This window comes from Lepisma saccharinum, chromosome 6, assembly GCF_977018435.1.
Source record: "Lepisma saccharinum chromosome 6, izLepSacc3.1, whole genome shotgun sequence".
In the NCBI taxonomy this organism is placed as follows: domain Eukaryota; kingdom Metazoa; phylum Arthropoda; class Insecta; order Zygentoma; family Lepismatidae; genus Lepisma; species Lepisma saccharinum.
In genome coordinates, this window is record NC_139234.1 from 40,669,198 (window position 1) to 40,741,286 (window position 72,089).

At 35.8% G+C, this 72,089-nt stretch overlaps 5 protein-coding genes across 5 annotated transcripts; all 5 read left to right on the plus strand.

The window, feature by feature from the left end:
* Positions 1-6,237: 6,237 nt before the first annotated feature.
* LOC145989343 (uncharacterized) lies at positions 6,238-9,585 on the plus strand. The gene is made up of 3 exons (XM_083124676.1): positions 6,238-6,584; positions 7,682-7,984; positions 9,170-9,585. Exons 1-2 carry the CDS (start codon positions 6,245-6,247, stop codon positions 7,927-7,929), a joined length of 588 nt encoding a protein of 195 aa, XP_082980802.1. The 5' UTR covers positions 6,238-6,244; the 3' UTR covers positions 7,930-7,984; positions 9,170-9,585.
* A 14,717-nt stretch (positions 9,586-24,302) lies between these two features.
* Positions 24,303-31,362, plus strand: LOC145989344 (uncharacterized). Its single transcript, XM_083124677.1, has 3 exons — positions 24,303-24,677; positions 27,229-27,495; positions 31,038-31,362. The coding sequence occupies exons 1-2, from the start codon at positions 24,326-24,328 to the stop codon at positions 27,483-27,485; spliced, it is 609 nt and encodes a 202-aa protein (XP_082980803.1). The 5' UTR covers positions 24,303-24,325; the 3' UTR covers positions 27,486-27,495; positions 31,038-31,362.
* Positions 31,363-39,677: 8,315 nt separating this feature from the next.
* LOC145989345 (uncharacterized) lies at positions 39,678-42,462 on the plus strand. Its single transcript, XM_083124678.1, has 3 exons — positions 39,678-40,051; positions 41,181-41,447; positions 42,187-42,462. The coding sequence occupies exons 1-2, from the start codon at positions 39,697-39,699 to the stop codon at positions 41,435-41,437; spliced, it is 612 nt and encodes a 203-aa protein (XP_082980804.1). The 5' UTR covers positions 39,678-39,696; the 3' UTR covers positions 41,438-41,447; positions 42,187-42,462.
* An 11,186-nt stretch (positions 42,463-53,648) lies between these two features.
* On the plus strand, positions 53,649-55,189 carry LOC145989347 (uncharacterized). The gene is made up of 2 exons (XM_083124679.1): positions 53,649-53,910; positions 54,924-55,189. The coding sequence occupies exons 1-2, from the start codon at positions 53,676-53,678 to the stop codon at positions 55,187-55,189; spliced, it is 501 nt and encodes a 166-aa protein (XP_082980805.1). The 5' UTR covers positions 53,649-53,675.
* A 5,959-nt stretch (positions 55,190-61,148) lies between these two features.
* Positions 61,149-63,260, plus strand: LOC145989348 (uncharacterized). The gene is made up of 3 exons (XM_083124680.1): positions 61,149-61,390; positions 61,877-62,157; positions 63,029-63,260. Exons 1-2 carry the CDS (start codon positions 61,165-61,167, stop codon positions 62,140-62,142), a joined length of 492 nt encoding a protein of 163 aa, XP_082980806.1. The 5' UTR covers positions 61,149-61,164; the 3' UTR covers positions 62,143-62,157; positions 63,029-63,260.
* The last annotated feature ends 8,829 nt before the right edge of the window (positions 63,261-72,089 follow it).

Below are 72,089 nucleotides of genomic sequence, written 5' to 3' on the forward strand. Positions count from 1 at the left end.
GCTTGATGGGAACTAATTCACACACTGTTCATGAAAAGTTTCAACTATTTGAGGAACTTTTCAGGATAAACTCAAAATTATACCAGGCCATTATTTCTGCTGGATTTTCGATGAATTCTTATCAATCGCAGGTCTGCCAACACAGACCTAATAATGTAATAAGATATTTCGACGGAATATAGCGTGTTTTATGTGGGTACTCTACAGATTAGAATATTTAGAGGCAATGAGATCGCAATATGATTTGATTTGAAATGACAATTCTCTCCCTTTCTTATGTGTCACTTATTAATTTATGCTGCTCGTCAGATATGGATAGTTGCCAGGAATGCCGTGTGATGTTCTGTTTATCAAAGTAAAATTTCATCTTTATTGATTAATATAATGATAATTGATGTTATTTTCAGGTCCTCAGCTCTGATAAAAACAATCTTTCTTTACAAGTTACAACAGAGACGTCACTACTACATCGTTAAAATAACACCGTAGCATTTCCAATTCGTTCCACAAAAGTACAGAATTGGTTACGGCAAGAATTTGTGATGATAAATTACCCTCGTTCGCGTTGTGGAAGGGCAACAGAGACCATTATTTCCCATTGTTGCGCAATTTCGTGCAAGCTGCTCGCCCAAATGATTCTGCTTTGTCTTCCTACTGTCTAGGCACAACAGACGAAGGAGATCGTTCACGATGTGTTCATGAATAATTAAAGAATTCATACTCTGTTGAGTATACCATTGCATATGTGTACTCTAGGTTACACTGAACGTCCAAGCTGGTATGTAGAGTGGGACGAAATGTTTGTGACTCTTTTGCGATGCCAGTTGTAAATGTGGTAAAGTGGTATAGCTTTCTTATAATAGGATTCCTTATGTTCAAATTGCACGCTCATGCCAGAGGCCAAAGGGACACAGAGGCCAGGGGCGTGCCCACATGGCCGTATTTAGAGGGGGGGTTTCTAGGGTTCAAACCCCCCCCCCCCCCGAAACTTCTGACATGTTGGATTAATGGAAGTTCAGAAACCAAAATCTGAAACAAATTTTCAATTTTTTTTTCGAAGCATCACAAAAATACAAGGAGACAATGTTGAAACGATCGAGCTAGAATTTTCATACATTTGGAATTCTGAAAGTTGAGTGAAACAGGATTTATTCTCAGAATCGTAACCAACCCGCGACCCCTCCATTTTCACTTCTGCTGTCATCTTTCCAGTGTTGTTCCTGCGTCATAAGGAATATAGACTGAAGATTCCCTTATGATTGTCCCAAAATTCCCTTTCCAGCTTTTAAATTTCCTGTCCGATAAAGTTGAAAATCCCCCTTGATAGGAGTTCAAACCTAGGATCTCCAGTTTCGTAGCGCTACGTTCGCGATTGAGGTTACAATCCATGCACCAGGCTAAGTTTTTAAAAATAATATTAACTGCTTCCACACTTTTCAAAATTCCAAAAATGTAATTTTAAAGTTAAACAACAAAAACTTTATGACTAAAATTTCCATCTAACTTTTAAAGCTTTTTCTTGAAGGTGTCTAAAGTTTAATGACAAAGTATAATAATTGTGCATTTCAGTACACACTGTATGAAACGTAAAAAAACAAAAAGAAACTTGTGCTGGATATTCACTCATCTGCTGGATTGAGTAAGCCCCCTCAAGGATATAACAATAATATAATAATAATTATTATTAGTATTATTATGAAATAAAATTGTTTTATTATTATGAAATTTTAATAATTATTGTACAATTATTGTTATTATTTCTATTATTCAAATTTCTGGGGACGCCCATGGGAACAATTATGAATGAACCCCCCCCCCCCGAAACTTTTTACTGCCTACGGCCGTGCGTGCCCACGGGGGGTTCGGTGGTTCAAACCCAGAAAAACTGCACTAAAATAAAAGCTGTAAAATTAGCAAAATTAATTCATTTAAAAACTCACATTTTATTATCCACAGATGGAGTAGAATTGACATGTAATGAACTCGCTGCTCAAGTTCCAGGAAAACAGAGCATTCGCTGGAAAGACACAATGAAGGAGGATATGAGGATGTATAAACAAACTAAAACCAAGCGGAAAATGAAGAGAAAAGCGAAAGGAAGTCAGAAAGGGACAGAAACACACACAGAGAGAGAGAGAGAGAGAGGGAGAGAGAGAAAGAGACTAAATTCGCCTTTTTACACTAAAACAACTCAACACATTCCTTCAATACACACACTCCACAAAATATTGACAATCTGAAGTCTTCTACTTCAGAAAGCCAAAGAATCTAGAATTTTCTTCGCTTTTTCAAACTTAAATCAACTCTGAACATTTTCACCCCAATTTACAGTTTATCGTTTCATTCTATAAGGAATATACCATCCTGTTTACAATAATATCAGAAGCAATGTATTATACAGGGTGTTTTTGAAATTTTCGAAACTGTGCAAAGGGTACATTTTTTGAGCTTTCATTACTTGCCCTATAATTTGGCAATATTATGTTTTAAGTGATAACGTGTGACTTAGGAGGGGGAAATGCCAGATAGGCAGAAAAGGATCAAGTCGTAAGATTTGTGACGAGAATAACTGCTCTAAATTTAAAGATGTGAGGTTGAATGTCTTCCAACAGCTAAATATCTTGAAGTAATGTAGATGTTTGCATTTGAGTAAAACCGGTCAAAGTGAAAATTCGAACGAAAAGAAATATATTTGACTTACGTAGTAGGTGTTCTGCTATTTTCAAACATCTGTCTAGACCCCATTTTCGGATATTATGAAACGAAACTCAGCGATTTTCGAGCATCGCTCAAGCTATAATTTAGCAATACAATGTTCGAAATATAGTCGTCAGTTGGAGAGGACCGGGGAAGGGAGAAGCAGGGATAGGAGCAATGTTTTGACCAAAGTAACTGCCGTAAAATTATATCTTGACAGTTACTCTATACTTTAAAGATGTTGTCTGGTTTTGCATTTGAACAAAATCAGTCAAGGCGTTTTAATATGACGGGCTTGTAACCTATCGCAAAGAAAGTGAAAAGCTTGTCCACGGATAGTGTGATAGTACGTAATATTCAACATCGACAATATAAAATTGCACATCTAACATAATGATTTTCTAAAACATCTGTTGTTTACTGCTGTGAAATCAAAATTAATGGAATGGAGCAAAACTGATCATCCCAGAATCAATATCAGCAAGTGTTCAGTTTTGCCAGTAATAACGAATACAAGGTTGCAACTAAATTCCGACTCAAAGTGCACGGAAAGGAATTCACAAGGCTGGTTTATAAGCACATAACATTCATATAAGATAAGAAGTATAACAAGGGGCAAATTTTTGGGTAGACTCAAGCTTCATGGACCTGTATAAGTTTGGGCTACTAATTAGTGTAGTCAAGGGGCCCCTAGGTTATCCTTTGAGCACTGCCGACATTATATTATTATTATTAACAGTTTAGTTATCATGGAACTTCACTTCCACTAATTGCATGCTATGTATTAATAACAATTGTAACTTTACAATATAGACACGTCTGATTAAAAAATATTCATTAAACTTAGGTTTGGTTTATCAGCGCCACTTGCACTATGCATTTCGCCACACAACACTCATACCGCACACGCCCCAAAGGAAAAGAAACCGACACTACATTACGGTAGCCACACTGGCCGAGAAAAGGATGTTGATTTCAACCGTCAATGTCTCTCTACTTGACTATCAATTGTTGACATTCAAAATGCTTACATTCGTTTCTTCGAGGAACAATCGTTTATATTCGAGCACTGTTACGCGACCTCTGAAAAAAAGGGTTTTGATGTAAGAAGTTATTAAACGCTACCTTCTTTCACGAAATAAGCTATTAAAAGATCTTGACACGATGTTTTATTTTACTATTATCATAATATTAAGGAATGTTAATAGTCGATGGTCTTTGCCACTTCTTCCCCTTCATAGTCTCATTTTTATGCGGCTCCCCTGGACTTCCGGCCCTTAGGCTATAGTCTAGTGGCAAATCCCTTGGTTATAGTAAATCTGTCAATTAGCGAATTATTGAAAATTCGTCTACATACAAATTACAGCTGATGGCAACACTGTAATCTACGTAACTGCTCCGGGAAATCTGAAATTCAAATCTCGAGTTCGTTAGGTGCAGGCCGAAGCAGTTGAACCGTCAAACGATGTTTGCTGAAACTGTAAAATCTAGACCGCTGTGAATGGTTCTCCCGGGCATTATGGATTCATCATGCTTTTTCGCTAATAAGCATGTGTCCACACGTTAACATGCCGCGCTACGAATGGGTGCAAAACCGTCGACCTTTTAAACGAGCAAATGTTTCTGGAGCTTACGCAAGAGTTCGTGATGGTCGAGAAGCTCGTTGCGTTAACAAGCGGCCATCTTTTAAGTGCCTGCTTCGATGTAGATTAGCTGAGAACATGTGTTCTGCTTGTGCACTATTATACCTTCTATAATGGGGTATTTAATAGAGGGGTTGTAGAGCTTGAGCCTTCCCAAGTGACCTCGAGCCAGAAAAAATGTGGCTACCACAACATGTAGACTTGAAATTTCTTATTCTGGCAAGTTCTACCCATGGACTATGCATTTCGATAAGTGCTCTGAAATCACTTTCTACGATAAAAATATGCCCATATATGTCCATTTGATGAAAAAAGTGCGACGTGTTATCAGATGTACGTGTATATCACTTATAAATCAATATCTCAATAATGGCTTCAAGATGGCTGCCGTTTTATAAAAATTAAGGATATAATAATGTTACAAAATTTAACGACCTTCACGGACATGGAAGATGTCGTTTTCTAATCTTTCAAGGACACTGTAACTAGTTAAATTGCTATAACTTTTGAAATTAATAATTAAAACACCAATAAGCACAAAATAATGTGTGACGAAGGTAGACATATCTTGTAGCAGATGCAATATCTTTGAAGAACCTGAGATCAACGTAGCTGACAAAATGTTCTTACAGCACAGGACAACAAATGTGGTTGTTATCTTTAGAATATAAATTACTGTATTTCATCCCACAGTCGTCGCATATCGTTTCCTCAGTCCAAAAATTTGTTTATAATTTTTCATCGCGTAATCATCGTATTGTCGCGTCACATAATGAAAACTATAGCTTTGCAGAATCTTTGGACACGGAAGATTAAATGTTGTAAGTCCGTACTTCTCAGCATTTTAGTACATTTTCTCAAGTGTAATATTTCTCTATAATGCGCAAATCAAAAACAAATAATGTATCAACTTATTATTTAATGTTAATGTTATTTTAACGTTATTTTTAACTTTACCATGAAAAGTAGACAGATAAGAAATTTCAATTGCTTGTACCATATGTATGGTGCATATGTATGCAATCATGCACACTTCAGACTATCATATGTCACATACATAACCATTGGTTTCTGAACAAAGTGAAAACACAATTCTTGTAAGTAGACGGGTTTCGTTTCAGGCAATAAATTTGTCAAATCCGAATTTAGCAAGCTAACAGGTAACAAAATCAAATTTGTTGAGTGTTTGTTTCGTTCACTAAATCTGGACTGGGATTACAGTTTAAGTGGTATACGAACCACCGTATGTTTCTACTGGCTATCGAAACGTATTCCTTGATTACAAAGTGATGACGTTAGCACTTCACCATCGGGGAGACCCTTATCGGGGAGACCCTTATTAAAGTAACGTAAAGTAAGAACAGTTATGTCCACAAAGTAATGAGTTACCCCTAAAGTTAATAGTATAGTTTCGCTAACGCAATTTCTAAGAAAGTAACACGATACTTCAGACATGTAAATCGCATGTACCATCAGTACCATTTAAATAAGAAACAATTATTCAAACTTCACGACATTGTTGATATTTTCATGTTTCTGACAGATATCCACTTGAACCTTTATTCTTACCACTTAGTGAACAAAACAACAATAATATTTTTATTTTTACTTCTGAGGTTTGTACTGATAACTGAGACATTTTAATGTTCGAAATAGCAATAAAGGAAAAGATAACGTCACGATTATTAAACATTAATGCAAATGTATTCAATTTTTTATAATTTCTCCAGAAGCTCGTGCAGTACTGTGGCCGTAACATTGGTGACATAGACCTACTTTTCAGTTTAACGACTAAGTTTACAGTTAAGATTATCGTAAGCCAAATATATGTGGAAGAATAAAACCCTCGGGTATAAAAAGGACTGTCAGAGCTAATTTCAGCATCAGTCGTCAACAGCATAACAATGTGTTCCGTAAAAGCACTCGCCCTCCTGTTGCTCGCAGTTGTCGCAACTGCACAGGAACAACCTCGACAGACAGACAAGGTTGTCGGAAGACATCTTTCGGACTGCATAGAAGAAGGGGACTTCACTTGCATCAAAGACAGGGTCCTCAATAACCTTGCCAAGCTGATGCAGAAGAAGTCTATCTCCTTGGCTGACGGAGTGCGTCTGGAATATACCGGTGATGAGGGGACGAAGACAGCTGCTGCAAGGGCAATCGTCGAGAAAGACTGGTCCAACTTGCTCTCTGACATTCTTCCAAAGCTCGTGAAGGACCTGTCTTTCACCGTTGAGGAAGGACGTAAGGACACTTTACCATTTCTTAAAACTAGAAATTGACATTGCAAAATATTAATTTGTCGTTTTACTTCAACTAATTTCAGATGACATTACCAATTTCGTGGTGATAGATGGAAGTAACGCTATGCAGAAACAATTAATAGGTTTAATGTTTGCAAATATCACTTCAGGCAATTGATACCTATTAACAGCACTGTGCGCAAAACAAAATTGCACAGAGAATTGTAAGACTTTCATGTAGTCAATGCCATCATTCCCATTTTCTGGGAGTGTCCATTTTTAATTTACAAGTATTTGATTTCCAGTTGAAAAATTCTTACATCAAAATCACTCAACTTAGTACATCTTTTCCAGAAAACACATTTTTAGTTAGTCTCACGATTAATTCATATTGCAAGAAACTTAACGAAAATGTAATGAATTGGTACTTAAAAAAACACCACGAAACTCATGTTGATGTGTCTGCAAAATTACGCTAAAGAATATTATGTTTACATTATACCTAGGTAACTCTAATAACAGAGGATAGTGCAATGTTGTGCATCCTAGGCACTGACAATAAATTTTAAAATGCTGCGTGCGTAATTTACATACTTAAGGAAAATTGATCAATATAATTTTAGTTAGTTGAGTGGATGAATGTAGAACAATTCACGTTCAATTCAAATTCATATTTCGACTCACTAGTACTCAATCATCTTTTCCAAGAAAACATAATTATGAATTAGCCTTTGCTACATAATTGTATTAACCTGTACAATTTCTCCATGGCAGACACTGCTGTATAATTAACTGTTAATAATTTGAGCAATAAATACAGAGTTATTGAGTGTATTTTTAAATCCACTTTATGCACGGGTAGGCTAATCGGGGTTGGACCTACAGTTTAAAGTGGGATGCAAACCACTATGTGCTTCAGTGGATATCGAACTAGGGGCTCCTTGATTGCAAAACGACGAAGTTACCACTACGACATCGGGGAGGTCCTCGTGGCAGTAAAGAACGGCAATGTATCGCACTGGCCGAAAAGTTACATGGTAATAAATGTGTAAAAAATCTGCTTTTAAATATTGAATTCATCATTTAATTTCTTTCCAGGTGGCCACAAGGAAAGGTTCATCCTGCCCATCCTGGCTGCTGGAGGCTTCTACGCTCTCCTCATCACCCTGGGAGTCATCGCCGCCAAGTTCCTGGCCTTCAAGGCCCTCCTGGTCGGAAAGATCTCCTTGGTTTTGGCAGCCATCACGGGACTGGCAAAGATCATCAACAAGAACCAGGGCTACACGCGTATTGAAACCTTTGGAACAGTTGACCACGGATATCTTGACCATCCTGCCTACAGATAAACATTTCGGAAGCAGCCAAATTCGACCATAAGGAATTAAATCATCATTAAATCAAGTAAGTTTGATGCATGGAATTCTTCAAATTTTTGTCTGATGTTTTCATGTCGCAATTACATTGTGTATAACTGTCATTATTTTGTTTTTCAAAAATATATTTTCTTCACTTCTTCAGAAAACAAATCAACTTTCAATTAGCTGCTATTTAATATTCAATTACCAGGATCTTAGAATTAACAACGAACTGAAAGTAAAGGTTCTCTTCGGGGTTTTACACTTCAACAAACACTTCGTCAAAAAAATTATCACGCACTAAAGAACAACGTTTAAAAGCATGACCCAATTATATTTGTTTAGAATTCAGCCTAAAAATCACTTCGGGGTATTATCACGTGTTTTAGGGTTTCGCTATTAATAAGTAATATGAACTATATATAATAACTATCTTGACAACAACGAAAGTAATACAAATTAACATTTTTCTGGATGATTTAAGAGCAGTTCAAAGCAGTTTAATTTTGAACATCAGAATACTGGTGCAGATCTACTTCGAAATAACAAGTCGAAGGCAACAACCACCAAGTCAAGTGAAGTTTTAACATTTGTTGTATTTTTTTTTTCATTTAGTACAATATAAAATGTAGAAATAATATAGCACTTAACTCCAATCCAGAAATGTTTTACGAAATTTAACTAACTAATTTTATGCATTTCTCTTATACACAGTACACTATGATTCATATCTCAAGTTAGGGAAAATGTTAACGTTATTGGAACTCAGACATAATACGTAACACTTCATTAATTTTCTCACACATTTTTGCACAATTCCTCATCATCTCCTCCATAAGTGGTAAATAATACCATCATATAATCTCATAATCTAGTTCTTTCTAGATTACTTAACATTCTAAAACTTCATTAACTTTCAAACAATAAAGAATTGCTGTTCAAAAATATCCCCTCTCATTCCTAAAACAGTTTCACAATAACTTACTCATTTTACTAACCATCAATGGTTAACCAAAGTGTAATTTAATATTTTTTTTCAATACTATCAGCAGCGACATATCAACATAAAAATTGTAATCACAATGTTAGAGTTTCGTATTGTGGAAGATGTGACTTACAAATTTGTTTATTTAAATAATAATTTGGTTTTAACAGGTGCTTTAATTATTTGATCGCTTATTATCATTTTTGTAAGATATAATATAATCAATGTACATACTTCTTCTTTCAGATTCCTTTCAACGATGAAGCTCAATCAGGTTGAAAGTGATAATTTATTTATAGACAATAGATACAAGTATATAGACTTGTGAAAATGCTTGATTTGACGGAACAGGAACAAGGAAGTGATTACGGTACATGTTATGCAGATTCTGGCCAATGACGATTTATTTAATTTATTATATACAAAAGGAAAAACACTCATACATACACAATATCTGTGTAAAGACATATCTTTTGTAAATGAATCATGTGTGCAATGAACGCTGGGTCATGTGTTATATTCATGTTCTGTGTACATATTCTGATCATAATGGTCGGTAGTCAATATGTAGTATACAAAAATCAGCGTTCGTAGTAGACATGACTTATTATTCGAAAATAAATGTCTTTTGTACGTTTTGCAAATAAAACTTTAATTTCTTTTTGTAAGAAACTTGTCTCTAAATTACTGATATTTTCCTTTATTTATACAATTCCCTGAAGACACAGTAAGAAATAAGTTTTTCAAAGTCATCTTATCGACATGTGGTATTTTTCCTATGTTTTAGTAATGGTTCCACTGTCATTTTCAAGTTGGAATTATGATGTACTACCATTAAATTCATATTTTATTATACAATTAGAATAAAGAAATATAGTCCTCCTACTCACATGTATTAAGCATCACATTGAGTGTACTGCCTGAAAATATTCAAATTGATCATGTATTGCTTCAAAACTAACCCGCTAGTATATTATCTCGATATGTTCGAATAATACAGATCTGAACTTTCTATGTGCGTTTTGGTTTGAGTTGGTGTTTTAAGTCCACTTTGTGCACATTAAGATTAATCGGGACTGGACCTACAGTTTAAAGTGGAATCCGAACCACTATGTGCTTCCACCGGGTATCGAACCCGGTATGTGAGTTTTCATTGGTTATACACATTTGAAATAACTCATAAATCGTAAAAATGTATAGAGTAATATATTAGCATTAGATGTTGTACACATACAAAGGCGACGAAACCATTTGTCAACCTGGCTTAATGCAAAGATTAACTTGGCAATCTAAACTGCACTAGTTGAAGTTTGTATCACTTGTGAACATAATTCCACACCATTTCCCTAATGAGGTTCCTGTTTGAGAGTGTGGGGATAATCTAGCTAGATGTTCAAAACTTTTGAGAACACTTAATACTTTAATTAAACATAATTTAATTGTTTTCTCTTCTCTTTTTTATTTACAACTTATCCTTACCTTTCACATTTTTCAATATTCTAAGTTTCTTGAGCAGTTGATGCGTAAGCAACATTTGGGGTAAATATTCTGTATACTCGATTCTGTAATTTGTGACTTATGTAAATATTACTCCACATTCGGTGGTCCGAAATGTTTTCAGAGAGAAAAGTATTAACACTGGACATTTTCAAGAAATTTTTAACACAGAACTGTACCGTACTGTACCTGTTTACAACAGGTAAACAATTAGACACTATCATTCAATAAGCTAGTTAATTTCGTTACATTAAAGTCACTTGCGTTAATTCTTCACCATATATATTTCATTATTATTAACATACAAATAAATTAATACATTTCAAGGGGTTCGTGCTGACTGGGCGTAATAATTATTCTAGTTAACATTCTGGCGCCTGCTCTTATCCGAGGCGTAGAAATTCTTCTAGATAACATTTTGGTTCCTGCTCTTATCCGAGGCGTAGAAATTCTTCTAGTTAACATTCTGGTGCCTGATCTTATCCGAGGAGTAGAAATTCTTCTTGTTAACATTTTGGTGCCTGCTCTTATCGGAGGCGTAGAAATTCTTCTAGTTAACATTCTGGTGCCTGCTCTTATCCGAGGAGTAGAAATTCTTCTAGTTAACATTCTGGTGCCTGCTCTTATCGGAGGAGTAGAAATTCTTCTAATTAACATTCTGGTGCCTGCTCTTATCCGAGGAGTAGAAATTCTTCTTGTTAACATTTTGGTGCCTGCTCTTATCGGAGGCGTAGAAATTCTTCTAGTTAACATTCTGGTGCCTGCTCTTATCCGAGGAGTAGAAATTCTTCTAGTTAACATTCTGGTGCCTGCTCTTATCGGAGGAGTAGAAATTCTTCTAATTAACATTCTGGTGCCTGCTCTTATCCGAGGAGTAGAAATTCTTCTTGTTAACATTTTGGTGCCTGCTCTTATCGGAGGCGTAGAAATTCTTCTAGTTAACATTCTGGTGCCTGCTCTTATCCGAGGAGTAGAAATTCTTCTAGTTAACATTCTGGTGCCTGCTCTTATCGGAGGAGTAGAAATTCTTCTAATTAACATTCTGGTGCCTGCTCTTATCCGAGGAGTAGAAATTCTTCTAGTTAACATTCTGGTGCCTGCTCTTATCCGAGGAGTAGAAATTCTTCTAATTAACATTCTGGTGCCTGCTCTTATCCGAGGAGTAGAAATTCTTCTAGTTAAAATTTTGGTGCCTGATCTTATCCGAGGCGTAGAAATTATTCTAGTTAACATTTTGGTGCCTGCTCTTATCCGAGGCGTAGAAATTCTTCTAGTTAACATTTTGGTGCCTGCTCTTATCTGAGGCGTAGAAATTCTAGTTAACATTCTGGTGCCTGATCTTATCCGAGGCGTATAAATTCTTCTAGTTAACATTTTGGTGCCTGCTCTTATCCGAGGCGTCGAAATTCTTCTAGTTAACATTTTGGTGCCTGCTCTTATCTGAGGCGTAGAAATTCTAGTTAACATTCTGGTGCCTGATCTTATCCGAGGCGTATAAATTCTTCTAGTTAATATTTTGGTGCCTGCTCTTATCTGAGGCGTAGAAATTCTAGTTAACATTCTAGTGCCTGATCTTATCCGAGGCGTAGAAATTCTTCTAGTTAACATTTTGGGGCCTGCTCTTATCCGAGGCGTAGAAATTCTTCTAGTTAACATTTTGGTGCCTGCTCTTATCCGAGGCGTAGAAATTCTTCTAGTTAACATTTTGGTGCCTGCTCTTATCCGAGGCGTAGAAATTCTAGTTAACATTTTGGTGCCTGCTCTTATCTGAGGCGTAGAAATTCTAGTTAACATTCTAGTGCCTGATCTTATCCGAGGCATAGAAATTCTTCTAGTTAACATTTTGGTGCCTGCTCTTATCCGAGGCGTAGAAATTCTTCTAGTTAACATTTTGGTGCCTGCTCTTATCCGAGGCGTAGAAATTCTTCTAGTTAACATTTTGGTGCCTGCTCTTATCTGAGGCGTAGAAATTCTAGTTAACATTCTGGTGCCTGCTCTTATCTGAGGAGTAGAAATTCTAGTTAACATTCTAGTGCCTGATCTTATCCGAGGCATAGAAATTCTTCTAGTTAACATTTTGGTGCCTGCTCTTATCCGAGGCGTAGAAATTCTTCTAGTTAACATTTTGGTGCCTGATCTTATCCGAGGCGTATAAATTCTTCTAGTTAACATTTTGGTGCCTGATCTTATCCGAGGCGTAGAAATTCTTCTAGTTAACATTTTGGTGCCTGCTCTTATCCGAGGCGTAGAAATTCTTCTAGTTAACATTTTTGTACCTGATCTTATCCGAGGCGTATAAATTCTTCTAGTTAACATTTTGGTGCCTGATCTTATCCGAGGCGTAGAAATTCTAGTTAACATTCTGGTACCTGATCTTATCCGAGGCGTAGAAATTCTTCTAGTTAACATTTTGGTGCCTGCTCTTATCCGAGGCGTAGAAATTCTAGTTAACATTTTGGTGCCTGCTCTTATCTGAGGCGTAGAAATTCTAGTTAACATTCTAGTGCCTGATCTTATCCGAGGCATAGAAATTCTTCTAGTTAACATTTTGGTGCCTGCTCTTATCCGAGGCGTAGAAATTCTTCTAGTTAACATTTTGGTGCCTGATCTTATCCGAGGCGTATAAATTCTTCTAGTTAACATTTTGGTGCCTGATCTTATCCGAGGCGTAGAAATTCTTCTAGTTAACATTTTGGTGCCTGCTCTTATCCGAGGCGTAGAAATTCTAGTTAACATTTTGGTGCCTGCTCTTATCTGAGGCGTAGAAATTCTAGTTAACATTCTGGTGCCTGATCTTATCCGAGGCGTATAAATTCTTCTAGTTAACATTTTGGTGCCTGCTCTTATCCGAGGCGTCGAAATTCTTCTAGTTAACATTTTGGTGCCTGCTCTTATCTGAGGCGTAGAAATTCTAGTTAACATTCTGGTGCCTGATCTTATCCGGGGCGTAGAAATTCTTCTAGTTAACATTTTGGTGCCTGCTCTTATCCGAGGCGTAGAAATTCTTCTAGTTAACATTTTGGTGCCTGCTCTTATCCGAGGAGTAGAAATTCTTCTAGTAAACGTTTTGGTGCCTGCTCTTGTCCGAGGCGTAGAAATACTTCTAGTTAACATTCTGGTGCCTGCTCTTATCCGAGGAGTAGAAATTCTTCTAATTAACATTCTGGTGCCTCCTCTTATCCGAGGAGTAGAAATTCTTCTAGTTAAAATTTTGGTGCCTGATCTTATCCGAGGCGTAGAAATTATTCTAGTTAACATTTTGGTGCCTGCTCTTATCCGAGGCGTAGAAATTTTTCTAGTTAACATTTTGGTGCCTGCTCTTATCTGAGGCGTAGAAATTCTAGTTAACATTCTGGTGCCTGATCTTATCCGAGGCGTAGAAATTCTTCTAGTTAACATTTTGGTGCCTGCTCTTATCCGAGGCGTAAAAATTCTTCTAGTTAACATTTTGGTGCCTGCTCTTACCTGAGGCGTAGAAATTCTAGTTAACATTCTGGTGCCTGATCTTATCCGAGGCGTATAAATTCTTCTAGTTAACATTTTGGTGCCTGCTCTTATCCGAGGCGAAGAAATTCTTCTAGTTAACATTTTGGTGCCTGCTCTTATCTGAGGCGTAGAAATTCTAGTTAACATTCTGGTGCCTGATCTTATCCGAGGCGTAGAAATTCTTCTAGTTAACATTTTGGTGCCTGCTCTTATCCGAGGCGTAGAAATTCTTCTAGTTAACATTTTGGTGCCTGCTCTTATCCGAGGCGTAGAAATTATTCTAGTTAACATTCTGGTGCCTGCTCTTATCCGAGGAGTAGAAATTCTTCTAATTAACATTCTGGTGCCTGCTCTTATCCGAGGAGTAGAAATTCTTCTAGTTAAAATTTTGGTGCCTGATCTTATCCGAGGCGTAGAAATTATTCTAGTTAACATTTTGGTGCCTGCTCTTATCCGAGGCGTAGAAATTCTTCTAGTTAACATTTTGGTGCCTGCTCTTATCTGAGGCGTAGAAATTCTAGTTAACATTCTGGTGCCTGCTCTTATCCGAGGCGTAGAAACACTTCTAGTTAACATTCTGGTGCCTGTTCTTATCCGAGGAGTAGAAATTCTTCTAATTAACATTCTGGTGCTTGCTCTTATCCGAGGAGTAGAAATTCTTCTAGTTAAAATTTTGGTGCCTGATCTTATCCGAGGCGTAGAAATTATTCTAGTTAACATTTTGGTGCCTGCTCTTATCCGAGGCGTAGAAATTCTTCTAGTTAACATTTTGGTGCCTGCTCTTATCTGAGGCGTAGAAATTCTAGTTAACATTCTGGTGCCTGATCTTATCCGAGGCGTAGAAATTCTTCTAGTTAACATTTTGGTGCCTGCTCTTATCCGAGGCGTAGAAATTCTTCTAGTTAACATTTTGGTGCCTGCTCTTATCCGAGGAGTTGAAATTCTTGTAGTAAACATTTTGGTGCCTGCTCTTGTCCGAGGCGTAGAAATACTTCTAGTTAACATTCTGGTGCCTGCTCTTATCCAAGGAGTAGAAATTCTTCTAATTAACATTCTGGTACCTGATCTTCTCCGAGGCATAGAAATTATTCTAGTTAACATTTTGGTGCCTGCTCTTATCTGAGGCGTAGAAATTCTTCTAGTTAACATTTTGGTGCCTGCTCTTATCTGAGGCGTAGAAATTCTAGTTAACATTCTGGTGCCTGATCTTATCCGAGGCGTATAAATTCTTCTAGTTAACATTTTGGTGCCTGCTCTTATCCGAGGCGTAGAAATTCTTCTAATTAACATTCTGGTGCCTGCTCTTATCCGAGGAGTAGAAATTCTTCTAGTTAAAATTTTGGTGCCTGATCTTATCTGAGGCGTAGAAATTATTCTAGTTAACATTCTAGTGCCTGATCTTATCCGAGGCGTAGAAATTCTTCTAGTTAACATTTTGGTGCCTGCTCTTATCCGAGGCGTAGAAATTCTTCTAGTTAACATTTTGGTGCCTGCTCTTATCTGAGGCGTAGAAATTCTAGTTAACATTCTGGTGCCTGATCTTATCCGAGGCGTAGAAATTCTTCTAGTTAACATTTTGGTGCCTGCTTTTATCCGAGGCGTAGAAATTCTTCTACTTAACATTTTGGTGCCTGCTCTTATCTGGGGCGTAGAAATTCTAGTTAACATTCTGGTGCCCGATCTTATCCGAGGCGTAGAAATTCTTCTAGTTAACATTTTGGTGCCTGCTCTTATCCGAGGAGTAGAAATTCTTCTAGTAAACATTTTGGTGCCTGCTCTTGTCCGAGGCGTAGAAACACTTCTAGTTAACATTCTGGTGCCTGCTCTTATCCAAGGAGTAGAAATTCTTCTAATTAACATTCTTGTACCTGATCTTCTCCGAGGCATAGAAATTATTCTAGTTAACATTTTGGTGCCTGCTCTTATCCGAGGCGTAGAAATTCTTCTAGTTAACGTTTTGGTGCCTGCTCTTATCTGAGGCGTAGAAATTCTAGTTAACATTCTGGTGCCTGATCTTATCCGAGGCGTAGAAATTCTTCTAGTTAACATTTTGGTGCCTGCTCTTATCCGAGGCGTAGAAATTCTTCTAGTTAACATTTTGGTGCCTGCTCTTATCCGAGGAGTAGAAATTCTTCTAGTAAACATTTTGGTGCCTGCTCTTGTCCGAGGCGTAGAAATACTTCTAGTTAACATTCTGGTGCCTGCTCTTATCCAAGGAGTAGAAATTCTTCTAATTAACATTCTGGTACCTGATCTTCTCCGAGGCATAGAAATTCTTCTAGTTAACATTTTGGTGCCTGCTCTTATCCGAGGCATAGAAATTCTTCTAGTTAACATTCTGGTGCCTGCTGTTATCCGAGACGTAGAAATTCTTCTAGTTAACATTTTGGTGCCTGCTCTTATCCGAGGCGTAGAAATTCTTCTAGTTAACATTCTGGTGCCTGCTGTTATCCGAGACGTAGAAATTCTTCTAGTTAACATTCTGGTGCCCGCTTTTATCTGAGGAGTAGAAATTCTTCTAGTTAACATATTTGTGCCCGTTTTTATCCGGGACGACACACTTGTTGTTACCTTGCAGGTGATGGCACACCATGTAGTGAATATATTACATAACTGCTACCATAAACATTAACCTAACACATGTGCCTTTCACAGGCATTGCAAAACACATGATGGACTTGCCTTACAAAGAACCAATGGTGTCCTAAAGATAACTTTTCTCACTCAAAATATCGTGAAACTTATTCAACGCCTCGCAGTTCACTCACTACTGAACAAAAGACATCGCGCCCGAACTATGTGAGGTATGACTACAGGATCCCTCCACGTGTCACTGTAGTACCCTTACATCTATCAGTGGAAGTGAGAACAGTGAGCCGGTCGGTACTGTAAGACGGTCGATACTGTAAGACTTTCCCCTACACTGTGCAATAAATTTTTACTTTTCTTCTCTTTCCTGCATGAAAGAGGTTCTTTCTTACAGATTTTGACCTCCAGAGATCGAACCTGTAATTAGTTTTGCTGTATCACTCAAGGTTTTTCTGAAATACTGAAATTCTGAAATATGACTCTCACCATGAAAATCGAACATAACCTTTCAAAGCAAAATGTTTTAATGAGTCTCTTGTGATTATCACCTTGAAATTTGTAATGTAGAAGTGCAAAGTTATAAATATCTGAATCTGATGTGAATCAAGTATTTCAGAGGTGTCGACATTCAGGCAGCATGAAACTACGCGGAGAAATACGGGAAAGTAAACATATATCATATTCGTTCATGCCCATTTAATTGCTCCCCTTCACATCAAAATGCATATCACGCATTAAAAGGGTGCAATAGCCCTAATGAGAATTTCTTTGGCAGGCAAGTTTTAATTTTGAAAAGCTTTGCATGTTTATCAATGAATGACCAACTCTTTTTCTCTAATCACACACTAAGCAAAACCAATGTGACAGGCTTGCATGAAATCTATAGTAAAAACAATTTAAAATGATGTAATAGTAATTGAATGAGATGTTAAGAGGAACCGGATAGACTCCTTACCCATTTACTATTATGTCCTCTTTCTCAGATGTTGCATGAAACATCACCTGCGTCTGAAACTAAGTAAATGTTTTCGACATCGATTGCCTTGGATGAATGTGCGAAAAGAGACCACTGTTCTGGCTTGTACAAATGTCATCACACCTCTAACATAATTTCAGCATGAGGAACAACCAGACCAAGAATAAAGCTGTGTAAGCCCTTTCTTGCCTTTCATGGAATTCTTTACGCTCTTCTGCAATGATTTCATTTCTACATCCTAGAAGACAGAAATTCTGCCTTCCATTTCCACAACTCCAAGTCCAAAATGAGATCACCCATATCAATTTATCTACATCTTGTACACTATCTGGTTCCAGTATCCATGGGCTTGAAATCAGTTTTATTTTCACAGCATGGTTTCTGCGTATGCGGAATTGAGCAGAATGTTGGAGAGGACGAATTACTGGGTAGGTCATGATGAACGATAGCCTTCTTCAACGTATGTGTGTCTGGAAAAATCTGTCAAGCAGAATTATACAGCAAACTCGCAAACTAAAGTGCAGAGTCATTGTTTTCTCTTCTCCTTTACTCTTCCCTCGTGCCTGTGAGCCCTGCAACTACAGAGTCACAGGGCATTCTTATTTTGGTCGAGCTATAGGCGTTAGAAACATGGTTCCTCGGAACATGCCAAAATCATAGGGATAACAAATGGCATTGCTATTCCATGTGCTAGTAACTGCACAAGACTAGCAACGTATTTGCGGAGCCCAGGTTTCATCTTGGGCCAATTTTACATCCAAAATGAAGATTGGCTTTACAATGGGAGTAACATTGCTGCTCTGTGCTATTAACGTAAACTGTCCACAAATCTAACAAAATACGCCACTGTTGTTTACACAGTGTCCAGACATTATGCACAAAAACAATAGGCTACCTGAATGTAGTCTATGTAAGTAACATACCATACATTTTCTGTGCACAAGTATTCTGGTGAACTTACTTCATACAACAATATTTTTCAACACAAAGTGTTCAAGACATAGTGGCATACAAAGCACTTTTGCCACATATGGAAAAATTGCGGGTGTTGCCAACACATAAAACAAAATGCTCCTATCCATTCCACCATTTCCTGACCAGTTCAAAAACAAAGAGACTAATTTCTCAGAAACTGTGGGTGATGTACGCAAGTGGGTCATATTTGTTTCTAGTAAGTGCTCACCTATCACAAAGACCACATGAAATTCAGGAAGCAAAACCTTTGTTGCACAATGTTATTAGTGTGATCATAAAATGTTGCGATGTTTGTACCAATTACACAAAATGCTCGAAGTTACATTTTTAGTGAATTTGAAAAGGTAATGAAAATTATGCTAATGCTGTATATTTCACTTAGCGACATCTACAAGCAAAAGATAGTAAATATCGTTCCGTATTTTATTCAATAATCATTAACGACATTTTAGAAAGAAAAGTACAAAGGTACGGTATAACTATTACACTTACCTACATACCGACAATGGTTATTTATATCATGATATAAATTTGACAGATTTTAAAATGTATAACAAATTTACCTTTTTGTTATTAGAAAGCGTCGTTACTACGGAAAAGATGATTATTGAACGATATCCGATTATTGGTTTATTATTGTAGAGCTATTAAACTTTTTCGCATAAAATATGTAGTTTAACAATAGGTGTAAGTAAAGAAAATATAATTGTTATTCAATCAATCTGTAGTGTACGAAGGTTTTCTTTCAAAATCTTAATTACGATAATATACTCTAAAATCGTATAATACAGAACATTGGCTATTGGATACTGATACAGTTAATCGTGTGATATAATAAAGTAGCCGAGTTTTTCCAACTTTTCAACAGAACCAAATAACATTTTGCCACTTGCTTTGGTGACGTGTCAGTACAATTACGTGATTACAATTTATTTCTGTCTTAAATGCTTTCCGTCTTAAATTCCCTCATTATGTTATACGCCCAACAACGTAGATTATAAAGGTAATAGTTAATTACAAAAGTATTTCGTGTTCAAATTACACTGGTCTACATATGATTTTTTTTTCTGCTGACTTCGATATTTTAACTTATTCTATATAATTTGAGGTCGCTGATTCCAAATATGTAGTCAGAAAATGTGTATCACGTCACAATTTTTCACAAATCACATTTCAAAATTTTCACAATATTATAATACTGGGCTAAACTCCAACAATTTTCCATATAGATATCTGCACATAATGAAATTATAGGACTATACATAGGTGGTGTAGCTGATAACAGGTGTTAAGTTGCATTGTTTCACAAGTCACATTTCAAAATTTTCAGAAAATTATATCCGGCTACATTCCAACAGCACTTGCAAAGAGAATGCGACGTAGTCAGATGTCCATGCAGAGTATCACGTCACGTTGTTTAACATACGTTTCTATTTTCTCAATAGGGAGTTCTTAATGGACAAAAAGTTTAGGCAATTCCGGCAAATTGATCAATTTGTTTCACGAGCACATACAGTCAACACCTGATGCCTCTACTTACGCTAAACTTAACATACACCACAGAATAGCACAACATGCATACCTACTTAGGCAAAAATTTTCGTTTCTTTGATTTTCTGGAGTAGGTGGCCTCAGGAACGTCACGCTGCAAGCAAGCAAGCAAGCAATAGTCGACCATCATGTTTTCATTCCATCTCCCCTAATATCTGTGCTCCATGGTTTTTATGTCTTGGTGGAAGCGTTCGCCCTGTTCTTCACTTACGGCACCAAGATTGGACGGAAATACATCTAAGTGGCTGTGCAGGAAGTGAAGCTTGACACTCATATTTACTCCTAACTTTTGAAACGTCACCAACAAATTTTCAACTAAAACCTCGTAGTTGTGCGCCCTGAAGTTTCCAAGAAAGTTTGTAATGACATCAGAAAAGGCACACCATGCATCTTTCTCTGTGCGGTTCATTGTTTGTAAGAACTCTTCATCTTTCATTAGCATCCTTATCTGAGGACCATCAAAAATACCTGCTTTTACTTTCTCATGCGTCAATGCAGGAAACTTTGAGCAAATGTATTTAAAGCAAGCCCCATTCTTAACCAGAGTTTTACATACGGCTTCATTAATCCCAACTTAATGTGCAGTGGAGGAAGTAACACTTTCTTAGGATCAACAAGCGGCTTGTTCTGGATGTTTTTCGCCCCGACTTCAAATCTTTTCCTGGCAGGCCACAGTCTTCGTACCCAATGTTCGTTCCTTGCTCGACTGTCCCATAAACACAAAAAGCATGGATATTTCGTGAAACCTGCTTGTTGACCTTGACTCCATTGTCTGAGATTTTCTACACAGGTCCTGCATACTTTATGAGCTGCCCAGGATTTATCTCGGTCACCCAATTTTATTCCAAAATATGCACTATATGCTTTCCTTACAAAGTCAGTAATATTTGTCCTTTGTTTTGGGGTTGTAAAAGAACAGCAAATGTAACAAAATATATCAGGGTTGTTCTTGCACTTTCGACGAACAGATGCCATGTCAACAAAAATACACAACAGCTGAACAGGTAATCGCTTCGTACCGCTTCCGTATACGATACTCAGTTCTATTTGTAATTGGATTGAATTTTAAATGAATAATCTCTTTAGTTAATATACTCTTGTGTTTCTACATTTAACAATGTTCGAATAACTGATTGAAATAATATTCATTATAATATTCCATGGGCTGCTATCTTGTGACCTCTTTACGGACTACGTTGTTTCATTGCTCTAAATATACATCCCTAATATTAGATAATTTTCTATTTTCCTCCGAAACCTGACGTGATAGAAAAAACGGATTTCGGTATTGGATTTACCACCCTCGAATTACTACAGAACAACCATCAGCCTCCAGTCAGCAAAATGAACGTAGACCAGTGTTATTATTGGTTAAACCAATTACAAACTAATGCAAATAGAATTAAATTAGAAGTTTAAACGTTAGTGTGTATGGGAATCATTTCTGTCTCAACAGCTGAACACATGAAGATCTCGTCATTAAGCGTACTAGTCGACTAATCATGAAATTGTTTTGAAGGAACTCTCACAAAGAACGCGAATGCCCACGCCGGGATTCGGACCCGGGTGAGATGTTGAACCTTATGAAGTATATTTTACAGTATACAATCATTCACAATTATCTTACCAAATCGCATCATTAGTTCTAAGAAAATCTGTTCAAATGTACACTAATATGGAGGGTGACCATAATATTTTAACCCAAAAACGGGACATTCCAAGGAGGTCAGTTTACACCCCCTCCCCCCGTAAAAAATCGGTTAGGCCTAATTATAAAGGTATTGCTACACTGGAGTTGAAGAGTGCCATAAATATTTATCAGAAGAAGAAATCTTCTTGAGAACAAAGGAAGCCTTTCCGGAAAGCTTCAAGAATTCAACAACTTCGTTTTTCATCAATCGTTCATAAAACTCCCCATCCCAATTATCTAACACACAAAGCGAAATCTGTCTTTTGAGTTTGTGTTAAGATGGGAAAATTGACATTCTTGTAGCAGGTTCGTATTGGAACTACATGTACGCTTCTTCAATATCTTTACTCATTGCTTTACAAATAACGGAACACACATAAAAACAATACAGCTGCCTGCTCGAACACTCTCGATTGCCATGACGCTAGTTTAGAAATTCCATCATCATTTTTTTTAGCGTAAAATGTTTCTTAAATTGAGATTTTGTTTTCAAGCTAACTCCTAGACTTTTATAAAACTGGACAAATAGTGTTATTTATTAATATCCAGGTCGAAATTCGAACCCGGGATCCCGGGCGTTGTAAAGCAAATCACAGAGACTACATCCAGAATCTTGAATACCGAAAATTTAAAAAATATACAGTACCCAAAATTCGAAGTGATAAAGAGTTAACAGAGATACGACAGACCCATTAGGGCACTTTTGCAAACCATGTACAATTCAGTGCCCCCAAGTGAGAAAACATGCCTCGGCGAAACAGGGGTTACTTTGCGAGTGTGCCTTCATCAATTTCATCATATCATCCCTCATCCTCAACGTCGCGATTAGCCCCAAAACAAAAGTTTTCCGAGGTATATAGGCCGAATAATCTAGAAGTTAGAATAATTTCATGTGCACATGCCCTGATGTTGATCAAATCAAAAAAGCAGAGTTCCACATTTTGCCTCATATTTCACCTTGTATGACAGCCAGGAAAATGAAACAAGTTTCATTTCGTTGCCAAAGGTCCATTCTATGAAAAGAAGGCTAATGTTTTGCGTCCTATTCGATCTATCTACTTCGTTCGAGCCATGGGCGTCAGCAGGGGGTCGACCCCCCTTGGAAATTTGCATCTACCTTTTTTTTTTTTCAATTCATGGCAATTCGTAAACGAAGCACATTATTTCACATCATTTTGCGTCATTGTTTAAACATGGTCTTGAGATATCGAATTTGGTACGAAACTTTCATCATTTGCAACACTGAAACTCTGTTAATTTGTAACTTTGACACGTTTTGAAGCTTCTTATACTACTGCGTTTGCTGCTGCTACTGCTACAAATGTTAGAAGCAACTATTATGTAATCTTGGTAATAACAAGTACTATATTATTTATATAAGAAACTTATTGGATGCTAAAATGAACTAAATTTAATCTGCTACTGCTGCTGCTGCTACTACTACTACTAGTAGTAGTAGTAGTAGTATAATAACAACAATTTAAAATATCGATAATGCAATAATTTTAAAAATGAACTCCTCTTTGACAAACTTCTGCATATGTCACTGGTCTGCATCACAATATTTTTGAGGGGAGGGGGTGTCCTCGACATCTTCGATTCGACCCCCCTAGGAAAATTTCTGGCGACGCCCATGCTTCGGGCAACTTCATTTTGGAAGCTAAAACATCAGGGCAAGCAACCCCTGCATAATTACATTTATATTTGCTGAAAAATAAAAAAAATAATATAGTATCCCATAGTAGTTACAGTAGCAGAAACAGAAGAATGTATGTTTACGTATATTTTTTATTTGCTTCAATCAAACTGTTCAAATATTGTACAGGGACATTTACTAGAAAAAGCCTTTCTATAAAAAAAAACATATATGAATGAGCATGGTGTTAAAAACCATGCAAGCAATTTTAGGCATGTTTTTTTTTAAAAAAAATCATGATTTTTATCCACGCTGTGTACAAGTATGCAAAAGTTTATCGATAATGCATATCGTTTGGTTCGATTTGATTTGAAAGCAAAAGTATACAAGCTCACTAACTTATGACGCGCGACTTTGATACTCGATTCCCGGATTTGCATATTAAAAACGTGGATACTTATGAGACATCATTTTTTAACTTTTTGTTAACAATTTTTAACTCCAATAGACAAACGAGCATATCGTTCGATATAAGCAATAGGCTGAAACATTTGTCAGTACAGTTAATACAAAGCTTTTCAGACTTTTAACACACACAGTGCAAAATTATAACCTTGGTCATTCACACGACTGTAGCCATATTTGTTTGTCTATGCAAATGTATCCAGTCACCTGTCACTTCCCTCAAACAAGTTAACCACATTAAAAAGTACATAAACTGTCTGGAATTTCACCTGCCCTACCTAAAAGCTTCAAAACCTCACCTTCCAGAAATGAGGATTCAACGAACGCATTGCGTGCGTCAAACTATTACTTAATGCAGTTTTAACTGTAACAGATTACGGAATGAGTTAAAGCAGCCATAAGGAAAAAGGAATTAAACCCATATTTCTCGTTTACGACTTTCCGTTTGGTTGTCGTAGTTACGTATTCAGGATATATAAAGCGAAACAGCTGCTAAAACCAGCGTCAGTAGTACAGTAGCAGAACTAAGCTTAGGAAATGCGTTCCTCCAAGGTTTTCCCGCTTCTGTGTGCTTTCGTCGCCATCTTGGCGACGAGTAACGGTACAGAGGACAAGATGTCTCCAGCGGAGGCTTCCGAGAGAAGAATGGCTGATTGCTTGGAGGAAGGGGACTTCGGTTGCATCAAAGCGAAGGTGTTGAATAACTTGCACAAGCTGATCCAGAAGAAGTCATTGAGGCTGATGGATGGGTTGGTGTTGGATTACACCGGCGACGAGAAAACCAAGGCGGAAGCAGCCAGGGCCATCAAGGAGGAAAACTGGTCTGGACTGTTGGGTGACATCATCCCTAAGATGGTTCAAAATCTTGGCTTCAATGTCAACGATGCACGTAAGCAATTTCTTTTAATTCAATCGCAAATGGGTACACTGTAAAAACAATGGTGTTAAACCGATAGAGACAGTGATCCCAGGAGGTCCACATTACATTTTGGCCATTGTTTAACCCAGGGGTCCTCAAACGTTTTCGTTTCACGGCTCCCTTAGTGTTACAAGACATTTCCGCGACGCCCAAGTCTGAATGTGGGCCTATTTAACACTTGCAACGCTCAGTTAGTGATGTTAGGTTGCTTGCCTGAAGTTTAAAAATAAACACATATTTGGACAATCATATCATTTCACTGAAAATATTGGAACATTTCGCGGCGCCTCTGTAAGCCAGGTACGGCGCACACTTTGGGTACCACTGATTTAACCTTTAAGGTATTAAAATAACACATAAAATGGTTGTGACCAACACTATTTTAATTCGTATAAAGGTTAAATATTGACGAAACATCACATTTTGACATTTGTTTAACCTCAGAGGTGTTAACACATAAAATGGTTGTAATCAACATGGGCGTAACTTGGGGCCTAATTTTGAGGGGGCAGAATCGAACTTCGAGCTCAACTTATGGTGTGGGGGGGGGGGCAGGCTCGAAGTTTTCCAAACTAAATAAATAATTAATGTGATGTAACTGTGATATTTGCAAAATCACAAATATTACTCCTAATTATTTTGTTCCACAGGTCCCAGGAGGATAACAAAGGTACTATTAACTTGAAAATTTTAATCAAACTGAAAATTTGGGGGGGCACGTTCCCCCTTGCCCCAGCTAAGTTACGCCTATGGTAATCAATACTATTTTAATAGATCTGAAGGTTAAATATTGACTAAAATGTGGCGCGGATCTACTGTTTATACTATTATACATACTATAATTTTAAATTTAAACTTTAAACTTCCATCAATAAGAAATTACAAATGTTTGCAGTAACTTTTACTAAAACTAACTTTAAGCATTAAACCCCCTCTTCATTTCTTGAAGTGAATTGGTAGTCCTTTTCGAAGAAGTACCCTTCCATCTTAAAACTGTGGTTGCCTCTATAGTTGCAGATCGATGGATATTGTGCTTACCGTGACATCTGATGGTAATGTCTAAACCAAATTTTGGTCAAAGTATTGATGGTTGAAATCAACCCTGTTTTAACAACGCTGAGATGCAATAGTGAAGTAAGAGTATGTGAGAATGTTGAGTACGACGAACGCTATTGTCCGATTTGCATGAAACGGATTGGACATTTTGTCGAGAGTTGTTTGGAGCAGTCCAACTGCTGTTATTGCAATAGAATTTAAAAAAATAATACTGATAGAGTCATGAACAAACCAAACAAAACAAAACAAAAAAAAAACTGGCAAGATGAAGACTGACTGCCTGAGAGCATGGTCACCCAAGTGAAGACTGACTTCTTGCGCCCACACTTACATTACAACATTAGCTGCTTGACTATGTTGAAGCTTATCTATCAAATATTTCAAGAACTGGCGCCATATACAGACGTGTTCTGAACCTCTAGGTTTTTGGCATGGATACACGGAAACTTATTTCTGTGATATTTTGTGAACAGTGTGAGAGATTTGAGTGTGCAAAATTTCGTCATATTTTTAATTTTGCGTGTAATCAGAAATTCAATTCACTAATCACACCAAATCTACAACCAGGGCAGCAATCTGGTTGCTGCATTCCCTCTTGCTTGTTATTTTTTGGTACTTGAGGGAATTCTTATATACAATTTATATAATTTTCCAGTTCTTCGAGAGGAATTAGTTGAATTTCCTCTCCACTGGAAATTTTTCAAATACCGCTCTGTCAAGTGTGTATCGACAATTCTCAAGCGACAGAAAATATCAATCTTACACATATTTGATTAGCTATAATATTTGCAGTATTAATAACAAAAAGGAACCCTTCAGATTCAGATGAAATAACATAAAACTATTTACTTATTGTCGTACGAAGTGTGTTCTTCCGTGCATATCCTGTAGTATATGTACTATTTTTAGCCTTTATCTTGTAATTGTCTGAAAAAGTATGAATCGAGTGTTTGATGGCGCTGCAAACAAAAATTATATATTTTCTATTTTTCTACTAAGTTTACCAACGCACAATAAGGATTTGAGTAAAAATTAGTGTGGTTTAATTCTTTGAAATGTAATGTAATGGATACTGTAATAGTATTTGTTATCTTAAGAATAAGTTTACAAAATCAGTATATATTACTCTATTAATATTCCATTACTCTATATCATTAGTAAATCTCATATGATTCTTTTACGATGGTAACAGGTGTTAATGATAAAACACATCTTAGTATAACTTATTAGTTAGTACACAGGTTGGCAGAGTTTGATAGTTATCATTGAAATATTACTGAAATGTATTGAAAACCCAATTGCGATTTAAGGATAAGTATAAAATATTAGTTAGTACGGAGGTTGGTAAAATTTTACAATTCTCATTGAATTGTCATGTTTAAATGCAGTATTTAGAATGGAATCAAATTATACGTTCCCTTGGGTTTTGCAATAAAGTTTATTTTTCTTTCTCTTCTTTTCCCAGGTGGTCACCAGAAGAGGTTAATTCTTCCGTTCCTTGCCGCGGCAGGATTCTACACGTTCTTGCTCACCCTCGGAGTTATTGCAGCCAAATTCTTGGGGTCCACATCTCTCCTTGTCGGAATAATTTCTTTAGTTCTGTCTGCCATTAACGGACTCGCAAAGGTGGTCGGCAATCAGAACAGATATTCACCACCTGTGACGTATACTCACTACGACGCCTACGGACATCATCCGGAGATTGAACATGGTCCATACTAACATGTGCTCGGTATGTTCTACCTTTATCTTAAAAACGAAACCCTTTGTACAAATGTTGCAATTACAATATTGGATATGGAAGTCAGGTTATACCAAGATATCTAAGTTTTAGGATTAATATTTTAAGACCTTGTGGTCAAAATAAGTGTCAAATAAGGCACGAATTCGAATGCCAACAATACTCTTATCAAATTTCTTTACTATTTTACATAAGTTAATTGTAAAGGCCTTCTTAGTTCGTGAAATGTATGCATTGGCTTTCCTGATGGCGTCGAGTTAATGTTCTTGTCTTGTAATTTTGGACTCATGGGTTCAATGGTCGGTCAAGATTGTATAGTTTCTGATTCCATCTTAAACGGTAGGTTCATTCTAGATTATCCTATTAGTGATAAAATGGATTTAAACATTCAAACAAACTTGGATAGGACAGAACACAAGCAGCACATAGGATTTATCCTGGCTGTGAATTCAGACGTTGAACCTTGTTAGTTTACAAGAGTGCAGTCTGGAGTATACTAAGAGAAAAAGAGGTTGGCATTTCAATGCTTAACGAAAAGGCTTAGACCCCCACTTATGGATTTTGTTTGTCAAAGACCCAATAGTGTATTTGTTACTAGGGCCCGAAATTTGATTTGTGTGTGTAGCCTATGAGGGAAAGTCTCCACATTAGCACTCAACCAATAATCTTCATTATTGAGGCCTCGAGCATCTCGAAGAAGAGCAGTTTCAGTGTTCATTGCAAGGGTGTCCATCACCAAGGGGGTGAGCGTGTGCTCTAGCCCCAGTGACAACCCCACCCCACCCAAGCATAAAAAAGAAAGAAATGTAGAGTGAGAATACTTTCGGAGCATCTCTGTCTGTTATACATTTGCAGCTTGGGAGCGAGTCGTCACTCTCGAAGCTTCCAATCAGCAAGCGAGCCGCTGACGTCATCTCAAGCCAACACCTATCATTGATTCTGATGCTCAAGCTTTAGGCTGTCAGTAGGCTCGCTAGCACCGTCAACCGGAGTTGCTCCCAAAATAATGGAGAAAGAGGGAGATGAAAAGAGAATGAGTGAAGAATGTGAAACAAAAAGGAACGAAAGCAGAAAATATGAGAGAAAAAGATGGAAATAAAACAATAGGTGAGAAAGAGATAGAGCGAAGGAAAAGAGAAAAGTGAACAGATTAGAAAGATAAAGAAAGACAATAAAGCTATAGGTAAAATAAAGTGAAGCAGAAAGAGAGATAAGGAAGGAAATTGAAACTACAGAGATAAATTGAAATGTAAATCCAACGTGCGAAGTAGCACAGCACATCTGAAAACACCTCATTCAGAGCACCCAAAGAAAATTTCTTGTCAATGCCGCTCATTTTGCATCGTGACGGGGAGTCGACAGGAGCTTCGAGATTACCATTGTCTCCTACGATGTACACTGATAAATATGTTGCTTACAATACCTGTTGGATAATTTCTAAGCCTGTTCCACGAAGGGAATTAAAGATGAACAGTCACACATTGTACCAGGAAAATATCTACAAAGGTCCAATGATTTTAATAAAACTGTGACTTTATTCACAGCACAACATGTATACAGTTGTCTTAAAGATTTTTATAGATGAGAAGAAAATTTGTCACCTTCATTAAGAAGAATGAATGATAAATTTGAACAAAATTCGATACCGCAAAGAAAAAATAGAAGATATTGATTCAGCCAGAGATAAGCTATCATATACTTAATCCCATGATGGGAAACTTTGTCTAGGAGTTGCAAAAGATGCAAACATGGTAATAAGTATCAATTTGAAAGTTCCCACGCCAAACTGTAAATAATTGAATCATTCTCTAATTAATTTACTTATCAATTATGAAACTGGCTTTATCAACTAAGTGTTAAATCTAGAAATAAACGCTGCTGCCACCTAATAATAAAGCTGAGAACTTCATGTAACCAAGAAACTACGAACAGTATGAATTAAATAGAAACTCTTTGTTGTTCAACCATGGAAGAGTTCAAGTGGACGAATCCAAACATGAGGGGGGAAGTAGGTACGAACAGGCACCAATCTATGCCGTGTGCTTCAGATCAGTCTTTTTTATGCGCCCAGTTGTTAATTTTCGCTCAATTTTTTTTGTGTTTGTGACTTGTGATCACTCTTTAAAGTTTAACACAGGCAATTTCCGCTTTATACTTGCAGCCGTTGCACCTATTTTGCCAGTAGACTCGTCCAGTTAGCGCATGCGCTCTTGCGTTGATGATCCCGACTAATGCAGACAGACTGTACTTTATGACTTTCTCTCATATTTTAAACGCTCTATCAATATTCAAATGAATGTTCAACTATTACTATAGACGTTAAACATATAAACATATCAACATAGTGGTTTTTTTTTTGCTATTTGACAAGCTGATACGATTAAATTCCTCTTCCGGGATAGTAATATTGTTTGAGAAGCAGTGACATGAGACACTCCGATTGGCTACCTTTAGTTAATTTTTCTTAATTTTTTCTCAATCACTACAGGCAAGTTACACTATAAATGTAGATTAAGCGTGCTCTATCTTCTCCTTTATATTTCGTTTTCTCATCTTCACCATTCCGGGTTAACTTTGCCGTACAAGCAACACAAGAAAACAAGAAAATGGAAATATATTGGATGTAACACTTTGCGCCAAAGTCCACAGACAGGAGATAAACAGATAAATTTATGTTTCAAACTAGATATTTCATCGTTTATCCTTTGCTTTCTTCACTTTCTAAAATCCATAGTGTGTGAAATATATATACACCCGGTCTAATGTGCAACCATAAAATATTACCTTATTCCTATTTATTCCTTGTGAAACGATAATCCTTTTAGCAACACAATGATATACATTTTAACTAATTTACCTCCTTGATAAATGATGCAAATGAATGATGAAGTGTATAATGGATTGATTATATAATCGAGCCTTAATCAGGATTCGAACCAAAGATCCCTGAAATTGTAAATTGTCACCAGGTTTTAAGAAAATTTACAATTACAATGCTACAAACTTACATTATTTTGTATTAAAGCAATAAACTAGGTTAAAGAATTACTATGTACATGTTAGCTATAATAATATTAAACAAAATAATTATTATGGTAATAATGACGGTACAATTAAATTGAAAATAGCCACTGATTCTGAATACGAAAATAAGAGTAACAGATGACAATCGAATTAATAGAACTTTCTTTAATGTAATGTGACTTATTTACGCAACATAGTGCTTCTGATTCCACTCTCAGAAATTGAACTAAAATATCTTATTTTACATTGTGGCATTTGCTGTATAATTTCAATCCTTGCTTATAAACTGTCCATATATTTTTAGAAAGTTGTGCTGAAATAATTCATTTGTATATATTTCCTTACTCTTTGTACCCAATGAGTCATTATGTCACGTGCCTTTACTTGCCCGAGAATGAATTCTGTAACTAGGTAATTATTGAATTGCAAAATAAGAGAGTTTACAGTTATTCATTATTACTTTAACTTCTTGTTAAGGAATCTTTCTAATTACTTTTCTTTATTTACAGGTTACAAATTGGGCGACATGATGTGAAGATATTCCCCTCCTTACTACAGTACAGGGTTAGAAGAATGGCTTGTTAATCATCTATCGTTTAACTTACGGTTTCGTCTCGTTCATTAACTTTAAATTTATCTATTTATTTTAAATAATTCGTACAAAAATAATAAGTTCATGCGCATATTAATTAAATAAATTTGAATGTTCTGTCAAGTCTGTGGGAATTAGTACGAATGTTGGCGTGAATGTGTTTGCTATCTAGAGTATGTATGTTATGTATCGCACACACTGATGTGATATTTGTATGATATGTAAATAAAATATAAAGTTTTCATGCAAAATACTCCTGGTATTTAATTTTGATCCCAATCCTAAGATCTGAGCAGACAACAAGCACAATTGTTAGTATCTTACAATAGAAAATGAAATAAGCAAAAGATTTACACTCAATTCGGAGTGTTAAGAATTTATTCTTGAATCACAGCTTCTTCAATAAATCCTGTGATTCAACCAGGTATTCAGCAAAAAATCCAAATTTCTTCGAAAGTGTATCTGTAAACATATCAAGTAGAAGTTTGCCTAAAGCAATTTGTTATTTTTAATTGCTCTCATTTGGCTTATTTAACGATGTTATTAAATTCGTTTATGTTAATAATTCACCTCCAGAATGGATACTGAAGATTCTGAAAGAACAAACAAGAAAGCAAAGTGTTAGACACATGTTATTTTTTTGGTATTCTGAACGCGAATTATGTTCTAACAGTATTTGATTTCAAAGATTAAATGTCATTCTTTTACACCTTAATATCTAACTACTGAAAAAGTATTTCATGGATAGTTCAAATTAAATATAAATTAATTAATATTAAAATCATTTTTTATTTTATAAATATAATTTTTGAAGAAGCTATCATGTTTAAAATAATTCCTAAACGTCTTGGAAGTTTATTTACTTCTATCCTCTCAGTAATTTTATATGTCTACATTTTCGATATGGTGAGCATTCCAAAGACTCTTTGCATACTCGGAAATGAATTAATCACAATCAAAGCATATACATTGTAAAACGAAAATGACTTGGTCAACCACTGAACTTGCTTAATTAATATACAAAAATGTATCTTATTTGTATTTCCTCTCCCCCCCCACCCCCCTCTCTCTCTTGATGAACCTTCGTCGTCTTCAAACCCTCTGAAACATCATTCATCTACCTAAGTCTTTTTCATTCTTATTTGATGTAACTTAGAGCTTAGCATTCTTACAGAGTAATTCTATCTCAATGTAATTTCATTATGTCAAATAAGGAATGTAAATAATGAACACACTATCTGAACAGCCTTGTAATCACGGGGTCCCGTGTTCGATACCAGCTGGTATCCCACTTTAAACTGTAGGTCCAGATCCGATTAGCCTTACTGTGCATAGAGAGGACTTAAAACACCACATCAATGAATCGATCAAAACTATCTGGACAAATTCTAATTAAAGTATTTCTCATTCGATTTGTGGTTATTAAAGAATGTTTCCATCATCACAAAGTATCATTGTGAGGAAAATAAAGCCAAAATTTTTATAACTTTGTTATTTCGATTGAAGACACATAAGATGATGGTATGACTCGAATGTATGACAGACTTGTAAATTACTACTGATCTAGTGCTCTTAAAAGAAGTAAAACAGTCCTAAAGGATTTTTCGACATAGTGTGAAATAGTAATAGTAAACGTACTCGATATCGCTTAATCACAAGACTGTCCTAAGTTCGATACTTGTCACCCGCAAAAAACAAACTAAAATTATAATGTGAAAACGAGAGACAATAAACTCTCTTGAAAAAGGGTCTAAGTGTCGTATCTAATACATATTTCAAACAAAGAACGATTGCCACTAACACCTAAAAAAATATTTAATCCAACCTTAACTTCAGCTCATAAAAAAATTACATTGTGCACTACACGGTTCCTCAATTACCCAAAATTTTTAAATTATTCACACAAATCGAATACTAAATATATAATACAAATTTAATATTACATAAAACTTTCTGTTAAGTATGTCATACGAATATATTGAATAATATAAATATTGTTAATGGTAGAAAGATTATTTTAAAATAAAAGTAAACAACCTCTTTCGTTATGTATACTATTTATGGTTCGTTTCTGTGCCATCTATCTTTATAAAGTTCAAGTCTAAGCACATCACTGTCAGGGATTTTAAGTATAAAAAATATCCGTTTCAATGTAACAGTTGTATCAAATATTGTTTTCTTTAACTACCAGGGATTTACTTGAAAATGTAGCGGACCGAGAGACATACATTTGAAACTATTCCAGCTGAAAATATAAAATTGGAAAGGTTCAAAGAATTCTGCGTTACCATTGAGTATCGACCTTATTTTATTTGTCAGCTGTTCAGCAATCGAACCAAAACTCGATACCTATCGATTGCTCACGAACTATTACCGATAAAAATAAATACATTAGTGAACTGAGAAACCTGTCTAATACTATCGTACAGCAATGTACATAATGTTGATTGGTAAGGTCCCTTGGATAATGGGAGCCTAACATTCAACTATAAAAAATGGGTATAATTTGGAACTTCGATATTTCAGAATCAACTAAAGATTCAGATATATAAATTGAGAAATACCAATGTTATTTTTCATGTGTTTCTGCGCCAACAATGGAAGATTTCGATACTTGATAATTCTGAAGCAAGTTCTAAAGTTGTATATTGAATTATTTCATAGATCAATTGATCTGTTCGTCAGTTTTCCAGTAGGAGACAAAAATTGCCATTATAAAGATATAGGAATATGATTACCTTGTATATTTAAAGGGCAATAAATTAATAATTTGATAAGACATGAGTGATATCATTTTTATTATTTAAAATTTTGTGTAATTATATCGAATTTAAATTCTAATTTATTACGATATGTTACATCTTATTTTATCTTAATAAATCGTAAAATACATTATTTAACTAAAACAATGGTTTCAAACTTTCTTAAACGCTTGTAGAAGTTTCCTTAACGGAATCAAACAGACCACATAAAATGTGTACTAAAAAAGAAACAAACACCTTGACTCAAACATCTCTTTGATGACCAGGGTCTGCCAAGCGCATTCTCGTTTGATGACGCAAAGGTCAGAGCATTTTGGTTTTGGAGGCCAGAGTCCGCTAATAGTAGTTCCAAATTGTACCCCAATTGTCTTTATGATGCTGGAATAGCAACACAATTTTGGTCGCATCCCATTTCGCCTAATTCTGATCCGCCTAATGGCTTATCAGTACATTTCAATGAGGTTAAACAGCTGTCCACCATTTTAAGCGAAAGGGGATATCCCTTTGCCGAATCCCATTTCGCCTAAACCTATTGGAAGGGAGATATTGCAAAAGAGGAAATTTTGACTGTCATCAACGTAAACACTACACAATTCCGAGCATGTGTCGATGCTAATTACGAACAGTCACATGAGCCAAATAGTCGGATGTTGCTCTTAAAAAAGAGCATTTTCACACAATCCAGCAGCTGAGGGAGTTTGTCGCATTTTCTACAAGACAAAAAAAGACCCAATTTCTTAGTGTATCTTTTAGTAGGCAGGGACGATCCTTAATACGTCTCCATTTCAAACTCTGACGTTTAGCAGAGCAGCTTCATTGACTCTTCATTTTCTGCTTGTTCTTGATCTATCTAACCTAACCTAACCTAGCCACGTGTGTAACATCAAGGAGAACCAAGAATAAATTAACATATCCAAACAGAGCACGTATCTCCCTGTTGAGAGACAATTCAATTTCCCTCATATGAAATATTCCCCTTTCAACCAGTTCAAGCGAAATGGAATTTGGAGATATCCCGTTTCGCCTAAAATGTCTGCCAGGTCATAAATCACATTATACTGTACTGATAACCAATTAGGCGAAATGGGACTACACGCTCGCACCAAAGCCTAGAGTGCTATACGAGAGCTCAAAATATGTACTGACTATTTTAAAATGTCAAACAAATAAGTAGTTTAATAAATGAAAATTCCATTTTTCACTGTTTCAATTTATAATTCCACGAGAACCGACAACCCGCATACAAGCATGTATTACAAAGTTTCGTACAAAGTAATGTAAGTTTTACAGTGATATACTGTAGGTTGAGTAAGTTAACATCTACACTTATCAAACATGCGTTTATAGAGTAAAATAGCAGGCTATGTTGTTTGAGAGAAATGATGTCATTTTAAATAATGCTAGCTAGCTCCTTTGACCAATCTTTCTAATCAGTTTTGTTTGTTTGCGCAGTGGCGACTCGTGGATTTCTTTGGTGTAGGAAGTTATGGTAAACAGACCGAGGAAAGTTATCGAAAATGCGTTCAATTACACAGTGACATGTATCGCTTGTACCTTGTACAGTGTCTCTCAAAAGTTTTAGGACAACGACATTTTAAACTAGGCAACCCAAATTACGTAAGGCGCTGGTGGGTTGCGTGTAGAGTTAGGCTCAATTTCAGGGTTGCCATATGCACAATAGACATGTATGAAATACGCGAAAGGAATAAAACCAAGTATTATTGTATAAAACTCTAAAGAAAATATCAGTATTATATTTGCCGCAAATAGGAAATACTTTCTGAAAGAAAGAAAAACGATTTTCTAGTATTTCATTGCTGATGAGTCTACACAAAGGAAGAGAGGAGAGGAAACGAAAAGGGACAACAAATGAGAGGAGAAAATAGAGAGCGAAAGGGGAAGAGGAAAAGTAAAGGAGGGAATAAAATATAGGACAGATGTAGATAGGAGAAGTAATGAGAAGAAAGAAGAAAGGGAAAATATGCGAGGAGAGATGAGGAAAATGGAGTAAAGAGGAGAAGAGAGGAGGGAAAGAGAGGAGAGGAGAGGAGACGAGAAGAGTGGAATTGAGAGTAGAGTAATAGAGAGAACATGAGAAGAACGAAACGAAGAGGAGAAGAGTGCAGTGGTGTCAGAAATCTAAGAGAGAAGAGGAGTTGAGAGGAGTGGAGAAGAATGGGATGGAGATAAGAGGCAGGAACAGGGGCGTTATGACATATAAGCAGAGGACAAGAAAGGGAGAGAGGAAAGAAGGAGAGGAGAAGGAGATAAGAGAAAGGAGACGAGAGGAGGGATGATGTATTTCTAGAAAAAATCGTCTCAGCGTCAAGAATTGATGCATTGATCAAAATATCGACATGAAACATTCAATAATATTTTAAAATGAATTGGAGAATGCATTAGATCGGTGCGAAATGCCTTTGGCTGAGTTCAGAGCGAGATAAAATCTGCCACGTAAGATATTTGATTCTACGTGCGATTTCACCACTAAAAGCATGAATGTAATTTTCATATTTATAAGAATTATCCAATTTTTATCCACTTCTCAGTTCGTTGAAATGTATGTTTTGTTATTTAACATTTATCCCCCACCCCCCATCGTTAATTCCAAACAGAATCATTCCGTTTCACACTGCTTGGAAAATGAACACAGTGGGATATGTCTAAAACTTACGAAAATGTTCTGCCACCTGAACATTTACTCTACTCTCAACTCCACTCTTCTCGTCTCCTCCTCTCCTCTCCTCTCCTCTCCTCTCTTTCTCTCCTCTCTTCTCCTCTTTGCTCTATTTTCCTCATCACTCCTTGCATATTTTCCCTTTCTTCTCATTACTTCTCCTATCCACATCTGTCCTATATTTTCTTCCCTCCTTTACTTTTCCTCTTTCCCTTTCGCTCTCTCTTTTCTCCTCTCATTTGTTGTCCCTTTTCGTTTCCTCTCCTCTCTTCCTTTGTGTAGACTCATCAGCAATGAAATACTAGAAAATCGTTTTTCTTTCTTTCAGAAAGTATTTCCTATTTGCGACAAATGTAATACTGATATATTCTTTAGAGTTTTATACCAGGTGGTTATAATTAAAGTGACGGTGTTCAGAGTGGTACAGCACGGGCAGTAATGAGAGTAGCAGTCTGAAACTTCGTAGATATGCTAATGAAGCAATGCGCTCGCGAATTATGCAAAAAAAAGTAGTTCCAATTCTCGCCACCAGGGTAAAAAATGGCGCTGTAAGCAGTCAAAACGTGGAATTTTCCGTAACTCTGACGTCAAAGTCGGTGACATTGCCTAACCATTGTGTGAGCTCCCTGGTTGTTGTTGGTGACGCTTGTTGCTTTTTCCTTTAGTAATGTTCATGTAATTCGAATACTGAAATTGTAGCGATATTTTATTACAAAGAGTATTGTTTTCTGCGATTTATAGTGTTTTTCCTGTAACTATACCAAGTTTTGACTGCTTACAGCGCCATTCTTACCCTGGTGGCGAGAATTGGAACTTTTTTTGTCATAATTCGCGAGCGCATTGCTTCATTAGCATATCTACGAAGTTTCAGACTGCTACTCTCATTACAGCCCTTGCTGTACCACTCTGAACACCTTCACTTTAATTATAACCACCTGGTACAATAATGCTTGGTATTATTCCTTTCGCGTATTTCATAAATATCTATTGTTCATATGGCAACCCTGAAATTGAGCCTAACTCTACACGCAACTCACCAGCGCCTTACGTAATTTGGGTTGGCTAGTTCAAAAGGTCGTTGTCCTAAAACTTTTGAGAAACACTGTACACTCACCTCACTTAGTACTCCTGCAGTTTGCTTCTTTATAAGCATATTTGCAGAAGATACAATTCAACCTACAATTGTATCAATATACGCTGTATAAAACACAACTTATTACTAACTTTATTGACTGTATTATAGCCATTTATAGTAATATTAGCTTCAGACCCTCGCTGCCTGTCGTGTGTGCATTGAGGACAGCTTTGCAAATAACAACCTCCTGATAAGAAAGGTGCTGTTCAACTCTTAAATTATGCTAAGTGCGACAAAATTATGCTCCAGAATGGACCAGGGCCTGTAAAAGCATGTCCCTTGGTCGGCATACTTCCTTTTGTTTGAAACATGTCCACTGGAGAAGTACAAACAAGGGAGAATTTAAATATATATTTCCTCAAAATATCTTCATTAGAATTCAATTTCTCTGTTTCCCTGGGACGCTCGTTTTTGAGATGATGCTGCATTTTACCATTGTGCCAAACACAGAGTGCTAGGTGCCAACGAAGTGCAAATTTTGCTAGGTTTAGAACTATTATGCTAGGGTTGGCATCACTGACTGAGGAAACCACTAGAGGTTCCTCGCGGAACGTATAAGTGGGCAACTCCCCTCCCACCCTTGCTCTGCCCCTCACCCTTCTGGCTGTAGGATTTCGAGAAAGCTTCCTCAACCTCTCAGCAGCAGGCAAAGACGGTCATCTTTGGGCAGCAGATCTGGAGCGAGCGAGTGACAGCAGATTGACTCTTGACAGTTGTAGCGAAACTACATTGCGCGATCGTAATTCTATAACGCACATTAAACTCTTAAAGGGTACAGAACTGGAAAGTATAATTAAACTGTAGGAAGTTCCTCACTTCCTACATGGAGGAATCGCCCCTGTGTTTGCGGGTTTAAAATGAGCGCCATAATATGAAGATATTGAAATGCAGATTTATGCAACCGGAATGTCTGGTAGATATAAGAATTTCAAATTCAAACCAATGTCTTTGATGCAATTATTGTGGGCACAATGGACTTGTTCGGCACTATCGAAGAGAACAAGTGTACAACGTATAAAGTCTTAAAACTAATTCTTCAACTTTCAGTGACATATCACCAGAAATCAATACAAATCAATCACCAGATATACGTCTTTATTAATGTGTAAGGGGTTCAGTAAATATGGGTATGTGTACAGCCATTGAAACAGAAATTGTTGAATAGGAGGATGTTTGCTCTAGCCTTGGGAATAACTGAAGGATCTTCATAAGATTTGAGATGGTGTGGGGGATGGTATCGGGATGAAAAATGTCCCCTTGCATCCCCCCACTACTTCGAGCCACAGAAGTTACCAGGTTCGAATCCCAGCCTGTGTTCTTTGCAATTATTCCTTTATCAATTTCATCTACTCAAGTACATCGTCGGGATTAGCCAAAAGTGGCAGGAGAAAGGAGTTTAAATAATAAAAATAACAACAAATAATATGTAAATATATTGTAATCGGTTCATTTTATACTTTCTACGAATCATGAAGGTAACAAGGTCTATACGCTACTTTATACGATACTGTGGACTTGGAATGTGGAATGCATGAAGTATGAAGCGTGGAATATTTATTAGGTTATTGTACATGGAGAATATTAAATAAAGTGTTCTACTTACTTAGTAACTCTCTTTCTACATACATTTAAAAATTAAAAATAAAAAACACCTTCAGTTAATCATCTTTATACTGTGAATTAATTATATTTACTATATTGCACATGGGAACAGATAGATAAACAACGGGTACAGTACAGTGTGTAATGAATGCCAGAGAATTGTAACAGCGATTAACAAGAAATATCCACATTTCTATTTTGGGTGAAATCTTGCTGGAAATGCACTAATGCGTACATAAAATATGCGGGGCTAAACCTACATTTATGTTTACGATTGCAGAGAGTGTCCCGACAGTCACCCACACGTGACAAAGGAGAAATGAGACGATTCTGGATATATAAGCTCTATGTTGCCCTAACGAGGCATCATTCTGTTCGAGGAGCAGTGTGCTGGATAAAAATGTGTCCTGCAAGGGTTTTCCTGCTATTTTCCGTGTCCGCTGTCCTTCTGGCGACCGGCATTGTCGCCACGGAAGAAGGACAGGTTCCTCTTCAAGCGTCAGAAAGGCGGATGGCCGATTGCTTGGGGGAGGGCGACTTTGAATGCATCAAGTCGAAGGTCCTGAGCAACTTGAACAAGTTGATCCAGAAGAGGTCCCTGTCTGTCGTTGATGGCGTTGCTGTAGACTACTCCGGGGACGAGGACACTAAGAATGAGGCTGAGAGGGCCATAAAGCATCAAGACTGGAGCGCTTTGCTGTCCAGCGTCTTCCCAAAGCTCTTCCAAAACTTGTCCTTGGATTTCAACGATCCACGTGAGTAGCTTACGTACGAACGTTACTAACAGACGATAGCAATGATCAGTATATTATCACGTGATTTGTGGACAAAACTCCAAGCTATCATGAGCTACACACATTGATTTCGGAACATCTCAAGCTGAACATGCAAATCTAGCTAGCGAGCCTAACGAGCGTAGAACGTGAGCAAGAGGGTTAGGGATAGGTGCTGGATTGAGATGACGTCAGCGACTCACTTGTTGATTGGATGATTCAGGAGTTATGACTCGCTTCCAAGCTGTAAATGCATAACAGACAGAAGATAATATTGAATATCTGATAATACATTAGAGGCTAGAGATTCCATTTTAAACGCTTTGTTGCATTTATTTATCTGAGTGCAGTCATTTTCATGTTCAAGGTTTCCGGCTGAAATTAAAATGTTCAGAATGAATAGAAATGATTTGACAAATCGATTTTTCAAAAATACAAACTTATTATTGTACAGTGTCCCTTAGAAATAACCGGAGTGTAATTTGTAATTTGCCATGTATCATGGCAATTTCCACACACACATAGTAGTCTAGATATTATATATATATATATATATATATATATATATATATATATATATATATATATATATATATACATATATACATATATATATATTATAGAATGTAAACTTTTGACTCCAGCTTTGGTTCCAGTTTCTATTACCAACAACGAAATAAATCTACTACACTAGATTTAAATTATAACTTTAATAAAGTATTGAAATTATTGTTGTAATTTCTTATACTGGTAAACCCTATATAACAAGTAGAGGCACTCAATATAATATGTTTTTTTTATGGAATTGTGAAAAAAATGTTGTACGATTTTATAGCAACATTCTGTTTGCTCAAATGCTTATTTCGAACCTGTTTTAAGACAAAAATGCGGACTAATTTCTCTATTGACTTTGGACATTTATTTACCTAGAAACAAATTTTATTGAGTTTATTTGAACGTGACATCTGTCAGCTGAAAATTACAACATGATACAGAAAATAGATTTTAATCTTAAATAATATATAATAAACATATTATGGACCTAGTTTACATAGATGAATACAATTGAACGTTCATAATATAAACAATTTGACTATTTTCTAATTTCCAGGTGGTCATAGCAAGAGGCTAATCCTTCCACTCGCTGCTGCGGCTGGATTCTACACCTTTTTACTCACTCTCGGAGTTATTGCTTCCAAATTCCTTGGTTCCACATCTCTCCTTGTCGGAATAATTTCTTTGGTTCTGTCTGCCATAAACGGACTTTCAAAAGTGGTCGGCAACCAGAACAGATATTCCCCACCTGTGACGTACACACACTACGATTCCTACGGACATCATCCAGAGATTGAGCATGGTCCATACTAGTAAATGATTCGTAAGTAATGAATCCATTTTATGTAACATTTTGGTCCAGTGAAACTTGTCAACATAAACTGCAATAAATTGCACATCAATATAGAACGCATGTTAACTTTACTTACAGTAAATATGTTCAACTTTTATAACTCAAAAGCAAATTAATTGAAAAATATTTTTAAATAGCTTTAAGTAGAATTTGAAATGTGTAATCGATTATTGTAGACATTCATATTTTTTGTTAAACGCAGATTTTCCTGTTTGCTGTTAATTCAGAAGTCATATTAAAGATATTTATAATAATATTCTCGAGTCGCACTTGGAATAATTCAAAGGAAATCATTTTACGACTGTTAAAACTAAGCAATTCTCTATTAATAAGATAAAACAACATTTTTTTAATGATTGTTGATACGCGTATATTACATTTATTTCTTTTTCTAATATTATTTTTGTTAGTTATATAAATAAGCTTATATTTCATGCATTTTGTTATGAAATTATCAAACATTTCCATTTTGCCGTTTTAGTTTAAACAATTAGCCTACAATTTACAATAATATTTTAGTAATTAATACGAGTCCTTATTCTTAACAACTGCTTATTCATTAAAGGATCATTACTATATATATATTGTTAATATTGTCGCTTCTACTTGTAACGTGGAATATATATGATTACTTACTGTAGGAAATATTTTAACAATTATGTTTACCAGTTATTTCTTTCATTTAAATATATTTTCCATTCTATTTCAGATTCATTCAACCATGGAAGATCAATGAACATTAATTTGTCTCCGCTAAAAAAACCTTCATCACCAAAGACAACGATACATTACACTACTCTATGATAAATTATTTTATTCTTAATTTATTGCTGTAGATAAAGACATAGGAAGGAAAGTTGTACCAGAGTTTTTTCATCCTGTGCAGTTGTATGAATGGTATTATGTGCCTGTTCTTGAGTGCGTGTGTGTGTATTCTATGAAATACTGTATGCTCTTTCTTAAGTTAAGTAAATAAAATACACTTTTCTAAATTTTTGGTCGTAACATTTATTACTCGATAAAGTCACCTAGAAATTCTGTAAAGAAGACTCTTGCTAATAGATAAAATATTAAATCCGCTAAGTGGTGGCGTAATAATATTATTTTGCCTTAAAAATGATTATGGGTTCATTAATACGTGAACTATCTTAAAGCATTAAATTAAAGACCATGGAATAATATTTATAATACAGGTACTCTATTTATTTTATCATTTACTTAATTATCAATACAGTACGTACATAAAAAGTATGAACGTACGAATTTACATAATTTAATTACCAAAATATGCACAAGAAAACTACTCTTAAGGATGTTTACGTTACATATCGCTTAATGCTTTTTCGAAATATATTACCACACAGACCTTAATCCACTTTTGCTGTGACCACTTTGCACCGTATATACTCTTTGAGTTATTTGGATTCGAACCGTGAGCAACTACATCTGGGGAGAATTTTAGTGTTCACGAAATTATAACGGCTACAATGTGAATGTTGATGGCAAAGAAACACATTTTGCATTATCTTCACTTATACGTTCTTGTAATTTATACTTCGTGTTTGACTCTAACCAAAGTAGAACGTAATAGGCAGGACAGTTACCAACCACAACACGCAACACATAGTTGCTCTTTTACGTCAGTAAGTGGGCAAGGTATAAATGAATGTAGGCGGGAGGAAGTGGAACACTTTTGAGGGGGGACAGGCAATTAAATAACCGTAAATACCATACAGAAAGTCATATTTAAGCTAAAAGAGTACCTATTTATGTAGTATTTATTTTTTGTTGAGGGTCGGCGCCTTACATGACCCCCCTCTAGCGCCATCACTGACTACTACAATCGATATGTACGTACAGTCAACGGCAATGATAATGGTAGGCAAATTGTCCACCGTTATTTTTATTACTTTTTATTCGACATCCTGTGTTGTTTTAAGGAATGAAATTATGTTGGTGCGAAACAGGCATTGCCCTATGCTTATTGACGTCTTTATTTCAATTGATGATCATCATATTGTGCAAGACAGACTGAATGAAAATTGTGATGGACAATTCGCATACTGTTTCTTTTGCCGTTGGGTGTACCGATGGTTGCCTCCCCGATGGTGTATTGGTAACGTCGTCACTATGCTATCAAAAAGTCGCGATGAAGGAACATAGTTGTTTCGGATGTCACTGTAGGGGTTGTCCCGATTAGCCTTTTTGTGCATAAAGTGGACTTAAAGGTGGTGACGGTTATTTACTAGAACTTTTACCTTGTACTCAAGCAGACATTCATCGGTAACTTTTGACAGAATACATGGGATTTGTCTACGACGAAAATGATAGCGTTTGCAAATAATTTCCAGAATATTGGTTCATCATTTGTACTGGCATTGGTAGAACACCGGCTGTTTTTCATTACTTCTTACTGCACTGCATAGTGGTGCAAATCGTGTGTACACCAAATGGAAAATGGCACAAAAAAATTACCATCTGGTACAGAAAATACCATCAATGCAATTCAGAAAAAAATAATATACAACCTCTGGTAGAACCCATACAGGAAGTGTATCAAATGTGGGCCCCCATTTTGTTTTTGGCGCATATCAATGAATCCATGAACCCAAAATAAACAGTACTAAAGTCTGAAATAGTACGTTATGTACTTATTTAGTATGTCTACTCTCGTAGCGAGGAAAAATATGGCTTCATTGTGAAAATCCTATTTTTTCGAGGAGATGCTATTTTGAAGATTGGAAGAAAACGTTCCTAAAGTGGGCACTCCTTCAATTTGGTACAATTAAAAGCAGCAGCAGCATAAATTATAATGATATAAGCTTAAATAAGATACATGAAAGGCTGTGGAATACAATAAAACCTTTTCTGAAATGTTAAACAGACAGCATTACAAGCTTTCTTCAAGATCATCTTTTTCTTTCGTGTAGAGCTATATGGTCCACGTACTTAGTTTCTCCCCTGTTCTCGTCATATCTATCCTCTTGGAACCTGTACCAGAATTCCATGATTAGAATTAGGGCGAAAACGCACAACAACAGTTTAGGAACAACGTGGGGCCCACTTTAAGAGCACTAGGGGTTATTTTTTCATGACTATTTATATTTGTGGTAATTCAGGACATACTAATTTTACCCCTTTATCCACTCCAGTTTAATGCAAGGATACCTCCGCAAATATCGACTGAAAAGTTTTCATCATGTCCAATTCTCCATTAAATGTTTGCGCCGATTCGTACTACCTTAGTTTTCTTTGTTACAAATAAGTATTCTTTGCACGTTACATGTAGGAGGAGAGTTGCTTCTCCATTTCACACTAGTCAGCTCCTCCTAGCTATTGTCGTGAACGAAAGTTTGTAGGGTAGTGGTTACCGTTGTAGATTGTCAACCTGACGGTCGTATGTTCAAACCCCTCCCGTGGCAGAAAATTTTCGTAAGTTTTAGACATATTTCATTGTGTTCATTGTCCATGCAGTGTGAAACGGAATGATTCTGTTTGGAATTAACCATGGGGGGAGGAGAAATGTTAAATAACAAAACCTCCATTTCAACGAACTGAGAAGTGGAGAAAAATTGGATCATTCTTATAAATATGAAAATTACATCCATGTTTTTAGTGGTATAATCGCAGGTAGAATCAAAGATCTTACGTCGCAGATTTTTATCTCGCTCTGAACTCAGCCAAATGGCATTTCGCACAGATCTAATACATTCTTCAATTCATTTTAAAATATTATTGAATGTTTCATGTCGATATTTTGATCAATGCATCAATTCTTGACGCTGAGACGATATTTTCTAGAAATACCTCATCTCTTCTCTCGTCTCCTATCTCTTCTCTCCTTCTCCTTCATCTCTCCCCTTCTTCTCCTTTGCTTATATGTCATATCGCCTTCCCTCCTGTTCTCGTCTCTTGTCTCCATCCCATTCTTCTCCACTCCTCTTATCTCCTCTCCTGTCTTAGATTTCCGACTTCACTGCACTCTTCTCCTCTTCTTCTCGTTCTTCTCATGTTCTCTCTTTTACTCTACTCTCAACTCCCCTCTTCTGTTCTCTTCCCCTTCTCTCAAACCTCCTATTCTCCTCTCCTCTCATCTCTTTCAAATTCTCCCTTCTCCTCTTTGCTCCATTTTCCTCATCTCTCCTCGCATATTTTCCCTTTCTCCTCATTACTTCTCCTATCCACATCTGTCCTATCTTTTCTTCACTCCTTTACTTTTCCTCTTCCCCTTTCGCTCTTTCTTTTCTCCTCTCATTTGTTGTCCCTTTTCGTTTCCTCTCTCCTCTTTTCCTTTGTGTAGACTCATCAGCGATGACATGCTAGAAAATCGATTTTCTTTCTTTCAGAAAGTATTTCTTATTTCTGACAAATGTAATACTGATATTTTTTTTAGAATTTTATACAATAATACTTGTTTTTTTATTCCTTTCGCGTATTTCACAAATATATATATTGTGCATATGGCAACCCTGAAATTGAGTCTAACTCTACACGCAACCCACCAGCGCCCTACGTAATTTGAGTTGCCTAGTTTAAAATGTCGTTGTCCTAAAACTTTTGAGAGACACTGTACACTTCATATATATCAACTAAATGTACATACTGATCCCAAAACGTCAAATTGGAAAGAGTTAACTGTATATACAAGTATTATGGAGAATTCCAATCATTAAATAATTCCATACGAGAGAAGACCAGTAAGGTTAAAATGCAATGCCTTCAAATGATTTTTGTGACGTCGAACGCAGCCCATGTAGCGATTGGAAGCACGCAGCTTGACAGAGGAATCGAGCATACGTAACCAAGGGCTCCAGCGGGATTTTTTCTCAGGGGGGCAGGGTCATAGAAACCTTTTTTATTGTTATTATTATTGCTATTATTATTGCTTTTATTGTTGCTATTATTTTTGTTGTTACTATTACTGCTACTTATGTTTTTCTTAATTACATACATTTGTAATTTCCATATTCTGTAGCTATATCTATATACATTTTGGATAACTGTATACTGACAAGAAGCTGGTTGTTATAGTTACAGTGCAAAATAGACTGTAAGTTAAACTTAACGCTACTACTTATAATAACAGTTTATTTATTTAAAGTACTGAGAACAGTTACAAAAACCTCATACAGCACTATGTCACAAAGAGTAATATAAAAGTATTAAATCATAATGGTTTTTACATAAAATCAAATGCTATACCTAAAAATAATATTTTAAGGGAAGTCATCGAAATCATTGATTAATATTTTTATAAATTCACCACCATTTTTCAATTTTACTGATAATAATGCATTTTTTCTTGTTTTATATTTTGGAACGTTATAAACTATTGCATTTCTAAAGATGTTTTGTATAAATACTTTGATTTTATCTTTCCTTCTTAAGCTCAAGGTTGTTAAAATAAAAATTTCCAACCACTCGATATAAGTTTAGTGACATGTAACTTTTCTTCATTTTCATAAAAAGTAACCTAATAAATAATTTCTGAATTGATTCAATTTTCTCGGTATGACTATTTGCTGCTATGTATGTATATATATATATATATATATATATATATGTGTGTGTGTGTGTGTGTGTGTGTGTGTGTGTGTGTGTGTGTGTGTATTTATATATAATAATAATAATAATAATAATAATAATAATAGTTGCTGTAAACAAAATTTGCTATTAAAAAATATCGCTACAATTTCACCATTCGAATTACATTAACTCTTTCCAGATATCTCACGGGAGGGCAAGTGCCCCCTTCTGCCCCCTCCCTGCGGGCGCCCTTGTACGTAGCGCATTTGGTATATTTCCATGCCCATCTTCTAATTCTAATTATGCTTTACTCGTAGGTCTTCGGGCCAACACGTTACTTTTGAAAGCAAAGTGACGGTATCTAACCAGTTACCATAGGAAACAAAGTAACATTAGCGCGTTAATTTTGGATGTGGTAATGCGTTTATTTTCGAACTTAAATAACAGTAACTTTAACGTGTTACTTCTGGAAGCAAAGTAAGTGTAACGCGTTACTTCTGGAAGCAAAGTAAGTGTAACGCGTTACTTTTGGAAGCAAAGTATGTGTAACGCGTTACTTCTGGAAGCAAAGTAAGTGTAACGCGTTACTTCTGGAAGCAAAGTAAGTGTAACGCGTTACTTTTGGAAGCACAGTATGTGTAACGCGTTACTTCTGGAAGCATAGTAAGTGTAACGCGTTACTTCTGGAAGCAAAGTAAGTTTAAGACGTTACTTTTGGAAGCAAAGTAAGTGTAACGCGTTACTTCTGGAATCAAAGTAAGTTTAATACGTTACTTTTGGAAGCAAAGTAAGTGTAACGCGTTACTTCTGGAAGCAAAGTAAGTGTAAAGCGTTACTTCTGGAAGCATAGTAAGTGTAACGCGTTACTTCTGGAAGCAAAGTGTAACGCGTTACTTCTGGAAGCAAAGTAAGTGTAACGCGTTACTTTTGGAAGTAAAGTAAGTGTAAAGCGTTACTTCTGGAAGCAAAGTAAGTGTAACGCGTTACTTCTGGAAGCAAGGTAAGTGTAAGACGTTACTTTTGGAAGCAAAGTAAGTGTAAAGCGTTACTTCTGGAAGCAATGTATGTGTAACTCGTTACTTCTGGAAGCAAAGTAAGTGTAACGCGTTACTTTTGGAAGTAAAGTAAGTGTAAAGCGTTACTTCTGGAAGCAATGTAAGTGTAACGCGTTACTTCTGGAAGTAAAGTAAGTGTAAGACGTTACTTTTGGAAGCAAAGTAAGTGTAACGCGTTACTTCTGGAAGCAAAGTAAGTGTAACGCGTTACTTCTGGAAGCATGGTAAGTGTAACGCGTTACTTCTGGAAGCAAAGTAAGTGTAAGACGTTACTTTTGGAAGCAAAGTAAGTGTAAGACGTTACTTTTAAAAGCAAAGTAAGTGTAAGACGTTACTTCTGGAAGCAAAGTAAGTGTAACGCGTTACTTCTGGAAGCATAGTAAGTGTAACGCGTTACTTCTGGAAGCAAAGTAAGTGTAACGCGTTACTTTTGGAAGCAAAGTAAGTGTAACGCGTTACTTCTGGAAGCATAGTAAGTGTAACGCGTTACTTCTGGAAGCAAACAAAATAAGTGTAACGCGTTACTTCTGGAAGCAAAGTAAGTGTAAGACGTTACTTTTGGAAGCAAAGTAAGTGTAACGCGTTACTTCTGGAAGCAAAGTAAGTGTAACGCGTTACTTTTGGAAGTAAAGTAATGGTAACCCGTCAGTTTTGCAAGAAAAGTGACGGTAACGAGTTATTTTGGGATGTAAATTAAAGGTGACCAATTACTTTTGGAAGCAATGTAAGGTTAACGAGTTATGTTTTAAAGCAATTTAAGGGTAACTGTAAAAAGATCTGGTAAGAAGGAAGAAAGACAAAAAAAAGTTACGAAGAAAGATTCAAAATTAGAAATAAGACAGATAAAATGATAAAGCAGACAGAACAATGAAAATAATATGAATGTAAATAAAAAAGAGAAAGGAATAGAGGGAAAATATGAGAAGTGTAAATACATTTAAATTGCTGAAGAAATGCAATAATGCGTTGTGCCCGGGGAAGGGGTGGGGGAGAAACCTTTGAGGCTCCCTGCGGGGGCGCCCATTGGGAACCTGCATGTAAATGGAAGTGAATTAAGTTCCATTAATGTGCTCAAACCTCTGCATTTTCTTAGATCCAAATTTAGACATGAGAAAATTCTACAGCAGCCTATTCTTCCCTAAAGTTGCGTTGTAGCTAGATTTGTATAATTGTATACGGTAAGAGACAACACTCAGTAGTAAATTGGAAAGAAATGGTCAATATCATTAGCGGCAATTATGAATACACAATGACAGAAAGAAGTCAGTCACGTGCATATTCTACTTTAGCGCCATAGATCTGATACTTGAGTGCGTTTTTATTCCACAATGAACATTTTTTACATCTTGTGGTATCCGAATTTCCTCATTTTCCTTGTTTTAACGACAGTATAACACCCCTATCTATCAGCATGCACTTACATTCAAGGCCATTGGCCTAGAATCCAGGAAATACTCGTGCCCATCGTGAATTCAATGAGCCAAATATTTTAATGACAACTTTGAATTATTCAGATGTCCTAAATAATGGCTATTAGCGTCCTTAATGCGTGTAATAGTTTAGAATAGAATCTCGCCGCATCAGTGGCCCAGAGCTTTCTCTCGGTCTCTAAACAAGAGGTTACGGGTTGGAGTCCTGTTCTGGACATAGGCGTTTCTTTCTGATAGTACCTTCATTGATTCTTCCAAGTATTTATCATCGCTATAAGCCTAACAAGTAGAAAATATAAGTAGAATAAGATATGCACAACATTGACTAGAAAATTCTATAATGACGTCAAACGTTGTATGTAGCTATATCCTCTGTATTACAATCCTTCATCTTATATTTAATGCTGTATTTCTTCCTTCACGAGGACCGTGAAGAACACATTTGTAAGTTCCGGACAATCTTAATGAAAAGTGTACCTAATATTGCTCACAAGATTGGCGAGATGTGAACAGCCCTATGGCCACAACATATCCCTTCGATGTTGCCAATTCTTGTAAGGACATCCACGTGGTCATGTGGTGACCAGACGCTTCTTCACACCTTGTGAAGATTGTGAAGTATATAAGGTCGAGTTTTGTTAAGGTTGTCCGGAACTATATAGCTATATCTACATCTCTTTATATCTTACTGAATTTCTTCCTTCGAGTTCTGTACATGTACCAGTTCAAAAGGGGGCACGGGCCACCTAAAATTATGTTATCCGCTATGTTTGTTCTCTCCCTATCTTTACGACCCTCATTACCGTATGTCGCAATATCGCCTATTTATAATTAACTAGCAGCAGTGACAGTAAACAGTTTCTTGCAACGGTCCAGCTCTATACCTAGTCTGGCCATAAATACTGTTACAAACTTTCGGCTTGGACTGTACATCCGGTAGTCAAGCTCGTGAACCATGCTTGTGCTGAAATTTACTCCTGACAATTGTGTGTTCAGCTGTGAAAGAGCAAGCGTGCATCTTCTTATGCTTAGCATGGAGTGGGGCGAATATGAAAACAGAGTAGCCGTAATTGCTCTGCATATGGTTGGGAAGTCATTCACTGAGATTTTCCAGCCCCTAAAAATCCCGAAGATCAGCAAAAGGTTTGTGTATCAGACAATCCAGAGATTCACTGATACTGGTAGCATGAAAGATCGCCCAAGAGTTGGTCGACTTCACACCGTATGAACAGCTGCCGCTGTTAAAGCAGTGGTGACTCGCATCCGCCAAAATCCCATCAGGAAGCAAGTGATAATGGCACAGGAGATGAACATTTCACGACAATCAATGTACAGGGTACTTATTGAAAACCTTGGAATTGGAGCTTACCGGTGGAGTACTGGAAATTTCCTGACGACACAAGTGAAGAAGCAGAGGGAACTGAAATCGAGACGGCTCCTGCAGCGGTACGTTGCCAATGAGCATTGCAGGATTCTCTTCACTAATATGAAATTGTTAACCACCAAAATAAAAGGGTGTATGCTTCAAGCTCTCGAGAAGTTTGTGAGAGAGTTCCCAAAAATCAGAGATGCCACCAGCCCTCCTCAGTCATGGTTTGGGGGGGGGGGGTGAGCTATGAGAGTTCCACCAGGCCTCATTTATTAGAAAAGTGAGTTTGAAAGAAATTCTTCATTAATTCTTGTGAGTGGTTAAAGTGAAGGGCTTGTATTCAATAGGCTAAGATTCCAAATCCAAAGTTCGTTGATTTTGACTAAAATTTTGCATTAGATTTCCACATAGTCTCAAATGAAAGCAATTATAGTACATGGAAGAAAGGCAGTGAACGTTTTTTCCCCATCTTTTAGCACTGTGAACTTCACTGTGGGAGAATTAAGAAGTTCAATAAATTAATTGGTGAATTTAAAGGAAAATGTGGAATAAATTCTCGTGAAAGAATAGTGTATAACAAACGTAATGTTTCAAAACACTATAAATATTTTAGGGCCTCCCCCATGGCGCAGTGGTAGCGTCATTGCCTTGTAATCAAGGGGTCCCGGGTTCGATACCCGGTGGAGGCAAAAGTGGTTCGGATCCCACTTTAAACTGTAGGGCCAGTCCCGATTAGCCTTACTGTGCATAAAGTGGACTTAAAACAGCAACTCGAACTATAAATATTTTACTTTTAAATTTAATAAAATAGGCTACTTGTTTCAACAGCAAAATTGACAGCTACGGTTCATAAAAGAAGTGAAAACGATTAAGGTAAATTAATTGTGTGAATATTAATACGAGATCGAACAGGAATCGTTAAGTAATGAACTAGAAAGTATCTTGTATAGTGGGCTTGATACCTGTGATTACATACTAAACTATTTTGAACTCGGGTCCAATCAATTATAAGAAATAATAAAGTATTAAAACAATTGTTATTAGCTTACTGATTAAATAACAATAACTTAAAATTTCAAACATATTATGTTAATAAGTTGGAGCATTTTTTACTGTAAACCTGTGATATGTTTCATGGCATATAGTTTTCCCACCATAAGCCTTAAACATCCCTTGCCGCCAGCGCATCTAATTTCTTATTTAAACACTTTACACACATTTTATATGTTGCAAAATGAAAATGGCTCCCCCCAGCATTTGGACACTTTTGTACCCCAGCCAGAAAATTTTCAAACACATTTGGTAACATTATATCGGTATCTCAGGCTTTGAATGATATAATTGCATGTAATTTATAAGTAGCATCAAGCAAATTGTCCAATCATCAGTATATTTATTCTCTTTATTTTACGCAATGAGAGCTTAAAAAGTTGATACAATTCGCCAAACAACCTGCTGATAATCCTTGCACCAGGATAAGTAAAAATCCATTCCATAAAAACAAGTAGGATGCAAGAAAAGTGTTAATGAATATTGTCATGGGCAATTTGCCGAGTAATACTTGTGAAATTCCGTCAAAAAACTTGGCAAGAAAAAAACAGATGGCGTTAGGTTGAGATAATTTATAATGCGTTCAACTAACATGTGCTAAGTCTACCAATGCACCAAATTTTATCTTTATAAATGTAATAGTTTCTGAGATCCTGATAATCGAAACAGAAAGTTACGACATACGCACAGTGGCGTCTTTTTCAGCTCGGGTGACTACCCAGAAACTGATAAAATAGTATGACTAATGAAATTAACAATAGGCTATACGACGTACAAAGAAACGAATCATCTCTGGAGAGTGTTGGCCATTATTCCAGACAACAGACGTTCAATTCAATTTTACCTGTGGCTGTTTTGCCACCTAACCCAATGAATACATATAATACATTTACTACATACTAGGCACATAGAAATAACAAGGACACACAGAAAGAATATAAACACAAAAGGTGAGAACAAAATTACACAAAAGGATACAATACACACATGAATAGACTCGATTGTACTTGGCCAGATTTAGGTAAGATTAATACAAATTAAGATAATAGATAGGTAATTAACATAAAGATAGGTTTTAATACACGAGAACGAAAGGAAATCGGCAAGAAAGGAAAGGAAAATATTGCATTGATCTTGCCCAGAATAGGGACAGATAGAAGGCTTGTATTGCTTCTTAAACCTTTGGGTTTAAGAAGGCTAGAGAGTTAGTTTTAATATACGAGTAAGGACAAAATACAGTCCAGGATTGGCGACATGTGGGGTAAAGTAAAGATGAAAAACAAGAATAGTTGTATTTATCAAGTTAGTTCAGAAGTGCATAAAATATAAATAATATAAATATATAATTATAACTTGAACATTATGGTACAAGTACCAATGATAATGTTTCAAATTTATATAGTTGATTAATTCAACATAGCAGTTAACATACTAAATATTTGTGTGAAATTCAATGACTGATTTCAGTAAGTTGAACACATCAAAAGAAGGGTAGTCGTGTTTAAGTAAAATATTTGATTTAATTACTTTACGCATCATGTAGTTTTCTCTAAATGTAAAGATTTTGAAACAACAAGGTCAGTAACGTGACACAATAAAAAAAGTAGCAGACGTAAACTCATATTCCATGTTTATGATACACTCTTCCGGCTTCAGTGATCAAAATTTGCATAGAAAAGAAAGCCAAGTGTGCAGAGTATAAAAAGCTTATGTGCTGCCACTTCATCATCATTCAAACGAAAGACAATTACACATTTACACATACGAAATGGCTCCCAAGCAAGTTTTGGTTTTGCTGTCTATCTATCTTCTTCCGCTGGTTGCTTGCTCCGGTGTGAGTGATGAAGCAGCGCCTTCAGTACAAGCAGCACCCACAGAAGAACTAGGAACAGAAGAAGTTGGATACGAAGAAAATAGAGCTGTTAAGGAACAAGACTGGGGCACTGTATTGGCAAACATTATCCCAATGGTTAGCAGTTGGACTTCAGATGTCACTGACGCACGTAAGTCATCCTTTCTTTAAGTTTTAAAGACAATTTAATTAGGAATTGATCATTTTGTTGCTATAAATTGCAGACCAGGATTTTATTTTTTCCGACTTAATATAATGAATATATTAACTTTGAACAATATTTAATAAGGCATTGTTTAAGTGTTCTTGATAGTGGAATCTAGTACGAAATGACTATAAAAAAAAATATGAGAATATTGCAATTAGATCCTGTGATATAAAGGATATAATTTAGGGAATGAAAATGTGAATGTTCTTATGTCCTCTTCAGACTGAATGGTGCGAAATAAAAGGGGTTACGGGTAAGAATCCTGGGTAAGACATGGATTCATGTGTTTGTCTGTTTCAAATAAAAAATCTAGAGAATTATGTCAAATTGATAAGAGAAAGAGAATGACTTTTTTAAAAAAAGAAACAGGTGCAGTGGCATCACTGGGGTCTTGTAATCAATGTGTCCCAGGTTCGATCCCGGAAGATTTATAGTGGTACGAACACCACCTTAAATTGTAGATTCAGTCACGATTAACCTATAAGAGCACAGAGCATACTTGAAACAAACCCATAAACATGTGCATTTTTAGAACATAAGTAGAGAGAAGTGTATGTTCTGGGTCATTTATTTTATAACATAGTATCACAGACTACCCCAAAGCCTTTGGTGGTAGCGTTATCTAAAAACATAAGAAAATAATATTTAGATCTCTAGATAACACCACATGTTTCCTGTTGTCCCTATCTTTTATTTTTACAAGAAGCCTAAACAATATTCGAGCAAATTACTTATTACACATTTTGGAAATTAAAAATATATCCAAATTACTGCACTACCGTCTTTGTGCATTTTTACGTTTAGTATTATGTATTCCACATCTCTAAGACTCAGAAAGCTTGACACAAGATGGCTTGGGGATACTGCAGTAAATTTGTTTTTACTTTTAATCAAAAGAAAATGCTCATTGCGACAAAAGTACAAGCATTGTCTCATTTCCACATGCTGGTTTTCAGGTGGCCACAAGCAGGCTCTGATCCTACCATTCGCAGCTGCTGCTGGCTTCTACGCCCTTCTGGTGACCTTGGGGGTTATTGGGGCTAAGTTCATTGGCTTCGCAGCCCTCTTGGTAGGAAAGATATCGCTGGTTTTGTCGGCCATCAACGGACTGGCCAAGATCTTCAGCCAGAAGCAACAAGCTCCCAGTTACGCCTATGTTGAAAGGTTTAGCCATCCTACACACAACTTCGTGGAGGAACCGATTCACCAGGTGCCACACTAAGGATTTACACAGAGGTAAGGTTGCTGGAAAATCCTTTCTTCAACAAATGGGATTTGTGTTAAAAATTAGTCTCTGGTAATTTTTTTCATGTTTTTCATGTTTCAATGATAACTGCGATTTTCAGCACCGAAACTGTGAAAATGCTGAAAAACCTGTTAAATGTCAATATATTCTGGTTAGAGTCCGATTCCCTTTCCTTTCATTAGTTCCATATCAATCATTTTCATCTCTTTGTGCTATCAAATGGTGTCTAATTGTACATCCTACGTATTGTAGTGTATAATAATTATGGTAAAAAGGATATTTTTTTCCAATCATGCAAAACCTATTCCCTTGTAAAAAGACACTGAGGTGGAAAAGCACATGGTCTTTCTAATCTTGTGTTTTTATAATTGAATATGTATTCTCAAACATACATACTTCGCCATGTGTTGACCTGCTACCTTCTCGGCTTACGACATCAGCACAGTATGAAATACCTAAGTTTAGATTCTTAATGATACACATATATACAAAGGAAACAACGTGAATAGCTTATAATGGAGATATACTAAATATCGTTATATTCTGAGATCATCAATGTTGTACATCAAGAATGCTTGACATGTTTATTTATTAGCATATACAGGTTGCAAATTGTTTTCTTTGACGAAAGGCAATACCAAAGTTAAAATCGGTTCCCAACCTTCTTTGATTTTTTAAACATATCATAAGTGTACTTGTCAACTGTCTTTCACATTTTCCTCTTTCTTATAATTGAGTGTTACATATTCGAATTGATTCAATCACCCATTGTAATTATCTAGCTTTCCATATTTGATTTAATCATTCTTTACACCTATCTACATTGTTAAAATTAGTTTTATCCTTTGTAACTGGTGCTGCCATCTGTTATTGTCTAAGTCAAACATTTTCCTTTTATCGCTCCTATGGACATGTAACAGACCTTAACTTCATGTAGTGATTATTTCTATAGTATGTAGACACGTGAGCAGAGTCACCAGTATTAAAATTCATGTCGGATTTTAATTTCTTGGTCGAAATTAATTCACACCCAGTTTTCAAAAGCTAATATCACAAGTTGAAACTTAACTTTACACAACATCTCAAATATTTATGATTTGCCTGATTCATTTACTTCTGTATTACATTATCAAATATCTTCATTAGAAAGTTTGTAAAAAAGCTGATATTTGTTTGCTAAGTTTATATGCCTTTACATTCAACAGTTACAAATTAAATGAACATTGCTTTTTTAAATTCGCCTGTATAAAATAAAACCATTAGTTGCTTGAACAAATGTTAATATCTCAACATTTTCAGAATTTATTTTTCAATATCTTCACAGTTTCAACCAGTTGTAGGCTACAAAAGTCAACAATACTTGGTCTTGTCAAGTTACTTATGACTTATGCAAAGTGATATTATAAAGTTTAGAGATTAATACATGTTTACTGTTTAGCATTTTTCATGTTGACAGTACATTTTATATTATTTGTATATATATTTCTATGTTCATGAGTTACCAACGTCAACCAACACTAGTTAGTCATTGAGTAAGAATTCCATGCAATAATTGCAAACAAGTTCGGCAAAATATTAATATTTCTTTTTCATTTCAGATGTTAATTAGTCAAGGAGATGGTTCATAGACTTCAGGAAGAATTGTACAAAATGTTTTATGAAAACACCTTTCCAGAATGTTAAGCAAATACTGAATAATTCTTGTGCTCTTACTGTAAATAGTTTCAAATGTTATTCCGCTTTCATGTAAATTATTTTCCATATGACTGGCTGCGTGTTATGAATGTGTGTATGTGTTCTTGTAAGCATCATGTTACTTATAAATAAATTATATTGTTGAAATAAGAAAATTATTTTTAGTTTTATTAAATTGCAAGACTAAAAAAATATGTGATTATTACCAGTATAATGCCTCGTAACTCCGTACAGGAGAGATATGGCTGCAAAGTAGTGGGTGATACATGTTGAAAAAAATCAGGAAAATCTGCCCGTTGTTCAATTTTCCTAAAATTAAATGCCTTTTCAGCCCTAAAAGCTATATAACCGCAGAAACAATTTTATATAAATGCCTAAAATTATTGTAGACTCAAAATTGATGGTTCTTCCTGCCATTTTGCGTACCTCATAAATAAGGCATTAGATTTTAAAATATGTTACCAATCTGTAGCTCAAATTACACCATAGCACTCATGTGAGTTTCCTTCTGTAAGCTCAAAAAATGTAGCCTATACAGAATTTTAAAAATGACAAAAATGTTTAAAGAAACACACAAATATTACACACATTAACTTTTATTGTTTTCTATACCTCAAAAATGGTCTGAGTCTAAGATTCTACCCTAGCGTCACACCAGTACTATATGTAGTATTGGGTGTTTGAAATGAGGACTAAAAGTGGTAAACGATGTAAGTGCCAAAAGCGAAAGTGTTGGGAAATAGCATCGTTTCGCACATCAGGCCGTAAGCACACTAGTGACCTCTTCACACGCCCTTTGAATTACTTAGAGCGCTACCAGCCACATTTCACGTTTACCACATTATAAAGCATGGCACATATCACAGTTTAACGTGGAAAACGGTGTTTGAATTATAGTGGCACTTACAGCGTTAACCAATTTTAATCTTCAAATGAAGATAAAACAATGATTTCATAAAACAATATATTATGTCTCGATCTCGAAAACTATGAAAAAAATGTAATGAACTCAAATTCAAATATGGTTTATTATGATGTTTTACGACCTATACTTTTACATTAAGTAAAATACTGTACATACTATATATTTATCCAAATAAGTTAATATAGTACCTTGAATGATGGAAACTCTTCTTATTCTATTAAATCAATATTTAGTATAGCTTGTACGAAGCAAATAGAAATGACTCACTTGCGTTTCCTTTATATTAAAATAATTGCTATTGTGAATTTTTAAAATATTATTGAGTATTTTAACAAAGTTCATTGTCCATATCCGAAAGTATAACTTCTCCACGTATGAGAACCAAATCCTACAATGTAGAATATCAGGTTCCATTTTGCTTCACAAGTGCAACCCATTATTTTTCATTTCCACATTGGAAACGAAAGATACTTCCTTCCTTTCTTTCTTCTTTCTCTGACCCTGTCAAACAAAACACTGTCGACTTTGGCCAACGTTCCTGTTTTTGTAGAATTTCAGTTTTTTTTTTTTTTTTTCACTTTTTCCCCGTGTAATACTATACACGACACTACCAAATCTTGGTTGTTACACTTTTACACTTTATGTTCTGTTTATATTTCAATTTGTCATTTGCGTGCGTATCCATATAAAATCCAAATAAGTGGTGTGGATAAATGAAATAAAAGAGATAGTAGAGATATAGGAAATGGAATTTTTAATCGTGTCAGATTTTTATATAGTTTATTTCCTTGGTGTGAAAATTGTTCGCATTTCAAGTATAAATGCTGTGCATCCGGATTTTCCCCACCACACACACACAATCCTGTTGAGTTCCAATATGTATTTTTTGCTAAATGTGCTGGTGAACGCACGTGTCCTGTCCTTAAATTATTGTTGAAAACTATGACCTGTCGTGGGAGTGTGTACGAATAGAACCATGGGTGTTTAGTTGTAAAGTCTGCTATCCATCTATATGTATTACCCATTGCCCGGATTTTAACGGACCTTCCGAATGGCGTAGTGGTATTGTCGTCGCCTTGACCGGGTTCGATCTTAGATGGAGATATATTGCACAGCATTTTGGATCGCACTTTAAACTGTAAGTTCAGCACCATTGGTCTATCAAAGCATAAAGTGAACTAAGAAAGAAACTTTGTTATTTGGTATCGCTTTTCCGACACATTTCGGCCAATCGCGACGATAAGGATGAGTGATGATTGGATGAAATTGACTAATTACCGGGATTCTAAGCCGGGAACTTCGGTGGCGGGATCTAAAATCGGCCATTTTTCATGCTCGACCAGCGAGCTGGCTCTTTAACTTATTGAAATATGATTGTACATACCACTTGTTTCTTCATACGAGCTAACCTTTAATTGGACAAAATCATTTATATTTCAGCATCTTTGACGTAGAAAACTACACTTCAAATTTAAATACAATGTCTGCCGGTGCTAGCCCATGGAGAAATAGATAAGCCGCATGCCCATTGTTTTAAGTTTGCACTAAGGTTTTGGAAAAACAATTGTTTCATGTATTTAGCCAATGAATTGATGCCCCATGGCAAATTCAAGGAACAATTTCCATCCTGCTTTCATTAACGAGAGTTACAAAATTTCAAGTAAAGTCATGTTCGACACATTCACGATCTCAGGGATATAAAAATAGGTGTAGTCATCAACACGCTCAGGCTACGCGTCCACTTCACCCTTCTGATCTTACCTCGATGTACTGCTCAGCTGTCAAGCACGATGCCATTTTTTTATGATTTATTTTTAATGTATGGACATACACACACGAATATATGCTATGTTTCTCTGTGTGTGTTACGTTTTAGTCTTTCGCCGGCTTATACTGCTTGGCTGCGAGAGGTTATATTTATAAGTGAGGAGGCGGAATAATTAATGTTCTTGCCCCTTACCAATATTTATTTAGGATTCACGTAACGAGGGGGGAGTTCACGCCAGAGCCGGATCAAAAGGTAATTAAACACTGATAATAGAAGAACCAATTGTCATCAGTCTGTTGATGTTTCCGCGGTGCTGGCCCGCGGAGGGCGTCTGCGTTGGCCACGGCCCAAACCTCCGTGCGGGTCCACTCTACGGTGCATACACTAAGGCTACTCGCTCGGCCACTAACTTCTGACTGCACCGGCGACCTCTCGTCACCGGTGAGTTGGCTGATGATTGCTGATTTAGAATTTAATACCAGCTTGTGACGTGTATGAGTGGGGGCATATTTTGTGTAAGGGTGCGTGTGTATACACACGGTGGGGCCATACACATGTTTATTGTAATGTAAATGTGTGTATTTGGACTTATTACTATATACTTGTGCTGGCCAGTGCTAGCTCTCCTCAATTCCAGCACATCGACATTAACGGAATCGACATAGAAATACATAATAATATAGAGATTTGTTTTTATAAACCGTTGATATACATCATTCTTATATATCTGCTACCACGCAAATACCTAAATGAGAAATATTCGAAGTAATTTACATTGGGGCAAACGGAGAGAGAGGGGCGAAGATCTAGAAAGGCATGGAAGAATGAGGGGAATAAAGAGAAACAACGTGGTAGAATAGGAATAAGGAAACAATTTGAGAAGGAAAAGTAAGAAAGCGAAATACAGAAACTATAAAGGAGAGACAAAAAGAAAGAGAGAAAGAAAGATTAGAGAATTTGAAGATGAGAAAAATAGGAAGAAGGGTAAGAAAGGCATAGAGAATCAAAGAAGGAAGAAGAGAGAAAGGTAAATAATAAATAAATAGAGAAACAAAACAAGAAGGAGAGAAAGGAAAAGATAAACAAAGTAAGAAAGAGATTGGAAAGCACAGGAAGTGATAAATATATGAAAGGAGATATTTATATTAGCAGGAATGATCACCGAAGCACATCTGAAAATGCTTCGTTCCTGCCGTCTCCTCCAAGCAAGTAACTGTGTCGACACTACTGTTTATTACCAAAGCTAGTACCATCTTTTACCTTTCAGGTATCAATTCCTATCAGACACATAAAGATAAACACAATTAGAAGAATTGACGTGAAATAAGTTGCACGAATTACTTCGACTATCAGCACAGTGCAATGATCTTGAAACAACAAGGTCAATAACGTGATCAAATGAAAAAATAGCATGTATAAACCCATTTCCCACGTTTACGATACTTTCGTCCGACCTCAGTGATCAGAATTTCCATTAAAAAAAGAAAGGCAAATGTGAAGAATATAAATTGCTAATGTAATGTAACTTCATCATCATTCAACAGCAAGACAACTGCACACAACATGACTCCCAAACAGGCTCTCATTTTGTCATCTATTTTTCTTCTCCCATTGGTTGCTAGCAACGGCATAAGAGAGGATGTGGTGCCTTCAATACAAGCTGCGGAATCAGATGTAGACTACACTCCACATGAAGAAAACAGAGCTGATAAGGATCAAGATTGGAGTAATATAGTCTCAAACATTCTCCCAATGGTTAGCAGTTCGAGGGCAGATGACACTGATTCACGTAAGTTTTAATTAATAGAGAAAACCTTACTTATTTGTTGTTAATTACAGGAATTCGTTCCTTAATAGTAATCATTTATATTATACATTATTTGACATCCAAACTGAATCATACGAAAAGTAAATGTGGAACTTACACTTACATTTTTGTTCAATTGTTTTGCCAAATTTATATTTGCGCAAATATGTTTAGTTCCAATAGTCTCTCTCAGGCTGTCGACCAGGAGAGTTATAGAAGGATTTCCAAGCTTTCGATAGCTATCGTCACTCTCAGCTCCAGGGTAGAAGAGACGTTAGATGTCGAAAACTCTGAAACCTTTCCAAAACTCACCTGGTCGATAGCACGAGAGAATGAACGAGTATTCATCATTTGACGCCACGAAAGCTTCAAAGCTTACTTCATATTTGGTTTGCTTTTCACAAATATTAAACCTTAGAATTAACAAATTTCTCTACAGTTCGTTTCTTCATTTGCATTCTTCTCTAGGTGGTCACAAGCAGGCTCTGATCCTGCCCTTCGCAGCCGCTGCAGGTTTCTACGCCCTTTTGGTCACCTTAGGGCTTATAGGGGCTAAGTTTGTAGGCTTCGCAGCCCTCATGGTAGGAAAGATATCTCTGGTTTTGTCAGCCATCAACGGACTAGCCAAGATTTTCAACAAGAAACAAGATATGCCTAGTTATCCATATGTTGAAAGGTTTAGTCATCCTACATACAACTTCGTACCCGGCCAGGTTCACCAAGTTCCCCACTAAGGATATAAGCCAGAGGTAAGACTACATTATGGCTATATGTGATTTGTTTTAACATAATTTTTATCATACTTTACAAGGCATTATATGTTCGTCTAAACATTTTAATTTTACTTTGCAAATGTAATATTCTTAAATGTCATTATTTACCTGAAACAACGCATCTATATGTTATAATTTGGATTTATTTTTTCCGTTTAAGCTTTTTAAGTAAGTAATTGACTTTTCAAAAATATTTTACTATAGCGTTTCAATATAATATCCTCAATTCATTTTGCTAGCTCTATCCTCTACTGACACTAGAAATTCGAGTTTGTATTAGACAGTTGAGAAGGAAATGTTACATTTCTCTCCACTAGTTTCTTTAAAACTTACAATTTATACCAAATCCATAATGAATATACGTACATGGGCACTATACTCTCAACGTCTCATTATCCGAGAAGGTTTCCTATGGTTCGTATTCACATTGTTACAACATATAGATGAAGTAGATATTTCCATAAAATGTTCATTTATCGAATAGCTAAACGTTTATAAAGTGTTTGATTCTCTGTTCTAAATTATATATCTTAACACAGGACAACAATTGCACGATAATACGTACTATAAGTTTTGAAATTTTGATTATATTTACATATTCTGAAATATATAGTTTTAATTCGCACGAATATTTCTGCCTTGTCAGAATCAAATAGTTAATTCACAGTTCTAAATTTTGTGTACATTTCTAGTGCTTGAATTAGTATTTTAGACATACATGTCTACATTTTCTTGAATTTAAATGAAATGCACATTCTTTAAGGGTAGCCATTTTAGAAGTAAGGTTAGAAAGTATTATAAACCATTCCTGTACAAAATATTATACTACTATATTTCTTGTTTTCAGATTATATAGGCGAAGTTTCAGATATAGAAGGAAGACTTGTAGATAAAATGTTTAATGGGAACATTATCCCATAACATTAAGCGTATACGGAATACTTCTTAAACTTCTGTTGTAGACTCATGTGTTGTAATGCATGTATTTAAATAATACTCCATAAGTGTAATGTTCCTAAGACTGTCAGCGTGTTGTGAATTGATGTATGTTAATTTAAAGCGAAAACGAGAGTGCGTGTGTGTGTTTTTGTGTGTGTGTATGCATGTTTTTTCAACATCATGTGCAAATAAAATATATTGTTGAATTTTCAAACATTTTTATTATTTACGTATTTATTAAATCCGTTTGTATGATTATTGCAAGTAACTCGTCCAATAATTTCGAATCAGGAAAATATGGCTGTGTGGGATGTAAATTTTTAAACATTCTGTAAGAAACAAATTTTTTTTCTCTTATTGCTAAAAAAGGTGAGGGAATTAGAAGAGGGTGAGGGAATCCCCCCTTAAACCCCTGCGGGGAATTTACTGAAGAGTGTCAAATTAATGGTAAAGTAAGGTAATATTAATTGGATATTTCCTTTAGGTGTGTAATTCGTGCTTCATAATTATTAGTATAATTTTTTTTGATTGTCAACATTCATGACAGTCATGAATGAAGATATATTTTAATCAATACAGTATTGGTAGTCATTAGCCAAAATATTGCAGACATATCAGTTCATCAAATATTGTATTTTAGCTTTTAGAATCGGCAATATATTGGGTAATAGTGGAACGTGGAACAAAATGGGATACCGGTGTATTTTTTTCCACCATCGGTTTCTTTCAACGTTATCGGTGAAGCTATCCGTTCGTTTGATAGTTACCAACGAGGCTTCATTTCGACAGTTCCACGAACCACGTCCAGTTCGTGCACTGCTGTACAATATTTGGGCTTCATATTATCCGTTTCAAATAGAAAGTTATTATTTGGAACTCTTTCCTACATGATTGATTTATTGAATTAGGTTATTTTACGTCGCTATTCTGCCACTTTCGGCTAATCGCGATGACGGGGATGAATGGTGATACGGCAAGATGGATGAAATGACAATCACAAACACATATGGACAAACAACGCAATTCCTACAGGAGAGTATCGTTCCTGCAGCTTCAGGGGCCAAAGCCTCGTTAGTCTGCAAAATACAGTCCAGGGTGTACTACATGGAAGTGAGGTTGACATTTTCCTGCCTTCCGAAAGGGGCACCGCTGTTTTATACACCATCTTTCGGCATGTTGAGTTCCCAAAACATTCGATGTTTTTAATGTCAAAGCACAAGTTTTGCGTTATTATTTATTTATTTCCCTTCAACAGAGACAAGTCTCCAATTAGAGAAGTTAATATCAAAATATTACATTTTCATTTACAACTTATATGTACACATACACATTCTCCCTCCTTCCTCCTTTACACACACACATATTCACACACATAGACAGATACATCTTGGTGACAGAACAGGTTTACTGCTTAAGTGTAACAACAGAAATTTTCAGATATTTACACATTTCATCTGAATTACATAAAACAAGTATCACAAACACTGGTACAATATATCATAAAACAAACTTCAATATATGACATATCCAATTCTCATAATAAATACATTATTAAGAGAGATACCCCTTTAACATATTCATACATTTGGTTCGTGTCATGCCGAAATCCAAGTCCACCAAATGATTTGAGATCATGTTATATTCAAGGGTAATTTTTTGTAGTGGGGAACGTTTATACATTTCTGTTCTTGGGATTTTGTATGAGTAAACGTCTATTACGTAAATGACAATGTCTCACATTAAACCATATTCTCTCTAGTATAGAACTACTATCAATGTGTCTATTTATTATTTTATACAGAAATATTTGTTGAGAAACTTCACGTCTATTTGACAGGCTTACAAAATCAAATTTATTTAACAAATCATTGTATGATATTTTAAGGATTATTGGCGATATTCCATACTTCTTATAATATAAAAATCTCAGAAATTTCTTCTGTATGCGTTCAATCATATTTTTCTGGGAGTTACAGGTTGGCGCCCATACGGAACAAGCATATTCTAATTTGCTTCCAACTAAACATTTGTAGAGCATACACAAAGAGCATATATCATTTAAACTTTTAGCATTTCTTATTTGAAATCCAACATTCCTATAGGCATTCTGGGTAATACAAGAGATATGCTCAGTAAAAGTCATATTATGGGTAATCATTACTCCTAGGTCTTTAATGGAATTCACTTTTTTACAAATTCACCGTTAATAACATACTTATCATTTCACACATTATTTATTATGACGTAACCTAAAAGTGTTTCTTTGGGCAAGAGGGAGTACTGTCCCATTTTGACTCTCATTGTCTTTGGACACTACACTACTCTGATTGTGCCATTGAGTTCAGTATTAACGTTCATTGTTAAGGCAGGCTACAACAGTTTGTGATCTTCTTCTTTGAATCCGTTTGTCCGCAATGGGTACATAACTGTTGCACATGTATAGACACTGAGGATGAAGACGATGTTCATGGAGCGATTTTATGTGAGATATAAGTGCACATGGACGATTTACGATTGTCTTAACTAGCACTAAACATTTCATGTCTTTATTTTAGCAACATTATCCTGTTATGTGCTAAGGCTTATGACAATGGTCCCCATACGAAATGTCTTCGAACCAATATTTTTAAAATTATCATTGTATTTGAAAATCCATGTTATGATTATCCCTAGGTTCAGTTGTAACGAAAACCATAGACTCCATTAAAGAAAATCCACACCTGCGAGGAATATTGTTAAGTCTGCCACCGAATATGCATTTCTGTACCGACACCTACTTGTAGGTGCGAATAAAACTGACCACATTTCATTTTGAGTGTGTGTGTGCGTGTGGTGTGTTAAACATGGATATACAATCATTTGTGAATATGTCACATTTTTTGGAATAGTTTTTACGATGAACACAATTAACAAACCAACACAAGACAATTGGCAATTATAATAAATTAAGAAAAGTCTTTGCTATGTGTTTTTCATTGAAATCACCATTAACACGTTTCATAAATTATCTAAGTTTTGTACATAAGCTATTGAAAAACATAAACTTCTTTTAATAATGTGTTAATAAAATGCATACCGATTCAAATTACTGTATTTGGCTAAATATTAATATATGCAATTTGATGTTTCTTTCAGTAAAACTAATAACTAAGTGATAACTAAGATTTGACAAAAGAGATTTCACCATGGTGCATTATTTTTATATTAGAATGCGCGTATTAAGCAAATGTCTTTCAAGAAAGAAGCCTGACAAATTATATAAACAGCTTTTTTGAGCAACAATTGTTGTTACCTTTTAAATACACATTATACGCAACTGAAAATTTAACAATAGTTAACAATTACGAACACCATGGTATTCATCTCAAATAATTATTAAAAATGTGTATAACTAGTGCATAGATTAAATGGAGATAACTAATACATTTGTAAAAGTACATACACGTATCATATGCTATCAAAGTTAAAGAATATAAATGGTTTGCATAGCAGGTGAGTAAAATTGTTCAAGCCACATGTATAATGTATAATGTATATTCTATGTGATTTGTCTGTAAAATGGTGTTTTATGACAAGGTATCCACATTATGTCTGAGAGTAGCACATAAAGAATGGGGATGAATCCTAGAACCCATATTTACTCTCTCTGGAAGATTTTTACATGAGTGTTTATTCTACATAGTTAAATTTGTAATGGTCGAATTGATCATTACTGGTTTTGGTAATATGTTAATTAATTGCTGGCCAGCTACAAGGTGTAGGTTTAAGTAATAATATGTTTCCATGAGTGTACCTTTTGTCATTATTGCATGTAAATGTATGTGCTTAATGAATTGTGATTTTTGCTGGATATTAGATTCCCCTGTTTTTTAGCCTCTCGGTTGGGGGAGCTAGCTGTTTTTCAAAGGACCGTTACAGTGGAATTTTCCAACGCTACGGGGTTCACGTTCACGACGTTTACCCCGACTATAAAAAAGGACAGTGGGCTTTAGGAAAAAACAGTTTTTTACTACCTTCACAACGACGAAGACCCTTCAAAAGTCTTGTCCACTTAGGGTGGCTAGACTGAATGATTGAGAAGTAAATGTAATACTTGGCAAGTGAACATCTTCGAGAGTCTTGTCCACTTATCGTGGCTAGACTGATGTCTGAAATTAATGTATCACTTGGCCAACGAACCCTCTTCGAAAGTTTAGTCCACTTATGGTGACTAAACTAATGATGGGAAATATATGTAGCATTTGGTAAAGCCAACCCCTGTTTGAAATCCCCAAATTTCCCAATTGTACGATATTGCCGCGAGTCGCATCATAATGCCTTGCGGCTGTTCAAGGATACTGCGTAAGGAAACGCAAGACTGTTGGAATATCAATTAAGTCGAGGGTAGGCCACAGAGATAGTTAGGCTAACTCTGTGTTAATGAAAGTACCAATGGTTAGGCCATAGGTACTGATTATGTAAATGCACACATGGAAGCGATTTGTAAATATGTATATAATAGCAACGTATAATAAACAAATATAATCTTACTAGAAATGTTAAGATTTGATGAATTAACTCTAAGAACTACGGTATTGTCCATTTTAATACCAGTTGTTTATTAACTTTCTGTACATGTGTAAACGAACCAGGGACTAAAAAATATAAAAATATGTGAAACCCCCCCTTTCGTAATTCCAGCGCAAATATAATCTGCTCGCTTGGCACCCAGGGTGAGGTGAAAGGAGAGATTTGAAGGATTAAGGCAGGGAGTAATCCAGAGGGCCTGATATAAACCAGGGAGTGGGTGGTCGACACTATCACAAATTTCTAAAACTAGATATCATTGAAGATATTAAAATCTAGAAATCGTGAATCGGCTAATAGTAATCGTCGTTAGGGGTGGCATCAATGTTAGGTCACGGTGGGTCAAAATGAGACCGGCTCACCTGCTGCTCACCCTGTCAAATTGTAATAGGCAACTTTCATGGCAAAAGTAAAATGAATAGGAAATCGTGAATATGATGGAAAAATGTTTAAATATTCGAATGCAAGACTTCTAGTTTCGGCCAGCGCTTTACTAACCACTGAATCATGGAGATCAGTATTATAATAGTAGCCTATAACAAATAATTAGCTTATGTTTTATTAGTGTATCATATGAGAAATGTAATCTAACCTAAACTTTAACACATTTTCAATGTATTAGTTGGATTTGTATACTTTCTTCTAACTTCAGTATTTAACGTATTGTTGGATAATACCAGGTGGTTATAATTAAAGTGACGGTGTTCAGAGTGGTACAGCACGGGCTGTAATGAGAGTAGCAGTCTGAAACTTCGTAGATATGATAATGAAGCAATGCGCTCGCGAATTATGCAACAAAAAAAAAAAATAGTTCCAATTCTCGCCACCAGGGTAAAAAATGGCGCTGTAAGCAGTCAAAACGTGGAATTTTCCGTAACTCTGACGTCAAAGTCGGTGACATTGCCTAACCATTGTGTGAGCTCCCTGGTTGTTGTTTGTGACGCTTGTTGCTTTTTCCTTTAGTAATGTTCATGTAATTCGAATAGTGAAATTGTAGCGATATTTTATTACAAAGAGTATTGTTTTCTGCGATTTATAGTGTTTTTCCTGTAACTATACCAAGTTTCGACTGCTTACAGCGCCATTTTTACCCTGGTGGCGAGAATTGGAACTTTTTTTTTTTTTTTTTTTTTTTTTTTTTTTTTTTTTTTTTTTTTTTTTTTCCATAATTCGCGACCGCATTGCTTCATTAGCATATCTACGAAGTTTCAGACTGCTACTCTCATTACAGCCCGTGCTGTACCATTCTGAACACCGTCACTTTAATTATAACCACCATGTACATCACTATTTGGAAGACGTAATAGCAATCTGAATATCAAAAAATCTAATTTTGTTTGAAAATGTGGCTCACCTAAATCCAATGCCGGACCCAGACCAGAGAGTTTGGCGCATTTATTTAAAGGGCACCAAACATATTGGTGATACTACATATGTAGCTACATTGTTCCTGTAAGTTTAAGGAAACAACCTGAGATGTGGGACGTTTGACCATGGTGTTGTTTGTGTTCTGTGTCAAGTCAATATGTGGTTGTAATGGACGATATTCAACTAAACGTCATCACGCAGTATACTCTGGGAAGGAATTGGACAAACAGTTTCGCTTGTGTTAAGGTAAGCGTATAAGAGGATTCTCGAGAAAATTTGCATTTCACCACTTTACACACTTTTTACGATTTCTGTAGGGCTACGGTAAAGGCAAAAAGTCCACATTCCTCATATTATTACTGTAATCATACCTTGAATCACTTCGGTAAAAACTATACGCACGATGCTATCCGGCATATTTTCAAAGCAGGATCTGATCTGTTTGCCAGAAACATGGTGTGTGTGAGGGGGGGGGGGGTGTTCGCTGATAATCATCGATTGTTCCTTCAAAGCAAGCCATCACCATGCCTTTGGTGATCACTTGTATTAATATTTACATTTTCTTATTTTCCGTTATTTTGCTACCATTTTAGCTAATCACGATGATGATAAATTAGGTAAAATTCATGACGTGATACTTGAAAAGAAACACACTGGTCAGGTAAGACCAGGACTTGAATACGAAATCTTTGCCGGTTCGGCAACTGACGCAGATGACTTTTCAAGACATAATCTTGCGCAGATTAATATTCGCTGTAGATTTAAGCCTACTTTCTACAAACATCAAACTTACTCCGACAGTGAATTTCAGTTTTGTAAACCCCTTTATGATTCTCCTGTGCACAGTCGAAACTGGAAATTTCAATATTCTATGCGCATAATTTGAATTTTACAGATTCGAGTATAACTAATTTTTTGACATATCATGTACGTATGATCTGAAGTTCTAATAGCATTGTAATAAGTAGCGAATGCAAAAATAATATATATATAAATTAATATAGGTAATAGGAAATACGAAAGTTGATCTTGATAACACAATAAAATTCCTAGGAGGGGTTGTAGTGGATGATAAATTAAGTTGCATAGTAGTGTAAAATATACTAATACTGGCGCGATAAATGATGAGGTGTTTTGACTGAATAGAAATACTTAAAACTAAGGCAAAATGTCTATAAAATTTTATTGCTACTGTGTAAAACCTACGATTTTTGTAAAAAAAAACTTCCGAGAAAAGATGACCCCCTCAAATTGATGTGGCTAAACCTGAATTTGCTAAAATTGCTGTTTATAAATTTGTTAAAAATATGGCTTTTCTCAATATTGTTTTAACTACACTTAAAACTAATCCAAGATGCTCACACACTGCCACACCTACATACACCCACACATTCCCACCTACACCTATACCTATACCTACATATATTTACCTACACATATTTACTTCCGGTCTACTTCCGGTCTACTTCCGGTCTACTTCCGGTCCACTTCCGGTTCACTTCCGGTCCACTTCCGGTCCACTTCCGGTTTACTTCCGGTTTACTTCTGGTTTACTTCTGGTTTACTTTTGGTTTACTTCTGGTTTATTATATCAGATTTCTTGGGTTTCAAATCAAAATTTTATACTTAATAAAATTATTTCACCTTCGTACATGTAAGCTATATTATTATTGTGATAATTGTATTAAGTATAAAATTTTGATTTGAAACCCAAGAAATCTGATATAATAAACCGAGGATAAAAATTAATAATATTAACATATTAAATATATACAATAATTATATAAAGTACACTGCTGAACCCAATTCATATTTTATATTAAATATAGAGTTTAATTTAAACCCCAAGAAATCTTATAACTAATAACAAAAATGCCAAATCAAAAATATTGTGATCAATGCAATATGAATATTTCTAGCTCTAATTGGGCTAGGCACCAAAAGAATTGTAATCCAGACAAATATAGAACTCGCACAAAAATTTGCCCAAAATGTCATAGAAAATATAGTCTGGAATATTTCTTATATAAACATAAAAATAATTGTTGTGCACAGTTTTCTACGTTATCACAACTATCTACATCTTCATCTGGTCTAAAAAGAAAACTTGAAACCCCTATTAATTATAAACCAGCAAAGCAGGCACGCTATGCACCTATTCATAGTAGTTTTAATGGCCAACTAAGTGATTACCGTTTTATATCAGACCCAAAATGTGATATTAAGAATTTTTTGAACAATATAAATCCTGATGTGCAGGATATTCTAAATAAACAAAATAACTCTTATAAATTATCTTTTAAATTATTTACACAATATAAGAAAGCAAATGGAACAAAATTTACACACCCCCACATAACAGAAACTGTAGTTATATATTCAAATAGAAATTTAGATAAAATAATAAACTGTTTGATAGAGCAATTAAATATTAAACACTCTGAATTTGCTGCAAAAGAATCAGGATGGAGTTTATGTGGAAGTCCACACAAGTTATATATTAATATTTCTAAATTTAACCCATTACAAGGTTCGACATATCTGCCATTACCTATCAATATTAAAAACAAAAAAGCCGTGGTTAATATAGAAAATAATGATGAGAAATGCTTTCTGTGGTGTATTTTAGCTGCTTTGTATCCAGTTTTAAATAATCCAGAAAGAATAAGTTATTATAAACAACATGAAAATGATTTTAATGATGCAATGGAGGGCTTAAAATATCCAATGTCTCTTCAGAATATTGATAAATTTGAAAAAAAAGCCAGAGATATTAATGGTAAACTATTATCTATTAATGTATTTATTTGTTCTACTGGTGTTGGGAATTGCTTGATAGAACCTCTCAGAATTAGTACAGTTGATGATGATTTTGCTGTTCCAATTGACTTGCTTTTAATTGAAGGAGATGGCACATACCATTATACTTTGATACATAATCTTGAAGCTTTAGTAAGAAAACAAATAGACAAATTTAATAGAATATTCAAGTTGTGCCGAAGATGTTTAACAGTATTTGATGGTCAAAAAATAAT

Coding starts and splice junctions, on each gene's coding strand:
- LOC145989345 (XM_083124678.1), top strand. CDS start 39,697: ATGTGTCCTGCAAGGGTTTTCCTGCTATTTTCCGTGTCCGCTGTCCTT. Junction 40,052..41,180: donor CTTGGATTTCAACGATCCAC/GTGAGTAGCTTA, acceptor TCTAATTTCCAG/GTGGTCATAGCAAGAGGCTA.
- LOC145989343 (XM_083124676.1), top strand. CDS start 6,245: ATGTGTTCCGTAAAAGCACTCGCCCTCCTGTTGCTCGCAGTTGTCGCA. Junction 6,585..7,681: donor TTTCACCGTTGAGGAAGGAC/GTAAGGACACTT, acceptor ATTTCTTTCCAG/GTGGCCACAAGGAAAGGTTC.
- LOC145989347 (XM_083124679.1), top strand. CDS start 53,676: ATGGCTCCCAAGCAAGTTTTGGTTTTGCTGTCTATCTATCTTCTTCCG. Junction 53,911..54,923: donor TTCAGATGTCACTGACGCAC/GTAAGTCATCCT, acceptor GCTGGTTTTCAG/GTGGCCACAAGCAGGCTCTG.
- LOC145989348 (XM_083124680.1), top strand. CDS start 61,165: ATGACTCCCAAACAGGCTCTCATTTTGTCATCTATTTTTCTTCTCCCA. Junction 61,391..61,876: donor GGCAGATGACACTGATTCAC/GTAAGTTTTAAT, acceptor ATTCTTCTCTAG/GTGGTCACAAGCAGGCTCTG.
- LOC145989344 (XM_083124677.1), top strand. CDS start 24,326: ATGCGTTCCTCCAAGGTTTTCCCGCTTCTGTGTGCTTTCGTCGCCATC. Junction 24,678..27,228: donor CTTCAATGTCAACGATGCAC/GTAAGCAATTTC, acceptor TTCTTTTCCCAG/GTGGTCACCAGAAGAGGTTA.